The following is a 72,089-nucleotide window of genomic DNA, read 5'->3' on the forward strand; positions in this document are numbered from 1 at the left end:
ATGTAGCTTATATAGGCCTACTTTTCAAAAGTGTTTTCAAACAACCGCGAAAGGTTATTTCGAGCGCAAAATATATTCGCGCGCGAACAAAAATCGCTTTATCGCTAGTAGTTGTAACCAGAGCCGTTGAAAAACATATTTAACGGCTCTGGTTGTAACCATAGAAACAGCTGCGCGATCGCGAACTAAATCACATTATTATAGGCTATATTTACACCTCGAATATGCCATTAAAAAAAATCACGTTTTAATTAAAATGAAGAGTATTTACCATATTGATGATTTTAGCAGTCAACGGCGCTATAAAAACGAAAGGTTTTACAAAATGCACGAATGCTCGTTTTCTCTTACATTGACTACTAGAATAATTCTTTGGTTGCATAGAATGCATTTATTACACATTGGCTTAAACTATCTGTCTATCTATCTATCTATCTATCTATCTATCTATCTATCTATCTATCTATCTATCTATCTATCTATCTATCTATCTATCTATCTATCTATCGCAAAAAAAAAAAACAACAACCTCATGTCGATATGCAATTTTTACTTCATATTTAAATGCTGTAGCTATTATTGTGTGCATCCAAAGCCAGTGCATTCCTTCGGTTCCTTATTGTCACATTGTATTTTAATGATTTTCTTACGTGAATATATGGAAGGGTGAAATGCATTTAAAACTTTAAATTAAAACCAATTGCTTAAATCAGTAAACGAGTTGATTCCCATCTTATATTAGACATGCAAATAAAGATTTTCCCCAAAAGCAGTTTTGAGAAACTAAATGTTTTCACACATTATATAAAACAATTTTGTAAAGTGATGCAAAAATGCCATTCCTGATCATATTTTATCACAAGAGTGGAAGAATACGTTTCAATGTCAATCAAATCAAGTGAATCATACAGAGTCCTGTTATTAAAGTGGTGTTGGTGGTTTCAGAGACTGTAATGAAGAGTCTATGGCTGCAGAGCAGAAAGAATAAATACTGTTATCCTGCCAATTTAAAGGCTAAAACTAAATCGCAGCTAATCAGACTAAGAGAAACAACACAATCTGACTTTATGCAGTTTCTTATGAGAAATAACGGCAAAATGATTGTAAACTAAAAAGCATGCACATCCCTGGGAAAACTCCCCAACAGGATGCTCGACAAAAAAATTGATCATGAAAATAGAAAAAAGTTTCTTATGTGATAGTCTGTTCTGTTATACATTTTTTTTTAATCTTTTTGAGCCCAGGTGTGCCAAATTTTTTCGATGTTCATAATCAACCCTTAAAAACAAATGCAAAATGATGTCTTCTGTGTTACGAAACTTCCAAACAACATTTTTTACCCAAGTGCATGAAAGATACCTTTATCTTGCCTATAAACTTCATTAGCAATTTGTTTATTTTCTTGGTTTTGACTACATTTTCACTCAGAAATAACCTTTTCTTTCCTAGTTTTTTCATATTTCAGTTCAGTGTTCATGCACCGCACAGAAGTTGTCAGCTGTTAAGAGCCTCGTTCTGTCTTACAGACATCCATCAAGTGAATAAACAGTTGGAACGGCCTTCCGACAGCCCATCTTGGTTTTGAGTGTCCTTGTGGGTGTTGCTTTTTTTTTCCAAAATGAGGGGAGAGAAGATTAAAATTGTTTTCAAAAATAAACATGTAATTTCATTCTTTATTTTCTCCCTCAATTACAAGGCATGGTCAGAGCAAGCTTGTAGTTTGTGAGAGTTTGGCCCTTACAGTAACACACAGACTATATTTAGCAGTCTGCTCTTCAACTGACCCTGCGTCTCTACCTTGCAGAGCACAAAATGAAGCACACACATACACAATCATGCAACACATTAATTTCTGCAATCATAGTATTGAACTGCACTGGCTAATTAGATCGGTGCCACAGGGGGCACTGTTATTTCTAACGACATGAATCAAATTGCTGTCAGAAACATTGCTGTAAAGACCACACAGTGATTTATTGGCAGATTTTAATGTTAGATTAGGTCATCTTTACAGCTCTTAGCAGTCGTAATCCAGAATCCTTCTTTGGTGGGAGTAAATAAGGCAGTAAACTCTCACATGCTGGTACAGGAATACCATTTAAAGGCCCTATGAAATCAGTTTTGTGGCTTTTATACAAGACAGCTAAGTAAACAATAACATAATAAACATTTAGCAGGAATACACATTCAAAATGCACAGTTTCTCCCAGTAAATCATTTAAAAACACAGACAAACTTGATGAAATACTTCAACATAGCAAAGAAAATATACTCATCATGCGATTTTGGAGTCATTTTATCAATATACCACACATTATAGTTGGAGGAGGTCAAGTGAGTGTTGAAAGGTGAACAATCACTTTCCAAATATTAATGCACATGCAATTGCAAATTGCTGCGATGGCCTAATACATTTTCGCTCATGCATTTATCTCGAGTCTCGTCTGCTCATCTGATCTCTTGACTTTCCTTCTCAAATGAATGGAAACATATGCAAAGACATGAGTTACTAAAACTGTGATGCAACTGAAGGATAGAATGATTCATCAAAGAAGAAATGTTGAATTGTAATGCATCTGCATGGCTGGTCAAATTATTATAATTTTTTGCTTGATTTGTGTTTTATCATATTGCATTATAAATAAAGATATAATGAAAAGCTACAAGGAGAATGACAATATTACAAACTTTGATTTGAAGGGAAAAGTATATGAAAATTGCATAAAAAGACATTGCAAAAGACATAATCAGATTAAAAATGATGGAGAAATATTTATTCAAAGTTGTTTATTGTATCTCTTTAAATAATATAAAGTATAAGCACACATGCACACAAATTTGAACTATTTTGAAAGTGTAAGGAGACTTACGCATTTATGGTGGGCGGAGCTTTGCTCGCTGCAACTCTGTGATTGGTGGAATCCTCTCTACAGCATCATGGGTAATGTAGTTTTTCACTCACTTATTTTAAAAATAAGCTGAATTAAAGTGAACAGATGGGTAAAAAAATGGTTTCAATGGGTGTGCCTTTACAAAATTTACTGAACACGCAAAGATATAAACTGAGGAGCGCAGTGCCACATGTGGAGGCTTCAGCACAGTTTGAGGGAACTGCCTTCCCAATGATTTGCATGTGGTTTCCCCATTTGGCCTAATAGCTTTCCTATTTCCCTTTGAGGATCAGAAATCCCACACCCTGAACAGGCTGAAATTAAAAGGAGAGGTGCAGCAGTGGCGTATAAAGAGTAGTTTTTATTGGGATATCCTTTATCACTCCGAGGAGCTGTAAATGCTTGATCCCCACTAACAGCTTCTTTCAAAGTGGAGCGAAAGCAATCTATAATTAGAGATTTAGAGAGAAACTGAAGGAAAACGTTTAGCATTTTTTTAATCTTTTCTATTTTTGCATTTTTACATTGAAATGTCTTCCTCTGGCCGAGGTAGCGGCTTGTTTAAAGCACTGTTGATTCTTGTGTTAATGAAGAGCTATAAAGTGTTTTTTCCCAAATATTGACATCATACATTGATGTAAATCAGTGGTTCTCTGCCAGTTTAGATTCAAGATCCATATTTTACTTTGGGCATCACATAGTTGGTTGGTTATTTGGTGTTTTAACACCATGCCAGCTTTCATAACAAGTAATAAATTGAAATAATATAAAAGAGCATTAGTACAGTTTGCTTTGGATAAAAACTCTAAATCTAAAATTTTTTTTAATTAATTCAGAGGTGATTGTTAAAAAAATGTGGACACCAACTGACAAGCAAACACAGTTGTTTTATGGCCTTAAATTTATTATATTTTTGCATTTAATATTTTGTTTCTTTTCACCTGTTGACCATGATTCAATAGTTAAATGGCTTCAAATTTATTAGTATTTTTTTGCATTTAACATTTTGTTTAATTTTACCTGTTAACCCATGATCCAATAGTAATATGGTCCCAGATTTATAAGTATTTGTGGCTTTTACCCTTGTTTCTTTTTACCTATTGACTGTGAACAAACTGTAAAATGGTCTTAAATATATTAATATTTTTTCATTCAACATTTTCCATTTTTAATTGTTTCTGTTCACCATTTGACCATGGTCCAATATATTTAAACTATTTTTTGCATTTAATATTTTTTCTTTTTACCTGTTGATGGTGATCCAATCATAACAAACTTGTCATCAAATTTTGGGTCATAAAGCAGCATTTGAGAATCCCTTACGAATGTTTCAGCGTATGTACCATTCACCAAGCAGTAATTCACAAATTCCAAGGATTTGAACGCTTTCCAAATAAGTACCCTTATAAATCAAATTTACGTTCCTTTTTTCATCCATTAAGAGTCATTGCAACCCAAGACGGCACCATTAGCTGAAAGAAATATCAGCATTTTTGGCCAGTTTATAGATATTAAATATACAAACTATAAGGGTCTTTTAGCATAACTCACTTTGGACCAGTTTTACAGTTTGGGGTTTTTAAGGGCTATATGCTTCCATCATTAGTCTCCATATCAGAGTACCGAGGATTTCGCTGTGGTTAGATGGGAATCAATGGAATAATTCTCTCTGAATTCCTCCCGGAGCCCGGACCCTCAGCGAATTAAACTTCTTAATAACGCTGCCGCGCAAGGAAAAAGTGAAATGATTAGACGTGTGTGAGTGGCTTTGGAGATGGAAATGTGGTAAGAGGGAGATACAGGGTCAGGGACAAACTGGCCTCACAGCGAGATGGCTTTTTCCAGACCGTGTGGTCACAAAAACAGGAATCTCTCTGGAAAAATAAGTGAGAAAAACCGTCAGATGGGACTTAAAGCTTAAGATCATCTACGATAGACTTTTCTGCAATAAAAAAACAGCTTTGGTTGTGCTTTACGCAGGTCATTAACTGAAGACAGTCAAATACTCATGAATTGGATGTCGAACTGTGTGGGGCCTGAAGGAGCCAGCATGATCATAACAGAGAGGCCAATTTTATGAATTACTGGTTACTCAGCACTCCAGACTATACTAAACATGGCACCGAGTTACCACGAGTGCTGCGTCCGCCCCCATGAGCTCCACCACAAGTGTCCTCCACAAATCATCAGTTTAACAGAGTTTAACATCACTCATGAACACAGGAGCAATGGAGACGCTTTAAAACAAGAATCCAGAAAGTATACATCGCATGGAAGGAGAGCGGAAGGGAGATAAAGACGAGAACACATGTTATGTTTCACCTCAAAATCTAAAATAATATTAGACATTATATTTTGCATGAAGAAAAGAACATGCATTATGACTTTTCTTTACAATTAAGCACATTTTACACCCAAGATTATTCAAATTAAGCACATTTTACCTCAAAATTTAAATGAAATAAATGCTGTATTATTTATATTGTAAAATATTTATAAACCAGTTTAATGTATAAAAGTCATACAGTTATTTGAAGTAATTAGAATTAAAAGACCTGGATGCACTGAAGAAATTGGAATTTGGAAGGAAATAGTTAAAAGTGCTTAACCCATCATGTTAAGAAATGGAAAATAAAATATTTAATGAAATTCAGTCATATAGAAATGGTGTGAGCAAGAAGTCCAGGTAAAAGCAAGCACATTATTCTCTAAATTCATCACACTTTTTATCACTATTAAGCACATTTTACCCCTAACATGTATGGATGCATTTTCCTGCCATGGAATAAAAGAATTAAAAAGGTAACTGTGACTTTTTGTTTCAATATTCTGACTTTGTTCCATGCAATTCTGAGAAAGAAAAAAACATACTTGAAATAAACTTTCAGTTCTGAGAAGAAAAGCATGAGATATAAGAAAAATATACTCGCAATTACAATAATAATAAAAAAAAAAGTCAGAATGTTGAGATATGAAGTTAAAGAGCATTTTTATAGAAAAAAATAAAATAAAAATTCAGAATTTTGTAATAAAAAATTGCTTTATGAATAAAATTTTTATTCCATTTTGGAAACTAAAAATATTTATATCCACAATACAAAAATATATCCTTCTTAGTACTGTGATATGAAAGAAATGCTGCGTTATTTATATTATAAATTAATTTCAAACCATTTTATAGTATTTACTGAATCAACATAATGAGAATTTAAACGTCTGGATGCATTTCATCAACGAAAATTTGGAAGGAAATCATTAAACGTGTTTAACTTTCATGAAAGAAATATCATGAAAATCTCACTAGCCCCTCATTTTATGGAAAATACAATTTCTGCATGTTTTCATGAGTTTCAGCCATATAGAAAAAGCGTGAGCGAGCGGCCCGTGTTTAAATAAGCACATTTTACCTAAAGAGAGCCCTTCCTTTAAACACCAAAACAAAACACGGCAGGTCAGAAACCCACAGGAGACGCTGAAGGAGAGCTCGGACCACCCAAAGCTGCACCCACACCCTGCAGACGACGGTGGTGAAATAACAAAACACTGAACTCTGGGTCTGAAGCTCTTTCCACCTCCTCACCGTATGGCCTCTCCATCTCACTCATGTGCTATAAATGTCAAGACCACCATCAGAAACTGACACTGGATGTTATGGTCAAGGATGGTTTGGGTTTGTCGTCCCAGACTCTAGCGGAGGAAGTGATTGTGAACAGACTTTCCCAGATGTGCATGTGAACTGCATGCATGCGGATGCTCAGAGCGAGCGAATGCCACGCAGTCTGGGCTCCAAAATAAAGCCGAATGCTTTGACTTCCACCGGCTGGGGCGAGCGGTCTCAGGGCTTCTCTAAATCCGGAGGCCTGGCTTGAAGGAACGCGCCGTCCCCCCACAGAGAGCGAGCGCGGTGGGTGTGGCCCCTGAGGACATGGTTTTTGAGGGGGCCCCTCCCGAACACTGAGCTGCATGCCAGCGCCCAAGGGCTCCAGTCTGCCTGACCAAAACCACCGCGAGCTACCCACGCCACGTTACACGGGCCAGCTGGTGAACGACGCCCCCTACTGGAGCTGCAGGACGGACAGATGCACCTCTTCACATCCCTTCACCCGCAAGGTGCAAAACACACGCATGCAGGCTGAATTTTCACTGTGCTGTCTGATTCTCAAATGTTTTATGCATATTTCCAACCAAAATAATCGTAACTACAAAGCCACATGTTAATAAAAAAAAGTGATACAGAATCAATTACAGGTAAAATGTGTGGATGCATTACAGCAGTTTGGGAATAAAGGGTTAAATGTGTCACCACCAGTTGTCTGTGTTGTAAACAAACACCATGCAGTGAGCCTCAAGTAAACACTTGCGACTTTACAGTCGAATTAAGTGCATTTGACCTCAAAATCATCTACATTTTTATTACAATTAAGAAAAATGTACAAAATTACTAACATTTTTATTGCACATTTTACTTCATTTTTCATAACCGCAATGCAAAAACATGTATTTTTGTTAATGTAATATGATTATTTATATTGTGAAGCATTTACAAAAAAGTTGCATTTACATTTTAACTGAAATAAAGAGTGCTACAGTACTTTCATGTTTATTTTCTGCACGTTTTCATTCGATTCAGCCATATAGAAGGAGCGTGAGCCGTTCGTGTAAAAACATGCACATTTTACGCCAATATCATTAAACAAATGTGCTTTTTCCATGGAAAAGAGAAAGAACAATGTATTATTTGCTCTACATGTAGAAAGAGCATGAGTAACGTCCGCGTAAAACTATCATTACCACAAAGTCACCTCATCATTACTGCACTATAAAATAAATACTGTATTATTTTATTTAAATTGTTAAGTATTTACAGGCAGTTCCACATAAATGTGCTCCAGTGATTTTAAGAATAAGGAGAATTACGTGTACAATGTCTGGATGCATTTGGAAGGAAATTGTTCAGTGTACCACCAGCTGTCTGCATCCCAACACAACACAACTTCTAAATCTGAACAGACTTGGTGTCATACATTTGGACTTTGTAAAATGGTTGCAGAGAAACACTACGACCGAGGATCACACACACTACCAGACTTTTAAGTTGTTATGAACACAACAATATAACAAAGAAATGTGTTGTATTGCTACAGCAGAAGATGCATAAAACATGAAAACGATATGTGTTCTAAAATCGTTCCAGAATAATATCCTCAATCTGGACGGAATCATAGTATGAAGCGAAGAGATCAGAGTTTGTGACCATTATAAACCACACTGGGTTCCCCAAATAACCTTTATGTGCAAAGAAACTTTTCTTATTGATAACAACATTTCAATAATCAGAAGAACCTTTTGTGCACTAAAAAGATTTCATGGATGAACTTTCTTTTTAAAAGTGTACGTGATTTTCTGTGAATCAGACCACCTTTAATTGGCAGACAGGCTCTGATTTTCATCAGCTAGCATTGATTTGTTCAGAGAGCTCGAAATGGGACAAAAGCAATGTAGTGTATCCCAGTTTGTTCACAGTGAAAATTACATGATACAGCCAATCAGAATGTGCCTGATATTTAAATACGCCATTAAATGCATCAAACCCATCGATTGCAAAAAGTATAGAAAACGTGTAGTCTTTCTTTTCCAGCAAAACATATCAAAATACTGATGACGTGATCTTGCATACAGGGCTTTACACAGTACACGACTCTTGTCTAAATCTAAAATTTAACCAGAGATTGGTTATCATGTGCTTTATTGCATGTAGTTACTGTAAATGTTTAAACTCGATCAGACTGTGTTTCACCAATAGTTTTTAAACTCCCAAGGCCACAAGGCCTTCCAAATGGTTTTGTCATGAACTTTCTGTATTTTCTTTATAAAAAAAAAAGTGGACTACACACAGTATTTTACACACAAGCAGGGAAACCCTTGCAGTATTTTTCTAGTCTCCTCTAACGTCTGCGTGGAGTTTAACGTCTCTAGCGATACCACGCTAACCACTCAAGCCAAACTCAGGGCTGGATTTCTGTTATAGGGTTTCCATCAGGGATCTCAGCATTTCTTTAGCCTTCAGAAGAACTACACAACAAACTCTCACTTACTGGCTTACAACCACACAGCATGAGACAGACGACCACATTTCTGACTTAAAATTGGGGAGCATTTTCTTGTCCAGCAGTCAATACATCATTATTATTTACGAAATTAAAATATACCATGAGTTCAGGTTTATTACAATCAGCTACAGTATATCATACTCCACCATACTTTAAACCACGTTGTGCTATAAGATAAAACTGTAAAGGCTCATAACAAAGTTCAGTTTCTATACAACAGATAAACGAGCAATTACGAATTCAGAAAAGTGAGACAAACAACATAGACATTTTTCTGATAAACTTCATAGCTCTTATAAGCCATAAACAGAAATTGTTTAGCACAGTTTAGCAATGCTTTTATGTTTATGAACATTAAAATATGGCTATGAAATATTAGTTACATTCATAACCCTCTTAACTAATATTATTATATAAATTATAGCCTATAAATGTTCGTAATTGTTAAGTGTTATTAAAATTAATAAATGAGTAGCTAATTCACATTCATAACTGAGGTCTTCAAGGGCTTTGCTCATGAATATTAAATATGGTACGTGGAATACGTCCAGCCTTGTGGTATTATGACACATTTCATAAATGTTATTCACAAATATGATGCTGTTCCACGAATGCATGACTCAATTAATTGTCACACATTTGATATAGTTTCGCCAAAGACGGTCCACGGCGCAAGACGCTAAATACAGCGATATCGCTGAACGTGCAAGAATTGCGCGCGCTTTTTAATGACCGATCGCAAAGAATACCGATGTAAAATGCCATCAGCGTACACAGTTTATTGTGATGCATTTGTGAGTTTTCATGTCTGTATGTGCCTTACTTGAGGACGATAATAATACGATGTTGTTGATACTCTTGCGCTCGATCATTTTAGTCAAATGTTCAATGACAAACTAGCGTGAGCTACACCATTGAAGTCACAAAACAAACACCTGAGGGGCGGGATGTTTGAAATTAACGTAAAAACTGGGATAGTTGCGGGAACGGCCATCAAAAACTTTAGTCCTAGTCACATTAGCCGCCATATTGAATTTAATGCGAGTGAAAACAATGACACTGTATAAAAGTTCTAGATCAAAACTATAAAAATTGCTTTATATTGATTGATGATTTTTTTGGCTAGCCTACATATTTTTTTGTAATGACTTCATGAGCTGAGCAATCCCCTTCTGAAAAGAAACCATGTATTATTAATAAAGTGAACTGTGATTTATTATTATTATATTATTATTATTTTTGCATACTGATTACATTTGTATAAGCACAGGTTTACTACAAACAATGTAGTCAAACCATAGTTAGTGTAGCAAAATTATGTTAATTTGTGCCATTGTTTAACCGTTTTTTTGTTTGTTTAGTTTTTGTCTTATTTGTAGTAAAACCATGGTTAATGTAATCAAACCAGACCTTAGTCTACAGTACCTTGACATACCAATGCCATACCAATTACCCGAAACACACGAGTAAATGCATAGTATGGTGCTAAAAACACAGAAATGCCCTTAGTGGACTGTACTATTAAATATACTGAAATACTGTATAAGTGGCATTCTTTTTATTTTTCCTTTAGATTTATTTAAATGAATGCATCATGGAAGCAACATTTGAATAAACTGGATTCTAAAAAAAGAAAGAAATCCAGCCCCGATTATTAAAGTCACACACATTATATTTATTCATCCGTGTAAACACCTTCGTTTCCCTCTCTTAGAGAGCCGTTCACTCACAGCAGGCCGAAACAGTACGCTTCCAGTGACCTGTAATTATTTGATAGATTTTTAGAGCTAACTGCCATTTAGTAAGTTTGTAAGTGCTTCCTAAACAATCAGACATAATATGGGACTAATTTAAAGAGTAAGGCAGGCAGTTTTGGCAGCAGTGGAGGGGCTGGTTTGAATCAGCGGAGGCCCCTCGCTCCAGCTCTGGTTTTAAACTGTTCTTCGTGTTTGTGGAAGTGCGGCTGGCGGTCGACTGCGAGGCCTGCGAAGCTGCGCTGTTTAATTGGGCTTTGTTGTGGAAAGAAATGGGGGAGCACGGTTCACTGTGGTCACATCTGTACAACGGTGGCGACCGGAGACTCACACATGTATGTATGCACGCAAAAACACGCACGACACAGGACGTGTAGTCATAAATTGTCACTGATGAAGCTATGCAGTCAGGTGAATTTATTTAATATTTATTGAATACACACACAGAGCGTGACTCAGTGTTATAACGGGATGATGCGTTTGCTTTGTGTGAACGGATTTAGAAGCATATAATTATCACATTTACAAAACAGAGCTTCTGAGTAATAATAACATGTGACTGTTTGGCCTGAAACTCTTGTGATCGCTCGCTGTACTCTATCTGAAACAGGCATTTTATTATATTATTGTAAAATCATTATGCAGGCATTTTTTGGCGCTCATTCTAATTGAGCTTACATGGACCTTTTGATACTATACATCTTGTTACTGTTGCCTTTGGTTTGCTTTGGGTTTAAAAAAGACACTTGTTTTGGCACTGAAACCTTTGGATGAGATTAAAACTTGAGCTTAATTAAAATTTAGTTTGAGCTTAGAATTGGTCTAATATCGGATGAAGTTTGCATTGTTGATTCTGTTATTTTTTTTGTAAAATACTGTGAAGCTGCTTTGAAAGAATCTGTATTAAAGCACTATATATAAATGTGAGTTGACTTTACTATAGACCTCTGTGATTCTAACAAAGACACAAAGAAAACTGGTGGGAAACAACCAATACATGGCACAAAAAAAAAAAAAAAAAAATTTAAATTTACTTGTCTACCAAGTAAGAAAAAACCCAAAGGGAATTATTATATTTTCCCTGTACCATCGACAAATATTTATTTCTTGTTTAAAAAAAATTAATTAAAATCAATAATTTTTGATAAAAACGAAATATAATAAGTCATGCTTATTAAATATGCTTCTCAAGAAAAATTATCTTGGAAAACAAGACAAAGCACAAGACAAATGCTATTAAAATCATTTTTGTGGTGTATCAATAATATCATGAACTATTCTTATAACTTTGCTAAGAAAACATCTGCCAAAACCTAAACATAAATTATATAATAACTCTACTTATCAAGAAATGGACCATAAAAAGTGTGAACAGACCAAGCAAGAGACCATAACGTCCTGAATTTCATCATCATGGATTAGAGAGAGAGAGATCCGCCCCCTTCCCAATATATATCGCTCCTACTTTTCATCCCACTTCTTTTCCCTCCATTCTTCACTTCATCTCTCTCCGTCTCATCTGGCGCTGATTGAACCCCATCAAAGGCTGTGGTGAGAGTAGACGGCCTGCTGCAGCCTAATGAGACACACACACACACACACACACACACACACACACACACACACACACATACACACATGCATGCAATTCTAGAGAAGACATGCATCACACTCATGCAGCACACAAGCACACACTCACAGCTTCTTGATGCATATCTTTTATACAATCCACTACAAGAAAAATCTTTCTCATAAACACTTTGGTCTTGTTTTATAGTAAATTATCATTAAAACAAGATGCATTTACATTTGAATCAATAATTCCAATATATTAAAACTTATTTTTAGAGAATGCTTGTTCTTTTAAATTTATTTTTCTCACATATATGCAATGCACATGCAATACTGAGATGTTCTCTCAAAACAAATTTTCATATTTTATAAAATTGTGCTTCTCTTTCTTCATCTATCCACTCTCATCAGTGGTTTCTCTCTCTCTTCTTGCCATGTCTCGTCACACTCCCGCAAAACCACAGCTCTCTTCAGAGTCTTTTCCAAACCAGCCTGGCGTCTGTCTCCCCTTACTAACACCCCTCTTGTGTGTGTGTTCTTACATATCAAAAAATAGCCCCAAAAAGCATTTAGACACTAATTTCATACACAAAAAAAGTTTTCATGTCTTTACATGAGATACAAAGTATCAAAGCAAAAGAAGCTCAAACACAAGCAAAACATTCAATGGAAGTGTGTTGGGTTTGAAATGGTAGGCCTAGATGTAGTGTTGAAGATGAAGACTGTCAGTATTGTGTTAGTTTATATGATTCTTTAAGCCTTTATTACTTCAAAACCAACTGATTCACACACATTGAGTCGAACAGCGACATTAGTTTTTATTTGTGCCTTCGAAGTCCAAATACATTCTGCAGCTCCTGTATCGACTGTTGTGAAAAATATGTAATGTGCTGCACAGTAAACAAAAATTATGAAATATATTACATTAACAGACACATCTTTATACATGCAAACAAACAAATACAGAACATTCAGGTTCTTGCAAAACAATTATATACTCATAGACACAACAAAATACAACCGAATACAGATAATTCAACAACATCTAAAAATATGTCCTATACACAGTTACTAATTGCAATTTGTTTTAGGATTTGCATTGTGTGCTATCACAGCACCTCTAAGTGGTCAAACATTTACATTACAGTCTAGTGGGGCTGTTGTGGTAAAACTGATTTGAAGATTGAGGATACAAAATTAAAATTTGTTTTAATAAATGTAATGCAAAAATGTTTTTCTTGAAACTTGCGAACTTGAAATTTCACAAAATGCTGAAATTAAAGCAGATAAATACAATCTAATTTCCAAGACTAAAACAGACTCAAAAATGAAAATGGTAAAAGTTAATGTAGACTAAATTGCCATTCAAGAGTAATAATAATAATTATTTTATGATTATATTAATGTATAAAACGATGCAATGATGCAATATTCCCTGGTGTCAATTTAAAAAATATATAAAAATATATAAGTGCACATTTAACACAGCTACAAAAATAGAACTGCATGAAGCACATCATCTTCTAGCAGTTCTCTTCATTCCCAGACTTCTGTTGGGTTTTTGAACCTGGATGTGCCTGGCCGGATTCACTACACATCCTTTCTCCTTATAATGATCCAGAAGTCTTCTCCACAACACACTGCACCGCAGCAAGTTCTCATTACCTGACAAAATAGTAGAATTACAGCACTGCAATCCAAGCATCACATATAAAACGGCTGATAATGATAAAATGCATATAAAAAGGAGGTTTATTGTTATTAAAATAATAATAAACCTGTTAATTTACAGTTAATTTGTAAAAAACAGATTAACTGTTAAAAATTGTTTAATTAACATAAACTGTACACACACAGAAAAGGTGAAGATAAATGATATCCATATCATTTAAAATGTTTATACCCTTATAAAACTAAATAATATTCATGCTTAAGAGACAAAAATTATTTTGCATTTTAAATATATATATATATATTATAAAAAAAAAAGTCACAGATGATAACTAACCAATGATGCACAGGCCTTCTTGTGCCCTGGTAATGCCCACGTTCACTTGGTGTGGGTCCGTTATGAATCCAAGTTGTTTCATAATCCAGGACTTGGTTGGTCGTTTTTGTATTTCAGATTCGGGACAAGAGCGCACAGTTGACATGATGACATATTTCCATTCACTTCCTGTGGTCAACAAATTAGAAAAGATCATAAATAATAAGTTTTATTGATGTCAATGCAGTCGAAACAATCAACTAAGTACGAATCCCTTGAATGTCTTTAGTTGTGTCTCATAAAAACATTGAACCATGGAATTCCTTTATATGTTAATAGATTCATTTTTCTAATTTCTAAAAGACAGCTAAATAATGTTTAGTTTTAATGTACTGTCATGGGTTCTGATAAACAGGTTAATGCTTGGGTTAACTCTGCCATTAGTAGACTCATTGATGTGAAAGGGCATTTGTGACAATGTTTTTACCTTGACTCCTCATGATGGTGTTGACTGTGATATCACGTATACCCTTAACAAACAGGAACTCATTAATATTTGCCACTTGAGCATTATATGGTGTGAGAATGGCAATGTCCTTTGTGTTTATCCCAGCCTCAGTCAAAAGAATGGCGATCCGCACCTGTTGAAAGTTTATTATAATTATCACATATGATAATAATAATATAATAATAATAATAATCATAATAGGCTACACAAATAATTTTTTTTGTGACGGCGCGTTCACGTGATACCTCTTTTTGTTTTTTTTTAATTTTTATTTATTATGCATTCAAACATTAATTTAATATACATTTCGTAGATTAAACGGTACTTCATATTATATAAATATCTCCAATAATTTCAATTCGTGACAAAAACGTATTGAAATTTGAATGTTACGAGCGCGAGCGCGCCGCTGGGAGGAGTCTTCGGCGTTACGTCTCCTAGGAAACTTTTAACCGCCAACATTTGCCGCCCAGCGCCATTGACCAATGAAAAGCTGGGAGAAGAACGTAAATCTAACACTATGTGCATCAGATGGGGTTATTTGGTAAGTAAGTTTATTAATATCAATGTTTTGTGAAAATAACAGAATTTACTCGGTATTTGTTCCATTATTTGGCGTATATGTTAAAGATGAATAACCCGTGGTGTCAGGTTAAAATGACTGTAGACCGTTTTGTAGTCATTGAGCGTTCTGAAACGCAAGATGGCGCCAACTAGCTTTTTTAGCTCGTTTTGTTATGAAAATTGTTAAGAAACCGTGGAGTGAGAGACAAAGGTAATAGCAGCATGTGAAATATCTACATGAGTGATCATCAGGAGCGCATATTGTGCATATTTGGGGCATAGCAGACCTCTGTGGATGTATATGGATAATAGAGGCATCCTTCAATTAATTATCAGAATAATATGCTAAGAGTGTGTGTGCAACATAAGAGGCTATACATTTTAATTTTAACTATAGCCCAAAATCCACTTTAATTAATCTACTAAAGTGCTCTTACCACTTCTTCTGCCTCTTCCACATTTGCCTTTGAGTTTTCATTCCCCCGTTCAGTCGATACCACCAGACCTTTCTCCTTTCCTTCAACATGACCAAAGACGATGCACGTTTGCCTTGATTTACTAAGGAACAGACTTGGTTTGGGTGATATTCCAGTTTTTAACTTTCCTTCATAGAACTCCTCAGATGGAAATGCACAAATGTCTTCTTGCTGTAAGAGACAATATATTTAACTGAAACATTTGAATTTTAATTAATGTGAACTGTAAAAATATTGTTAATATAGTTATAATTATATACTTATAATAAATACTACTGCTGATTATACATTTACATAAAAAACAGAGCAGTCATCTAAAGAACAGTAACTGACATAAATGTTTAGAAACGAATACAGTAAAGCTATAATGTGATAATTTATTACCATTCTGTACTGAGTGTCAAGCAAGAATGCTTTCTCCATGTAACGTTCAAAAAGAGATTTACTCATTCCCAATCGCTCCACCACGTCACAGTGCACTACAGGTTGCAGCTGCATATGATCTCCCAGAAGAACAATCTACAACATCAAATTAGTTGGATAAGAAACTACAAGTAGATTCAGAAGTAATGCAAGTTGTGGTCAATGCAATTATAATTTAAACAGAACACTTTTTGTTTTACCTATAATGATGTGAATGGTAAGCTAAAGCCTCCAGTAACCTTTATTATGCGTTAAACAACCAATCCATGCTGCTACTGTCCAGGTTTAAGTATTTGTCTGATAAAAAAATTGTTTTGGAATCGTACAGTACCTGCTCAGGCTTATGAGCCACTAGTGGAATAAAGGCTTCGGGTTCAGTTGCCATGGCACATTCATCAATGATGATCTGTTTGAAGTCGAGGGCATCAGCTAAGGCAGGGTGCGAGGCTGCTGTGCAAGTGCACAAGATGACATCATGCCGCAGTAATTCATGTTTTCGAGCCTTTTTGAGGGTTTCACTGAAGCTTTAAAACAACAGTTTTTTTTTGTTGCAACTTTTGTGACCTTTAAATTAATTTTCATTTCTATGAAGTTGTGTCCAAACAAAACTTACAGTTTCTTTTCTTCATTAGTGAGTTCATCTCCTCTTGCAATTTTCATATCAAAAGCTAGTATTTGTGTGGAGAATGGGTTGCCATCTTTTCGAATCAGGTGGTGAAGTGCAATGGAGCTAATAAAATGAAAGCAATACGTGTCATGCATACACAATACATTCTTAGTTATAGCATCTACACTCAAATAAGTGATACATTGACAGTATTTAGGAAATACCTGAGCTCTGTGTTGGGTTTTTCACCTCTTTTTGAATTGCGTGACAGCTTCAGATTGCAGCCTGGGTAAGGAAATTCCAACATCTCCATCTGATTACTGTAGACTCTGAGAGGTCTAAGTTGATTTCGAAGTTTTAGGAGATGACCTGTAACAAATTTGTTAAAGTGTAGTAATGTTGATGATGTGATGTTATTTAAATCTGAATTGTGTTACTGCTGCTTTAATAGTGGCACATACTAGCATAGCATGGTATACTAGATACTATGACATTCTTACTAATTCTGCAATATTTACTATGCATACTAAATGTAAAATTCAAGTATAATAACTGGATAATCTACTACTTTTGCCAAAAAAATGTATGGACTATATAATATAGATAAAACACAAAATTACCTGCTACAACATCCACAGATTTATTTGAAGGCCCACAGTAAAGAACAGCTCTCTTCTTCTGTGAATTGTGGACAGGATGTTTTTGAATATCCTTGAGCATCCAGTACACAATATGGACACCAACAACAGTTTTTCCTGTGCCTGTGAAAATGCATAACAGTAATTTAAAAAGAAAGGACTGAAAATCAAGAACAAGCCTTATGATACCAAAAAAAGTCTGAAAATATCTCTCACCTGGTGGGCCTTGGATAAGAGTGAACTTGTTGGCCAGTGCCTCTTTTATAGCTTTACATTGACTGTTGTTTAGATTGGAAAACCCAGAAGAGAGATAATTATCAATCTCAAACCTGGCTGGCATCTGCTTCAAAATTGTAGGTCCTTTGAGGAGATTTAGTGTAGAATTAGTTAAACTACATTTGAAGAGATCGTTTAAAAATCATGGCTAGAAAATCACTAGATCTGAAAATAGAGTGTGAAATACAGATGTACAAGATGTTATAAGGAGGCAGCCAATCTTTAATACCTCCTTCAGAGTTGATTCTTCCACCAATGGCTATAGTTCTTACAAGCTGGTTAGCTTTGGTGAGACTAATAATTGCATTTTCTTTGCGGCTGCAAAAGAAATTAAACAAAGTTAAAATTAATAAAGGATACATATTTACACATTTGGTATGCTATAGTATCTATAATCTATAGTCTTACACATCTGGCAGAAGCTTTGGAATCAGCTCCAGAGTAAATTTCGTCTTCTCGCCAAATATTTCTTCTGGAATTTTTGTCATGGGCATTTGGTTAATCCGAAAATCAATTTGCAAATTCTTCAGTTCTTTGGATTCTGTTTCTTCAACTTTTGTAATTATGCCATGAGCCATCCAAGTGATAGAGAAAATATCCATGAGATCTGTGCACTGAGACGGACTACTCTGACTTTGACGAATCTTAGTTCGAATGCAGAGGAAACTGTTCTTGAGGTCACATTCAATGGACCACTGAGATTTTTTGTCAAGTGGGAGGAGAAAAAAACCGTGAAGCTTCTTTTCATGAGAGTTTTTCCATTTCAAAGCTGCATCTTCAATAAGAATGCTCTCATTTTCAGCAACAGCATTGGAGGCCGACTCCATTTCACACATGGGTTTCCATATTCCCTGATAGTCCATGTATGTCTTGTATGAGTTCCGTGATGAGTGGGAAGCATATTTTGAAAAACACTTGATTGGATCTTTCACATGCTCCAAACAAATCTCAAATTTTGGATGTACAACAAACAGCTGAATTGCTGGTGTCATTAGTCCTCTTGTCGTGGCTGTACCTAGCTGTACCTCGACTGCATCACCTTGCTTTATTCTTAGTGACAGTTCGGCGTAATGCTCAGTGTGCATGGGATCAGATTTTTCTGAACTCGTAGCATCTCTCAGTCTTTCATTGAATTGTCTTGCATGGATTCTTGAGCTAAGGTCAAGCTCCTCGATCAGGGGAAACAATCTTTCCCAATTTTCCTCTCTAAGAGCAGCTAATAGGCCTTTCCAGGTCTTTGTAGAGACATAGGCCATGTTTGAGTTTGGATTTTGCTGTTTCACTTCAGCAATGATGTGAGGATTGGAGAATGAATATATCCTTCGCACCCATTTCAAGATCATGCAGTTGTTGGTTTCATCAAACTGTGGTTGATCTGCCAACTGAAGATCCCTGTACATAATGTCTAAGTTTTCTGATATAGAGGTTCTGTTAAGTGGGAAGGATAATCTGAAGTTTGCCCCTGATGCATTGAGTTCCACAATGTATGCCACCTTCCTTTTGCTTTGGGTCGACAGTTGTAATGCAAAATGTAGAGCATTAGATTTCCTCTCATATGCTGACTGTTGGTCATTTTTCCTGGAAAATTCCATACAAGACAGGTCAATGTCACGAGCTGTGTACATAACATTGATTTTGTCATTTACAGAATGAAGAAGACGCTGGACAATGACATCTATATATCGGCGGATTGGAGATGAGGCCCATGTATAGCTGTCAAGATCCAAATCATAGTGGCCAATTCTTGAGACATGTGTTGAGTTTGAGCGCAGAATACATGATTTGTGAAACAGTCTCCTAAATGCAACAGCAAAAGGGAGAAGTTGGGGGTGAATCTCATCAGATGCAATAAAGTCAATTATTTTGTAGATATTTTGCTGCTGTGCTGCTGTCTTCAACCATCTCAAAACTGATTTTAATATGGGGAAGGTTTCAGAACCAGAAATGCCAGCCTGAGGGTTTGGCATGGCTCTGCGGTGGATCAAACCTTGGTTATTCAGTTCATGAGACACACGTTCATATTCATTAACTTTACTTGAGAAGTGGACAGAAAGTGGAATCAAGGAGGAATTTTTGTCAAAAAGGTCAGCAAGCTTTTCACTGTTTGGCCTGTCCTGGCATCTCAGTGGAGTTATGCTCCTTGTTGTTTCATCAAACAGAAGACGTTCTGCAACCATGTGGTTAAACATGATCATCATCTCTTCTACCATCAGGTGAGATTGCCTTCTTCCCAAAGTCGTGTCTTCATCTGGCTGTTTGTAGCACCAGTCATCCTGTTTCCTCAATCTCCTGTGGACCTCAGCAAAGGTCCATGCTTTCACAAGGCAGATTTCAAGCGGGTCAAAATTCTGATGATTTTCAATGATATCCTCAGCTTCATCATAGGAAAAATTTTTCTTGGAGCGAATGACAGACTTCCAAAATGATCTTTCCTTAATGCAGTGTGTCTTAGTATCTACTTGAATTATCAAGGAGATTGCTCGTCTGTCGTGGTTAGGGATTAAACTAAAGAAATTGGTACTTAGTTCTTTAGGGAACATATGTACTGGTTCTTTCCCACTGGGATAGAATGTAGTACACTGCTGTCTTGCATATTTGTCCAGTTCACTGTCTTTAGCCACAAAACTTGCAACATCAGAAATGTGAACTCCTAATTCATAGCACTCACCTAAATCCCGTACACTGATTGCATCATCAAGGTCTTGTGAATCAGCAGGATCAATGGTGAATGTTGGGAGCATGCGGAAATCTCTTCGTCCCTTATCAAATAAATTGAGACTTTGAATGTCTTTCATCTGACTGCTCAAAGATGATGAAAGTGTTCTCCTCAACTGATACTCTATGTCGAGTATATTCAGTCCATTATCTAAAGTTGTGATTTCAGGAAGCACTTCCACAACTGTCCCCAAGGGGAAACTGCCATTCTTTCTCCACATAAGGACTCTGACAACGAAGAGATATTTTCTACGTACTTCTTCATTTATTTTGATGAAACACTTTACTCTGCGGTTCTCTGGATTTCTTACAGCAACATGGTCTAGTTTGCCCTTTGAAAATGGTGTGAAAATTTTGGTGATGCATTTGTTGATAGGCGTCATCACCTGATTGTCATATCTGTCAATGGTGCAGACAAATTCTTTGACAGTATCTGCTCTTTCAAGGATGTTGATCACTCTTCCCATGGGAGGATTTGATCTCTGACTCAGAATCTCCACTGTTACCTTGTCTCCAGGAAATGCCTGTCCGATATTCCTTCTACCCTTGATATCAATTCTCTGAGTGGGCTCGTCAAGTGGTATTGCATAGCCATGGTCATGAAACTTTTTGACCAGCTCACATTGTTTGCGAAGGTTAGAGTTAGTGAACGACTGCTCTTCATCCATTTCTGCAATTTGGTTGTTCATACTACTGACAACTTGTTCATTTTGAAAAACTGGAAACAAGCCTTCCTCTGTCAATGCAACATTGATGTCTTTGCTCTCATCAAGAAGCTCTTGAAGTATTGGATCTTCTGTGTCTGGTATTTCAGATGTAGTTGATTCACTATCACTGCTCTCTTCATCCTCACTTCTGCAGAGCTCAGATATCTCAAGGAGATCTTGTTTTAAGGAATCCAAGGTAAAGTTATGGGCACTTCCCTTTTTGACACAGTCTTCTATGTATGATCTCCATAGTCTCCAGCATGTACCCAATTGTTGGCAAGAAAGTGCAGCTGCATCTCCAACAACAAATATTTGAGACTGGGCTCTTGTCATAACTGTGTTCAGAACTCGTGTGTCATTAAAAAACTCAAGACAGGTCCGGTCCGTCTCCAATAAGCTGTCCTTGGTGTGCACAGTGGAAATCACTATTACTCTGAACTGTTTTCCTGAAATATATGGAAAAAGGAGTATGCTCTGTAAATTACATGCATTAAAAGTGTGTATGAACATAATAATGGCATAGTATTACATTTGAGTAATGCATCATCTTTACCTTGCACATTTTCAGCATTTTCCACAGTGAAACGAGGCAGTTTCAGCTGACGCAGTCTTTGCCTAATTTCCAACACCTGAACCACAAAAGAGGCACAAACATCTGGTATAAACACAATTAGATGAATATTGATACAATAGCAGGATGCCATTAATACAAGTATTATATAAAATAGTAACTAGTAATAGGTATGATACCTGTCTGCCTTGAGAAAGGACACAGACTGATTCTGGATCTTTATCACCCCACTCTTTAGGCCAGTCCTTCATTATTCCTTGCACAATGTCAACAACACTTAGAATTTGTTCCACATTGAACCAGGACATACTTGTTGGGTCCAAAAAGCATTCTCCTCTTACATGATGGAACTGCAAGGCATGTTGTTGTGGATGAGGAGGCACACTTCCTCTAGCTTTGATCACATCACTCTTTCCCACATAAAAATGTGTTGATACAAAATCCACAATGTCCTTTGTGGAACGGAAGTTTTCATTGAAAATGATTCGGCTTTGTTTGGCGCCATCACTGTTTTCAGCTTGGTAGTAATAGAAGAGGCGATTGAGCAGAGTATGTTCTGAACATTTGTCTTGTCTCACAGAGAAGAGCTTGGGTCCCATCTGCATGTGATCTCCTGCTAAAACAACACGTGTATTTTTACCTGCTAAGCCCAGGGCCATAAGAGCCTCACACTCCAACATCTGAGAAGCTTCATCAATCAGAATGTGGCTGAAGTAGTTTTCACGGAGGTTCATGTCATGGAAGAAACGAGCCACGGCAGTTGTTGTTATGATGATTCTTGCAGAATCTAAAACAGCTTTATCAGGAAACTCAAACTGATTGCTATCTCTGGATAAATGGCAGTACTGTAGAGTGATGGTATCAGTAGCTCTTGGATTGCTTTCCTTTGCCTTTATTCTCAAAGGTTTGGCCTCACGATGAACGGTTGCATATTCATGAAAATGACCTTTTACATAAAGATCAGCAGAACTGTATCAAGAAAAAAAGAGACATAACTGTAGCTTACAATGACTGCAATAAACAAATAAATTTGCAGACACTCTTGTTCCAAAATGATGGTGCCTTCAGGGTATTCATTTGATTTGTTAATGCATTCCTTGGGAATCAATTCCATGACCTGGCCATTGCTTGCACCTTGCTCTACTGTTTGAGCTTGAAAAATGCAATTAAAAAAAATTTACATAAAAAGGTTGAAAAGACTGATGTTGGTGTGTCAGTGTTGCCACAATAATTTTAACTGTGCTAGGCCAGAAACAAACAAGCACGAACCAGCAAAGAAATTTATATTATTCTGAGCTGAAGGATGACCTACTCCTGTGGAGTAATACTCTGAAGTGCCACTGAATTCACCCTTTGTTAGGAGTTTGATTGACAAGCGATTGACAAGCAATCCTAATGCCAAATCCACCATTATGAGTGTTAATAAATGTAAGTAGGTGGACGTTTTTTTTTTTGAAGGGCAAATTGTGATTCCTTACCTGTTTGTGTGTGTGCAAATCAGGATTTTGTTCTGTGGTTGCTGCACAAGAGCTTGGGTCATCTTTGCAAGGGTTCGAGTTTTCCCTGTTCCAAAAGGTCCATAAATCAACAAAGGTGGGATGCTGCATCTGTTGTCTGTTACACCAAGAACAAAGTTCATTGCTGCTTGCTGCTTCTCATTTAACTCTCCTGAATCTGACTGGGAAGAAATACAGAACTTGCTGTTTTTCAGATTAGGCAAAACTTTGTCCAAGTTGGGGAGATCATCAACGGCCTTGTGCATCTCACAGAACCCGAGGCGATTTAGCTGGAACTGGACTTCCATCTCACACTGCTGTCCATTCTGCAGGTTCAAATCAGTGCAGCACTGTGTGGAAAGCTGCAATATTATTTGTGTCTCACTGGCAGCATCCTTCAAAAATTGAGCCTCATAAATAGGCCCAATATAATCATTGTTTTTCACGACACGAACAAGAGATCTGATAGCATGTCTTTTCACTAAGAAACCTTGAGGAGCATCAGGGGTGAGTGTGTGAGACAGAGGCACAGCGGCAAGAAGTGTCCCGGGATAAGCACATTTCAAACCAAACCTTTCATCTGACAGGCAATTTTGCAAATGCGCAGTCCCTCGTAGATTTAGTCTGGAAGTATATTGGGATAGGGAGAGAACTTTAGAATTGTTATCAATTGTAAAGTATTGGATTTACACCTATGAAATATATTTATGTATATACCTGGTAAGCAGTTCACCGTCGACCTTTTCCTCCTGATATAAAAAATTGTGCATCCTGTGTTTGTAGTTGTCACGGTTAATCACACTGTTCATCTCATCTATCATGATGAGCTTGTATCTGTTTATCAGCTCTCTCTCTGTCTCTTCTCTTTCAACAAAAGGAATGATTTCCATGCTTTCCTCATTCCAGGGCTCAAGATTCCTGGCAGACTCTTGTTTTTCTTTGGGAACGTCAGGTGTTGGACATGTGACTGGTGTTCTCTTGCACTCATCCTCTCCAACTCTGACCTTGATTTTTTGTCGTAGTACAGGTCTCGTGTTGAAGTCAAACACTACCCACTGCTCATACAAGCCTGGATGGTCAGTTTTGAAGGAAACTGTGACTTCATAATCTGCTGAAACAAATCATAATTTAGGTGAAAGTAATTTGTGAGCTTGGGAGTTTAACCGTTAATAAGTACTAGTAAAAGCTTCTTTACGAGTTTTGTAAGAAATAGTCAATCTTTACCTGTTTGGCTTTTTTTAAAACAAGAACCAGTGGAATATGTCCGTTCCTCATGGGGGTCTTTGCCGAGGCTGAATTTTGTTCCCAGAACCCTTCTGAGTAAAGCAATAACTTCTAAAGGTTCCTGGAGGGATTTAAGTGAGTATGAACATGCAGATCAATGTAATTTGCAGAGGCTATCCGACAACACTGACACACACTTTCAGCTGTCTAAAAATGTTACATAGGTGCTTGGCCAATTACAGACCTTAAAAATCTGGATTCTGCATTATACATTTCAGGGTTTCCCATACATTGATTTATTTGAGGCGGCACGCCAAAATATCAACACTGACCACCACAAATTTATTTTTCAAAATGCTTTGACTTCACTGAATAAACATGAGCTCATAAATATCCCTTTTGAAAGGGAACTTATTGTCTTCAGAAAAGTTTTGATGTCATTTTCAATTAAAATTTAAAAGTCCAATACTTTGTGCTAAGATTTTACACCGGACTCGACTGCCTGACAAACTAGGGTCAGTTCAGCACTGGAGTTGTGCAAAGATTGCTTCTGAAAGAGGGATCAATACCAACAATTTGTGCGCATAACACTGGTATGCCACAAGCATGAGCTCTAGAAGCTCCACACTCTTCTGAGAATGGAGCAGAGTTGCCAGGTTTTTGCACCAAAACCCGGCCGTGAACACGTAGAAGCAACCCGTGGCAAAAGTGTTAAAGTTACCAAATTTCAACGGGAAAACATTGGACTTGGCAATGCTGGAAGGGAGGCGGGAGCACCAGCTCATTTTCATTTAAAGGGGACATACACATAAATAGTGTTTGGCTCAATTCCCTAAAAGTGGCAAATTTCAAGAAGCTATAAAAAATTATTTGTGGGGTATTTTTAGAAAAAACTTTGGATACACACTCATCAGACATCAGAAAACAATTAAAAATATTGTATCCATGCATTATGTGGCACCTTTAAGACAAACTTTGTAAATGTGTTAAATACAAACCTTAGAAGTTATGGTAAAATTCCATGTACATGCTATTCCCTTTTTCCTTAAATACACACTGTCTATATCTTGATCACAGCTGATAGAAACATCAGGAAGGGTGTCGCTGACCTGCAGGAATATTGATTCAATCAATGTTTATGACATTGTGAAAAGCAATTGTAAAAATCCACAATTATACTCAATATTTGGTTGTAAATATATAATAAAAAAATTGCATGAGTTAATAAAATGTATTTGTTAGCATGTATAAAACGAGGTCCTAATTAACTACAAGTAGCAATGCAAAGTGTCAGAGGTACATCTGTCAACATTTGGGAAACTGTCCAAGAGCGTTACTCACTAATGACATTATACTGTTTACTACTGAATAGCCCACTTACAATCATTTTCTTGTCATTGCTGTATCTGTATTCCTCCAAAAGCTTGTCCTGATAGGACAGTAGACCCTTCTCGGCTGCATCCCTGACCCTTTTTCGCGTAGCCTTGATTCGTTTTTCCCATTCACGAAGTTCCTCTCGACTGTGTGCCATTGTGCAATTATCACCATACTCGCATATCAGGGATCTATAGGAGAACATGCTGCTTTATCTTACTCCGACTCAATCAAACATGTCACACTTAATATAAATACCTTTCACACAATTTCAGGTCTTTGTATGTTGATGGCGGATCACGGTACTTCCAAGACTGAGAGGTATCTTCAAAGATCAGTCTCCTGTGCTTCACAGTGAAACAATGGTTCATCAGTTTCTCAGCTGTGGGGAAGTGAATTTGACATAATGTGCAGGCAAACTGTCCTCCTTTCCTTCCAGACTTTGACTGTGGTGTCCTTTGGTTTTGTTTTGTCATATTCACAATCTGAGGAATTGTCAAGTTTTCTTTTTTCATGACGTTCCATAGTGCTGCTTCCTCTGAACATCTAGCAAAGGTGCATCTACTTCCATGCTGCTTGCATCCAGTTTCTTTAGTGTAGTACCGACAAACAACATACTTGTTAGGTCTGGGACGGCCTGGCCGGGGGGCAACAGGCCTCCACACTGAATTTTTACGTTTCCGCTTGATCAGCAAGATGTCTTCGGAGCAGTTATGGATGACCTGGTTAAGTGAGTATGAAATATCATCGTGTTTTTTACAGCATTTATCACATCTGACACACAGACTGAACCTTTGTTCTAACGTTTGAAGAAAATGATGATTTCCTGGAAGAGCCATGCTTTAGAAAACATGAAAGCCCTGTGAAAAGAAATAATTTCCAATTAGAATAAAATTTCATAATGTCCATTTTGTTATTGTAATTATGCATTCTAATTTTGAGCAGTTAACATTTACAGCTTTGAGACTTAATGAACATTAGCTTTAAAAACATCTTTACATACAGTAATTCATGTTTTTAATAAAACGGATGGTAATTAAAAATGATTAGCCTGCCAACACAACTTTTAAATTTAGATGAATATAAATGAAAGACAAATACTTTGCAAGTCGTGTTATGACACAATTAGCAAAATCACACAATTATGTGTATTTGACATAAACTGCTGATTAAAGTAAAAACCTTATAACAATAACTTCATGACACCGTCTCTTTAGGAACTCTTTAGTAAAACTTTAGTCACTCAGTCATGCTGGGTATGGCTTTCTTTCAGCTTTGTAACACAAAAAGTGAATGTTGATTAGAAATAAGACTTTTAGTGTATGGAAAAAAGAATCAATTAGAGTAAACAGTGACTGAAAATAGATAAGAATTAAATACTGTACTGTACACAAATTAATCTGGCAACATGAAATAGCAATAGAATCATCTTACCTTTATATTGTCCTTGCCGACCCAATGGTTTTCTCGTATGTCATGATCTTCCTGTAATACTGGATAGTTCAGCCACTCCCAGTGTCATATCCTCGAGGTGTTTAAACAATATATAGAGAAGCTGCTGATGTTTTGTGGCTGGATAAGTCACTCCCTTCCTAATTAAAGATTAATTTTCCTTATCAGCACAGTGCGCTTGAACTGAACAGTGCAAACACAGTTTTAGTTTTCAGTTTCATTACTGATGAAATACACAGGAAGCGAAACAGACAGAGCTTAAGCCCGCCCTTTTATCTACAAACTGACCGAGTTGTTTCCTATTAGACTTTTTACTCAGAGAAACAAAACTTGGACATTACCACATTTTACTATTATACTTATGCAACCATATACCATATACCATATACCTTGCAACCACATTTAAAATTTGATTTTGTTTTTCCATTCAAAAAAGTCCCATGCACAGTGCTATTCGTAAGACTTTAGGTTTATTGCACATGATGTTATCTGTGGAAAGACAGGAATGGTACACAAATGATTAAACAAATAAGGTGAATAAAACTGCTTTAATGGTACCTTGAGGACTGACATCATGTGTATTTGAAGTGTAAATATTTATTCATCTACCATCTGTCCACTCCCTTTCAGTGCCATACTGTTTGACATAAACAATTTTTTTTACATCATGTCTGCAACCATTGCATGCCCTATTGTCTCTTATTCTTCTGTTACTGACTTTAGGACCCAGGAATGTCAAAATTGTGTGCTTTAAGATGTTAATTCAGATCTGCCTACCTAAAAGAACCTAGGAGATAAACACACACATGCCTTAGCTTGTCTCGCTTATCTAAACAAACAAAACAGCTTAAGTTTCATTTTTCTGTAATTTCTGTCAAACTTTGGCCAGTGTTTGCCTTAGACACACAATGGCATGAATGCAAATACACCAATTTACTGAGCTTTTATGATTGCTTTAGTAGTAACTGAGAGTATAATCCATAGCAATACTAGTCCTAATGGTTTAGAAACTATATTCAGAAAATACTGGGCCAAGAATTTCTATATTCAACACCTAATTGGACACTTAGTCATAGACAATCAAAAAAACTTGCAAGAGACCGAAACATCATACAGATACTAAACTGCTTTAAACAACAGCAAATAATGTTAATCTAAAAAAGCCTGAAGTGTTGCCACATAACTAATCTCTTGGATGCGTTCTTTGTTTCCCTCATTTGCAAAAATGATAGACACCTTATTACAAATGCATGCTTTATTCTTATTTTAAATTTTTTTCAGTAATCTGTGAGCAGCATGTTGACATTCCTCTTTCAGGTCACTGAAAAACAAACCCACAAATCTGAGTCAGAACCTAAACTAAACTACCAACGTCAATGAATCATATCCTTTAAAGTTCAGTGTAAATGTTGATACAGACATGGTATTTGGTTTTGAGATTCAGCTCTGCAAGATAACAACCAAGACAAGACTAAATGAACAGTTCATGCCAATTCTGGTTACATATGAGGTATGTTTTGACATTTCATGCTGGTTTTAGCTCAACCACTGGTCTAGCTGCAACAGCAATCATCTTAACTAGCTCATGTCAGTAATTTACCAGCAAAGCCAATCTAAAACAAGTTCATCTTGGAATTTAAGCTGGTCTAAGACAATTACATCCTCAAGAATTGTTCAGCAGTTTCAATAAAGGTTTCAGCATGACAGAGTCCTTGTGAACAAAGCTGATTCTGCCAAGTAGGCTATGTTCCTGGAACAAGATCAGCCAATCAGACTTTAGAAATAGGTAAAAGGGTTTGTTTAGGGTTTGGCTCAGGACTGGTGCTAGAACCAACATTCTTATCAACTACCCTCAGATTTTAGCCATAATTTTTGGTAAAGGTTATATTTAGAGATAGTGAGAGGACTTTTTGTTCTAGAATCAACAAATTATGTTGAACATCACACACAAGTCCATTGAGAAATATGAAAGATCTTCACTGGTTTGCACAAAATCCCAGACCTGAATAGCTTTGGGTGTGCACATACTTTTGTCCATGTAGTGTATGTGGGATGCTGCTGACCCTGGACTACAAAACCAATCTTAAGTGTCAATTTTTCAAAATTGAAATGTATAAATCATCTGATAGCTGAAAAATAAGCTTTCCATTGATGTATGGCTTATTAGGATCTGACAGTATAGATACAACTATTTGAGAATCTGGAATCTGAGGATGCAAAAAAATCGAAATACTGAGAAAATGGCATCAAAGAGTGTCTTTAGCCAGAGGTCAGTGTGAAGTTCCCTACAAAGAAAACAGAGACAGCGTGGTAAATGTTCAACAAATTAAAACTCTTCTGTAGTAACTAGGAAAGAAAAAGAAGAACTAGGTCTTCTGTTTTACTGACAATAAAGTATAGTTATAAGCCTGTTAAGGAAAACAACATGCAATAGAGACTGTGGTAAGATAAAAGCACAAGTTTCTTCATTATAAAACCAACTGATTCACACACAAAGTCGAACAGCAACATTAGTGAAGAGAAAAGCATTTGAGATACGCAGATAAAAATCCAATCAATCAGATTTTTATTTGTGACTTCGGTTTTCCAAATACATTCTGCAGCTCCTGTATCGACTGTTGTGTACATTATCTAATGTGCTGCACAGTAAACATAATTTATGAAATATATTAACAGTACACAAATATATTACTCATACACAAAAGTACTACAAAAATTTAAATTTAAATTATGTAAAATATGTAAAACAATTACAAAGCATATACAGTTAAAAATTTAAATTTGCCTTAGGTTTTGCGTTATATGGTATCAGACCACCTCTAAGTGGTCAAACACTAACATTGCAATAGTTAAAGGGTTGTGGTGCTGTTTTGGTAAAACTGATTTAAGAATTGAGGTGAATAAAAATGTCCTTCGTCCTTTTTTTTGCATCTATATATACAAAAATTAAGATTTTATGTAACAAACTTAATGCAAAAATTTTTTTCTTTATTAATTAATGGTTGAGTAATGCAAACTTCACAAAAAGGCCTAAATTAAAAGTTAATAAAAAGTTAATTTATACTAAAGTGCCATTGAAGAGTAGTTATTTTTATGATGATATTTGTGTATAGCAAACTGATCTGACAAAATGCAATGTTCCCTGCTGTGCATATTGTTTTTAAACAATCACAAATTAATGTATAAATGAGTAAATGTAGAGTATATAAGTGCACATTTAACACAGCTATAAAGGAAATGCAGCTACAAAAATAAAACTGCATGAAGCCCATCATCTTCTAGCAGTTCTCTTCATTCCCAGACTTCTGTTGGGTTTTTGAACCTGGATGTGCCGGGCCGGATTCACTACACATCCTTTCTCCTTATAATGATCCAGAAGTCTTCTCCACAACACACTGCAGCGCAGCAAGTTCTCATTACCTGACAAAATAGCAGAATTACTTAATGTAGACATATTAAAAGGAAGTTCAGTTTTATTTTAATAGCATTTGACATAGTGAGACAAAAAAAGATAAGAAAAATGATATCATATAATTTTGAAATTATTATAGGACCTGCTAGTAATACTTAAAATACTTAAGAGACAAAAATGTGATGAGTGCATTTGTTCGCATTATTCAAATAACTTTGAGGTGTTATCTATCAAATCATTCACACATTATTGATTCACACAAGCCTAGACTGTTTTTCATCATATTCAGAATAGATGGCATTACTAACCAATGATGCACAGGCCTTCTTGTGCCCTGGTAATGCCCACGTTAACTTGGTGTGGGTCCATGATGAATCCAAGTCGCTTTATAATCCAGGATTGGGTTGGTTGTGTTTCTATATCAGTTTTGGGACAAGAGCGCACAGTTGATATGATGACATATTTCCATTCACTTCCTGTGTGTGGCCAGAGAAACAAGAGAAAAGACCAGAAATAATTAATTCAGAAAAAAATATCTACATGCCATTGTCAAAACATGCAACCAAAAATCTTTTTTTTAATTAGGGTATGTACTCTATATGCCTTAAAAATAAGAAAATAATAAAAAATACTTAATTTTATTATTTTTAGCAAAATAATGGTAATTTTTATGTTCTTTCATGGGCCAAGGTTCAGTGTTAAATGTTTTAGTAACATAATATTTTTATTGTGTCACTTGTAAAATGGCTTGTGTTAAAATTGTTATTACCTTGACTTTTCATGATGGTGTTGTACGTGATGTCACTCATTCCCTTATTGAGCAGGGATTTCTCAATATTTGACACTTGAGCATTATATGGTGTAAGAATGGCAATGTCCTTTTTCTGTATCCCAGCCTCAGTCAAAAGAATAGCGATCCGCACCTGTAGGAAGATTATCACAATTAGAAATAAATTGAAATATAATTTTATAAAATATCCTTAGGGGGCGTTTTGAATTTACAACAATAAAGCCTCTGTGGCAAAAAATTGGGTGTGGCTTCGATATTTAAATTATAAGACTTTTAACGCATCTTCATGTACTCTATTCATGTAAAATGTTAGTAATTTATATAACTTTTTAAAATTAAAAAGGTACTTTTATTATGCCTCCAGTAGTTTGAAATTTGAATGTTACGAAAAGGAGCGCGCATCTGGGAGGAGTCATTATAAACTTAACCGCCAATTTTGTCGAATCACGGCCAATGGCATCGACTGAGGAGAAACTGAAGAAAAGCATAAATCTAACGCTCTCTGCATCATTCGGAGTTATTGGGTAAGTAAACAACAAAATGTACACAGCATTTGTCCATTATTTAAAAACAGCTTGTTTTAAGTTTTGACAGATGTGTAAATATGGACGAAGACATGCCAGGTTATTTTTTTATTTCCTTTGAGTTTCCATATTTTAACCGTTTTGTTAGTCATAGTTGCCGTTTAGAGTCTCAAGATGGCGCCAATTAGCCATAGCTCGCGTTGTTGTGAAAGTACAGATGGAGTCAAATGACGTATGAAGTATTATGTTAAATATCCAAATGACTCATCACCAGGAGCGATCATACAAGCTTAATATAGATAAAGTCTAATTGATATACTCGTAATTTAATCTACTACATTTTCTTACCACTTCTTCTGCCTCCTCCAAATTTCCCTTGGAGTTTTCATTCCCCCGTTCAGTCCGGACCACCAGACTTTTCTCCTTTCCTTCAACATGACCAAAAACTATGCACGTGTGCCTTGAATTAGCAAGGAAAAGACTTGGTTTGGGTGATGTTCCAGTTATTAACTTTCCTTCATAGAACTGCTTTGATGGAAATGCACAAATGTCTTCTTGCTGAAAGAAAAAAGATATGCAATGGAGAAATTTTAATTTGAATTAAGTGAAACTACTGCTTTTTAACTTTTTAGATCATTAAATATCACTAGATAAAAAATACTGTTAATCAATAAAAACAATATATACGTTTAAAATAAAAATTTAACAGCAGTTTAAAGACCACTTCCAAAAACAAATAACAGCACCAGACAGAAATGTTTTAATATAAATTTAGTATTAAAGCTATTTATTTTATTTAAATAGCTATTTATTAATTTATTACCATTCTGTATTGAGTGTCAAGCAAGAGTGCTTTCTCCGTGTAACGTTCAAAAAGAGATTTGCTCATTCCCAATCGCTCCACCACGTCACAGTGGACTACAGGTTGCAGCTGCTTATGATCTCCCAGAAGAACAATCTACAACATCAAATTAGTAAGATATTAATAACCTAAAAGTGGATTTAAATATGTTGCATCTTTGTTCAGTGTAAACATAATGAATTGAAAGTGCTAATATATAAGGGTTTGCCTAAAAAGAACATTGCTTTGGAGCTCACCTGCTCAGGCTTATGAGCCACTAGTGGAATAAACGCTTCGGGTTCAGTTGCCATGGCACATTCATCAATGATGATCTGTTTGAAGTCGAGGGCATCAGCTAAGGCAGGGTGCGAGGCTGCTGTGCAAGTGCACAAGATGACATCATGCCGCAGTAATTCATGTTTTCGAGCCTTTTTGAGGGTTTCACTGAAGCTTTAAAAAAAATATATATAATTTTTTGTTTAAACCTTTCATTTCAATAAAATTGTTTCCAAACTATTTCTAACAAACAATAACAGAATAAAAAAAGAGATTTGTAGTTAATGAGCCATACATACAGTTTTTTTTCTTCATCTGTGAATTTATCTCCTCTTTCAATTTTCTTATCAAAAGCTAATATTTGTGTAGAATATGGGTTGCCATCTTTTCGAATCAGGTGGTGAAGTGCAATGGAACTAATAATACAACAACACACATCTGTTAGTGGAAAGCAAGGTTCAGATTTTATAAACACATTAATATTACATCGTCTGTTAAATAAGTGATAGATGGACAGTATTTGGGAAATACCTGAGCTCTGTGTTGGGTTTTTCGCCACGTTTAGAATTACGTGACAGCTTTAGATTGCAGTCTGGGTAAGGAAATTCCAACATTTCCGTCTGATCGCTGTAGACTCTGAGAGGTCTAAGTTTCTTTTGAAGTTTAAGGAGATGACCTGCAACACATTCATATAAATCATTTTAGGTTGTGATCTTTGGTCAGGTAATCTTCTTTGAAAGTGAATTGCATAATTCTTGCTTCACCAGTGACCAAAATATAAAAACTGATAATTGACTGTACAGAAAAATGTACCTGCCACAACATCAACAGACTTATTTGAGGGGCCACAGTACAGAACAGCTCTATTCTTCTGTGGATTGGTGGTAGGAAGTTGGATGTTCTTGAGCAACCAATACACAATATGGACACCAACAACAGTTTTTCCAGTCCCTGTGAAAACGCACAACAGTAATATAATAGGGAAGTCATGGAAATTACAATAGCCTAAGGCCAAAGAAACCAAAGACGGTCCAGAAATATCTCTCACCTGGTGGTCCTTGGATAAGAGTGAATGGGTTAGTCAATGCTTCTCTTATAGCTTTGCACTGACTGTTGTTTAGATGGGAAAACCCAGAAGGGAGATAACTATCAATCTCAAATCTGGCTGGAATCTGCTTTGAATTGTTGCATCCTTTGAGGAAATACAGTGTTAAACAAAATGAAACTACATTTGAATGGATAATTGTTTAAAATATGGGTAGTAAACCATTAGTTTTGATAGTAGGGTTTGAAATATAGTTATGCAAAACATTATAATAGCTGTCAAACTGTTGCACCTCCTTCATAGTTGATTTTCCTGCCCATGGCGATATTTTTGACAAGGTTGTTGGCTTTGGTTAGACTGTTAATTGCATCCTCTTTGCGTCTGAATGTTAAATAAATCATAACAATAAAGAAGAATATAAATATTGTTTAAAGATGTTAACATAATCTAAAAATACAGTGTACATAAATACAAAATTTTAATAAGCTGTAGTGTCTATAATGTATAGTCTTACACATCTGGCAGAAGCTTTGGAATAAGCTCCAGAGTAAATCTGGTCCTCTCCCAGAATATGGCTTCCGGAATGTTTGTCATAGGCATGTGGTTAATCTGAAAATCAATTTGTAAATTCTTTGGTTCTTTGGATTCAATTACATCAACTTCCGTAATTATGCCATGAGCCACCCACGTGACAGAAGGAATATTCATAAGAGTTGTGCACTGAGAGTTTTCCTGAAAGGGACTACTCTGGTCAATCCTAGTTCGAATGCAGAGGAAACTGTTCTTGAGGTCACATTCAATGGACCACAGAGATTTTTTGTCAAGTGGGAGGAGAAAAAAACCCTGATGCGTCTTTGGAGGAGAGTTTTTCCATTTCAAAGCTGCATCTTCAATAAGAATACTTCCATTTTCAGCAACAGCATTGGAGCCTGACTCCATTTCACATAAAGGTTTCCATATTTTCTGATAGTCCATGTATGTGTTGTATGAGTTCCGTGATGAGTGGGAAGCATATTTTGAAAAACACTTGATTGGATCTTTCACATGCTCCAAACAAATCTCAAATTTCGGATGTACAACAAACAGCTGAATTGCTGGTGTCATTAGTCCTCTTGTCGTGGCTGAACCTAGTTGTACCTCGACCACCTCACCTGGCTTTATTCTCATTGACAGTTCAGCATAATGCTCAGTGTGCATGGGATCAGATTTTCCTGAACTTGTAGCATTTCTTGGTCTTTCATTGAATTGTTTCATTGAGCTAACGTCAAGCTCCTCGATCAGGGGAAACAATCTTTCCCAATTTTCCTCTCTAAGAGCAGCTACTAGGCCTTTCCAGGTCTTTGTAGAGACATAGGCCATGATTGAGTTTGGAGTTTGCTGTTTCACTTCAGCAATGATGTGAGGATTGGAGAATGAATATATCCTTCGCACCCATTTCAAGATCATGCAGTTGTTGGTTTCATCAAACTGTGGTTGATCTGCCAACTGAAGATCCCTGTACATAATGTCTAAGTTTTCTGATATAGAGGTTCTGTTAAGTGGGAAGGATAATCTGAAATTCGTCCCTGATGGACTGAGTTCCACAATGTATGCCACCTTCCTTTCACTTTGGGTTGACAGTTCTATTGCAAAATGTAGAGCATTTGCTTTCCTCTCATATGTTGACTGTTGGTCATTTTTCCTGGAAAATTCCATACAAGACAGGTCAATGTCACGAGCTGTGTACATAACATTTGTCTTGTCAATCACAGAATGAAGAAGACGCTGCACAATGACATCTATATATCGGCGGATTGGAGATGAGGCCCATGTATAGCTGTCAAGATCCAAATCATAGTGGCCAATTCTTGAGACATGTGTTGAGTTTGAACGCAGAATACATGCTTTGTGAAACAGTCCCCTAATTGCGATTACAAAAGGGAGAAGTTGGGGGTGAATCTCATCAGTTGCAATAAAGTCAATTACTTTGTAGATATTTTTCTGCTCTGCTGCTGTCTTCAGGCATCTTAAAACAGATTTTAATATGGGGAAGGTTTCAGAATCAGAAATGCCAGCCTGAGGGTTTGGCATGGCTCTACGGTGGATCAAACCTTGGTTATCCAGTTCATGAGACAGATGATCACACTCATGAACTTTACTTGAGAAGTGAACTGATAGTGGAATCAGGGAGGAATTTTTGTCAAAAAGGTAAGCAAGTTTTTTACTTTGTGGCCTGTCCTGGCATCTCAGTGGAGTTATGCTCCTCGTTGTTTCATCAAACATAAGACGTTCAGCAACCGTGTGGTTAAACATGATCATCATCTCTTCTACCATTAGGTGAGATCGCCTTCTTCCAAGAGTCACATCCTCGTCTGGCATTTTGTAGCACCAGTCGTCCTGTTTTCTGTATCTCCTGTGAACCTCAGCAAAGTTCCATGCTTTCACAAGGCACATTTGAAGCGAGTCAGAATGCTGAAGATTATTTTCAAGGATATCCTCAACTTCATCATAAGAAAATTTCCTCTTGGATTGAATGACAGACTTGCAAATTAATCTTTTCTTTATGCAGTGTTTTTTGGTATCCACTTGTATTATTAAGGAGATGGCTCGTCTGTTTTGGTTAGGAATCAAACTGAAGAAATCAGTACTCAGTTCTTTGGGGAACATGTGTTTAGGCTCCTTTCCACATGGATAGAATGAAGTACACAGCAGTTTTGCATATTTGTCCAGTTCACTGTCTTTAGCAACAAAACTTGCAACATCAGAAATGTGAACTCCTATTTCATAGCACTCACCTAAATCCCGTACACTGATTGCATCATCAAGGTCTTGTGAATCAGCAGGATCAATGGTGAATGTTGGGAGCATACGAAAATCTTTTCGCCCATCTTCAAATAAATTAAGACTTTGAAAGTCACTCATCTGTCTTTCCAAAGATGAAGAAAGTGTTCTCCTCAACTGGAATTCTATGTCAAGAACCTCCAGTCCATCTTCTAAAGTTGTTACTTTTGGAAACTGTCCCACAACAATCCCCAAAGGGTACTTGCAATCATTTCTCCACTTAAGCACTTTGACAATGAAGAGATATTTTCTGTGTGCTTCTTCATTGATTTTGATTAACCTCTCTACTCTACGGTTCTCAGGATTTCTTACAGCAATGTGGTTTGGTTTGTCCATCCAAAATGGTGTGTAGATTTTGGAGATGCATTTGTTGATAGGTATCATCACTTGACTATCGTGTCTTTCAAGGGTGCAGACAAATTCTTTGACAGTATCTGCACTTTCAAGGATGTTGATCACTCTTCCAATGGGAGGATTTGATATCTCACTCAGAATCTCCACTGTTACCTTGTCTCCAGGGAATGCCTGTCCGATATTCTTTCTACCCTTGATATCAATTCTCTGAGTGGGCTCGTCAAGTGGTCTTGCATAGCCACGGTCATAAAACTCTTTGATCAGCTCACAGTGTTTGTGTATTTTAGAGTTAGTCAGCAATTGCTCTTCATCATCTTCTGTAATTTGGTTGTTCATACTACTGACACCCTGCTTATGTTGAAAAACTGGAAACAAGCCTTCCTCTGTCAATGCAACATTGATGTCTTTGCTCTCATTAAGAAGCTCTTGAAGTATTGGGTCTTCTGTGTCTGGTATTTCAGATGTAGTTGATTCACTATCACTGATCTCTTCATCCTCACTTCTGCAGAGCTCAGACATCTCAAGAAGATCTTGTTTCAGAGAATCCAAGGTAAAATCATGGGCACTTCCCTTGTTGATGCAATCCTCTATGTATGATCTCCATAGTCTCCAGCATGTACCAAACTGATGACAGCAAAGTGCAGCTGCATCTCCAACAACAAATATTTGAGACTGGGCTCTTGTCATAACTGTGTTCAGGACTCGTATGTCATTGAAAAACTCAAGACAGGTCCGGTCATTCTCCAATAAGCTGTCCTTGGTGTGCACAGTGGAAATCACTATTACTCTGAACTGTTTTCCTGAAAAATATGGGAAAAGGCACTATCTTTAAAACACATGCATTGATACTAGTGTGTTTAAACCTAATCATGGCATAGTATTACATTTGAGTAATGCAAATTGAATAATCATCTTTACCTTGCACATTTTCAGCATTCTCCACAGTGAAACGGGGCAGTCTAAGCTGACGGAGTCTTTGCCTAATTTCCAACACCTGAAACACAAAAGAAGCAGAAGCATCTGGTATAAACACATTTACTGTTCATGTATCTTACACAAAAGCAGGATGCTATTAATAAAATCATAATATAAATTGGCAGCTAGCGATAGGTTTGATACCTGTCTGCCTTGAGAAAGGACACAGACTGATTCTGGATCTTTATCACCCCATTCTTGAGGCCAATTCTCCATTATTCCTTGCACAATGTCAATAATGCTTAAAATCTGTTCCACATTGAACCAGGACATACTTGTTGGGTCCAAAAAGCATTCTCCTCTTACATGATGGAACTGCAAGGCATGTTGTTGTGGATGCGGAGGCACACTTCCTCTAGCTTTGATCACATCACTCTTTCCTACATAAAAATGTGTTGATACAAAATCCACAATGTCCTTTGTGGAACGGAAGTTTTCATTGAAAATGATTCGGCTTTGTTTGGCGCCATCACTGTTTTCAGCTTGGTAGTAATAGAAGAGGCGATTGAGCAGAGTATGTTCTGAGCATTTGTCTTGTCTCACAGAGAAGAGCTTGGGTCCCATCTGCATGTGATCTCCTGCTAAAACAACACGTGTATTTTTACCTGCTAAGCCCAGGGCCATAAGAGCCTCACACTCCAACATCTGAGAAGCTTCATCAATCAGAATGTGGCTGAAGTAGTTTTCAGGGAGGTTCATGTCATGGAAGAAACGAGCCACGGCAGTTGTTGTTATGATGATTCTTGCAGAATCTAAAACAGCTTTATCAGGAAACTCAAACTGATTGCTATCTCTGGATAAATGGCAGTACTGTAGAGTGATGGTATCAGTAGCTCTTGGATTGCTTTCCTTTGCCTTGATTCTTAGTGGTTTGGCTTCATGATAAAGAGTTGCATATTCATGAAAATGACCTTTTACATAAAGATCAGCAGAACTGTATCAAGAAAAAAAGAGAAATAACTGTAGCTTACAATGACTGCATTTAACGATTATATTTTCTGACAGTTTCAAAATGACACTGGCTTCAAGGTATGCATTTTTATGAGTTTATGTATTCCGCGGAAACCAATTCCAAGACTTTGCCCTTAATTGCACCATGCTTTACTGTTTAAACTAGAGAAACGGAATAAAAACCAATAATGCAATTTCCCTGATGAAATTACCAGTATGTATTTTAGATGTTGGTGTGCCAGTGTCGTCACAACAGTCTACTCTGTTAAGCCAGGACAAACAACCATTAAGCATTAACCATGTGTCTGTTTCGGAGTGTATAAGCTGTACAGTTCCACGCTCACTTCATGACAGAAGAAGGCACTGGTGCAGTCACTTTTTTAAAATCCATTCCATAAAAAAATACTCCATTGTTTTTGGTCATACAGATTAAAGTAATACATCTTCTGAAACTGTACGGATTCTGCATTTATTTGTGTACATTTAGAATAACAATAAAACATTGCGCTTTTGTATAATAATTAAAACTAACAGGATGTTCTCCCGTTTGGTCTCTGTGAACTTGAGCGCACTACTTTAAATATCTGTGTATACTTGCATTAAACACATGATAAATATATCTATACAGAGTGAAATCTCTTCTTTTAAATGAACGAAATCTATCCAGTTAGTTAATGATTTTCTTGTGTTGTTTGATTAACATTAATGATTAATGTTACGGATTACTACACTATTCTTTGTTCTTGCGCTTCGGATGTGTGCGCTGCATGCAAACAGGGCAATTTTTTTTTCCTTCCTGTGCTTAAATAGATTCAAAATCGCATTAAAATGTGAATGCAGGAATCATTTAGTGGAACCAAAAAGCACGTATCTTATCGAATACCCGGTAATTGGATATTTGGAAAAGGTTCTCAATACCCAACCATAAAAGTGCCACTGCATTGTGATGATGTCTTACCTGTTTGTGTGTGTGCAAATCAGGATTTTGTTCTGTGGTTGCTGCACAAGAGCTTGGGTCATCTTTGCAAGGGTTAGAGTTTTCCCTGTTCCAAAAGGTCCATAAATCAACAAAGGTGGGATGCTGCATCTGTTGTCGGTTACACCAAGAACAAAGTTCATTGCTGCTTGCTGCCTCTCATTTAACTCTCCTGAATCTGACTGGGAAGAAATACAGAACTTGCTGTTTTTCAGATCGGGCAAAACTTTGTCTAAGTTGGGGAGATCATCAACGGCCTTGTGCATCTCACAGAACCAGAGGCGATTTAGCTGGAACTGGACTTCCATCTCACACTGCTGTCCATTCTGCAGGTTCAAATCAGTGCAGCACTTTCTGGAAAGCTGCAATATTATTTGTGTCTCACTGGCAGCATCCTTCAAAAATTCAGCCTCATAAATAGACCCAATATTATCATTGTTTTTCACGACACGAACAAGAGATCTGATAGCATGTCTTTTCACTAAGAAACCTTGAGGAGCATCAGGGGTGAGTGTGTGAGACAGAGGCACAGCAGCAAGAAGTGTCCCGGGATAAGCACATTTCATTCCAAACCTTTCATCTGACAGGCTATTTTGCAAATGCGCAGTCCCTCGTAGATTTAGCCTAAACAGAAAGAGTACAGAATGTATTTGGCATTTGTTATGAATTTAACTGTCAAATCCCAAAACATACTTACACATTATACATACATACTTTTTCAGCAGTGTACTTTCCTCTCTTTCCTCTCGATATAAAAAATTGTGCATCCTGTGTTTGTAGTTGTCACGGTTAATCACACTGTTCATCTCATCTATCTTGATGAGCTTGTATCTGTTTATCAGCTCTCTCTCTGCCTCTTCTCTTTCAAAGAAAGGAATGATTTTCATGCTTTCCTCATTCCAGGGCTCAAGATTCCCGTCAGACTCTTGTTTTTCTTTGGGAACGTCAGATGTTGGACATCCCTTGCACTCATCCTCTCCAACTCTGACCTTGATTTTTTGTCGTAGTACAGGTCTCGTGTTGAAGTCAAACACTACCCACTGCTCATACTTGCCTGGTTGGTCAGATTTGAAGGACACTGGGATTTCATAATCTAAGACAATAATTCAGGTCGGAAATAATTAGTAAACAAGGGACTTCAATTAATTAATTAATGAATCAATTAGTAATACTAAAAACATGCCATACAGTTTTTTACTTGGTTTTGTAAGAAATATTCACCTGTTTGGTTGTTTTTAAACCAATCGCTACTGGAATATGTCCGTTCCTCATTGGGGTCTTTGCCGAGGCTGAATTTTGCCCCCAGTTCCCGTTTCAATAAAGCAATAATCTCTAGAGGTTCCTGGAGGGATTTAAGTCATTTTGGATCAGTGTCATTGCAGACGCTATCCTACACTACTTTCTCACACTTACAGCAGTCTAAACATGTTTAGAAAAACAACATGGGTACTCGACAGATTACAGACCTCAAAAACTGGATCGCACCATATACACAACATATCCAAGTGGGAATAAAAAGTTGTGGACCCTTTATATTAGGTGGCTTTAACTACTATGTACTTACATCTAAAATAAGTACAATGTACTTATTGTGTACATATTATATTGTAAAACACTTGCTGCTATTAAGGTGGCCTACATGTAAGGTTAGGGACAGGTTGGGTGGTATGGGTAGGTTTAAGGGTGGGTTAAGATGTAAGGGATTGGTCAACAGTGTAATTATAAATGTAATTAAAGATGCAATTGCATGTAGGTATTTTTACAAAGTGCATGCAAGTACATAGTAGTTAAGGCCACCTAATAAAAAGTGGGACTGACAATTTTAATGAGAGCTTGTTAAATTCAGCAAATATGCTTTGAGTATCTTACTTGTGGACATAAGGATAAGGAGTTCCTTAAGGTTTGTTATTAAAAGGAGCTGAACCCCATAATTCTTACATTAAGAGCAAATGTAGTGCTATCATTAGTAAGTGGTATTACTCTATTGTAGCAAGCCTGGTCAAATGTTACAATGACTGTCTTTTTTTACCCATTAATTTGGAATGTAAAGACAAACGTTTTACATGTCATGTAATGTACAGACCTTGGATTTAATGGTAAAATTCCATGTACACTGTATTCCCTTTTTCCTTACATACACACTGTCTATATCTGGGTCACAGCTGATAGAAACATCAGGAAGGGTGTCGCTGACCTGCAGGAATATGGATTCAATCACTGTTTATGATATTGTAAAAAGCTATGTAAAAATGTACAATAAAAAAATTGCATGGATCAAAAAAAAGTTTTTCTTAGCATAACACAAGGTTCAAATTAAATGCATGTACATTAACAATGGAAAAGGGTCAAAGAGAGGTCAGAGATACACCGGTCAACGTGTCATATCATGACATTATACATTGTTCATTACTGAATGCCCCACTTACAATAATTGTCTTGTCATTGCAGTGTCTGTATTCCTCCAAAAGTTTGTCCTGATAGGACAGTAAACCCATCTCGGCAGCATCTCTGGCTCTTTTTCTTGAAGTCTTGATTCTCTTTCGCCATTCACAAAGTTCTTCTTGACTGTGTGCCTCTGGGCAGTCATCACCATACTCGCATATCAGGAACCTATGAGAGAATGTTTTACAGGAAGCTTAAACTTACTTGGATACAAGCAAACATCTAATGGCACGTCACACTTCATATAAATACCTTTGACAAAGTTTCAGGTCCTTGTATGTTGGTGGTGGATCTCTGTACTTCCAAGACTGAGAGGTTCCTGTATCTTCAAAGATCAGTCTCCTGTGATTCACAGTGAAACAGTGGTTCTTCAGTTCCTCATCTGTTGGGAAGTGGATGTGGCAGAATGTGCAGTCGAACTGTCCTCCTTGTAGTGTCCTTTGGTTTTGTTTTATCATTTTCACAGGCCTGGCAAGGGGGCAACAGCCCTCCACAATGAATTATCACCTTTCCTCTGGATCAGTAAGATGTCTTCTGAGCAGTTATGGATGATCTCCTTATAGCAATATGAAATCTCATTGTGGTTTTACAGTGCTTTTTATAACTGACACACAGCTTGTGTGAATCTAGTAATGCTTTAAGATTTTATGCGAGAGCCTTGACTGTGAAAAGAAAACGTTTGCAATTAGAATGAGATTTCACAACTGCCATTTTCAACTTATTTTTGTTCCCTTGATATTTTGCTATGGGTATTTATCATGTGGTTTTTCAAAATGGTTTGTGTGATAAATATAAATGTACAATAGTGCAACGCGAGGAACAGTATTGAGAACTGCTTCGTTAGAACATTGGTTTTGAAACTTCTGAATTCATTAGAATCGTTAGAAGACAGAATCGCGATTCATGCATGAACAGATTTTTACGTGCACCACTAGTTTCCTCTTCCTCTTCTCTAAAGCAGCAGAAAATGGCCTCGCCTCTTTGTTGCGTGTTTCCAGGGGGCGGGGTTTATCTGGGTTTGTGATGTAATGGACCCGGGAAGAAGCTTGTTTGAGTCCCTTACCAGCTGTTTTTGTAGGCATTAAACTGCCAGAATTTTAAAAAGATGATATTTCCATTTCCATTGAATTTTCAGCACTTCTAACTTTTGCAGATATTGTTTATTCTCAAACAGCAACACTAACGTTAAAAAAGTGACATCGCAATCAACCATCCCTTTAATTTGATTACATTTGGATTTGGATACATGTTTAGATATGATCAATGGCTACTTTTTATATTTATCTGTTTTTTTGTTCAATTGTTTTGTTGATTGTTGCTTGAAACATTGATTTAAAGTGTCATTTATTGCATTATTATTTCAGTCAACCCTATATTACCCCAAACTACATATAAAAGCTTGATCAGATCTACTTAATCCTTTGTTACTCATAAATGCGTGAACTCATGATCTCTATCAGATATTTCTGTGAGTTTGCCTCTCTTCAATCCCTCCTCTCTTCCTACTCGCTCCCTTCAATAGATGTTTCCTATTATTGTTTGGGTGTGAGTGATCTCATCTTCTCTCTTACTCCTGCCCTCCCTTTCTTTCCCCTTGTGTTTCTCCCTCCTCCCAACACTTCCCTTTCAAATAAAGTGACACTCTGCCCTCTATGTGTATGACACTGTCCCCTTTAAGTGCTGTTAGAAGTTAATTAATTAATTCAGAATTTCGACACTTCTCGACAAAGCGGTTTAATAAAGGATGTTTTGATCTCGTGAATTTGAAAATTGTACTATACCAATATTTTTTCATTGGCTGTTGAAGTTTATATGGAATTACTACATGACACACTGGTCATGTAATACACATGTAATACTACAAATACTGTATAAGTGCAGTTATGACACAATAAGCACAATGCACATAACTATTTTAGTTAAGAATGAGTTATAATTAATTATAATATAGTAATTTCAGTTCAGCATCTCTTAAATGAACACTTCACTCAAAAGAGATGATTTACGTTCATGCTCAGTATGACTACTTTCATCTGTGTAACACAAAATGCAATGCTTATCAGAATGAGAGACCTTTTACTATATGGAAAACTGTATAAGCAGTGACTGAAGCTGTCAGCTTTGAATTCCACGGATGATTACAAAATGTAATTACCTTTTTTTTAAAATATAGATTCATTAACTACTTTCTATTAAATAATAAACTATTCAAAAAAGTGTCAAGTAACATGAATTAGTAATGCACAGCGTTATCGTACCTTCATATTTTCCTTCCCATCCTAACGGTTTTCTGATGGGTCATGATCTTCCTGTAACACTGAATGATTCGGCCGCTCTCAGAGTCATGTGCATCAAGAGCTGTTTTTGTAGAGATGTTGCTGCGTGGATAAGTCACTCCCTTCCTAGAATTAAAGGATAACTTTCGTTTTCCAGCACAGTGTGCTTGTACAGCTTTCAGTTTCAATACTGATGAAAACCACAGAAGGCAAACATAAGGGGGTTTAAGCCCACCCTTTTACTAAATCAGAAAAAAAAACATCCCTTAAAGGGTTAATTCACCCAAAAATTAAAATTAGTCTGCGTTTTACTCTCCCCAGAGGCATCCTAGGGTGAGTAAAATGCAGCCTAATTTTAATTTTTGGGTGAAATAGCCCTTTAATTTTCCTATTAGACTTTCTATATCTACACCAATTTAAGCATACATCAGTTATGTACTTGCTATATGTTTTCACTATCATAAGACAACACTATGTTTGCATACAACATGCATTTTCTTTTAAACCAATAATGAACAAATTAGTAATGTTTTCCCCATTGCACAAGCTTAAATTTTTTCCTGAAATAATTAAGAATGGAACTTATACTGAACATTCTTTATCCTGTATTATAATGTTTCTTTTAACAAGAAAGTTACAATCTTATAAGGAAAAAACGGATGCACACTCTTATTAAATGAGACATTGTTATGAGGAGATTACCTGTTTAATTTTTAACGTGGAATCACTGATCAATGATAACATTTAAATGAAAAAAATATTGTTTCCATTGTTGGGGTCCTTTAAAAGGATACTGAGTAATACTGGCATAAGATGTGATGGATGTGCCAACATATACTTGCTATTAATCCTAACAACCAAATTTGAAATTAATTTCAATTCAACAAATGCACAATATCATTATATTGAAACTAACTTGGATTTTATATTGGTTGGTAAATAAAACTATAACACCAGAAGATAAATTTAGATCAATGCTGGGCATTGTTTAAGAAAACAAAAAAAGTCCTATTACACATGAAACCCAAACATGCCTGAGGTGACCACAGACTGGAATGGTACACAAACTATCAAACAAATCAGGTGGATGAAACTACTTTAATTGTACCTTGAGGACGGACATCACGAGTATATGGAGGGTAAATATTTATTCTACCACCTGACCACTCCCTTTCCGTGCCATTTTATGTAAAGTTATGAAAAACAAAACTGGTTTAGATCATGGCTATATGTGCCATTGTCCTGCCTCTGACTTTAGGAACCAGAAAAGTCATAATTGTGAGTACTTTTAAATGTTTTTTAAATCTATAAGGACCCTGGTGATACACACACATAATAGCAGCAATATTTTAGCAAACAAAACAGCTTCAATTCAGTTTATCTCAGATGGCCAGAGTTAGTAAAAAAACAAAACAAAAAACATGAACACAAAAACACCCTCATTTTACGCCGCTTCAATGACTGATTAAGCAGTCTTATCAGCAGCAATACAGACATAGTATTTTAGAAACTATACTCAGAAACTACTGCATCAGTCATTTCCATATTCAATACCTAATCAGAAACTTAGACACGAAACGAAAAAAATAGCAAGAGACAGAAACTTTACAGATCTTCAGGAGACACTAAATTGCTATAAACTGTGATAAACAACTTAGAAATTCTGATGTGCTGCCAACATAAATAATCTCTTGAATGCGTTCTTAGTTTCCCTCCATTGCAAAAATGACAGAGACCCTTTCTTACGAACTTGTTATGCTTTAATCTTATTTTAAATGGTTTTCAGTAATCAGTTAGCAGCATATAGCTTAGACATTTCTCTTTCAGGTCACTGAAAAACAAACCCACAAATCTGAGTCAGTGGCCCTTGAAATTAATCTAAACTCTCATGTGAATGAATCTTATCCTATAAAGTGCAGCGTGAATGTGGATACAGCCAAGGTTTTTGTTAGATTTGACAAGTTTGTGAGATTCAGACCTGCTAGATAAAAGCCTAGACCAGACTAAATGACCAGATTTTACCATTCCTGGTTACAAATAAGGTATGTTTTGACAGTTTCATGCTGGTTTTAGCTTAACCACTCATGTAAGCTGGGGCCTGTACCATGACGGTAGCTGAATGAATTCAGAGTTACAGGATTAGTTTTGAGTTGACAAAACCAAACCTCTCCAATCCGGCTTTGTTAATACCATGATGCTGTTCATCAACTTACTTTGTCAACTCAGGCTTTGATCCTGAGTTTGTGGAGCGCGTGCACATGAATGTGTGACATCACTGGCAAACAGCCAATCACGAGCCTTGCAACACAAACCAAGTTTGATTTATTTCTCGCGAGAGACCCAGCGAGAAAATATATAGTTATAGAGACTCAAACATGTAAAGTCAGATTTTTTATTTTTTAAATAGTGCAATCTTTTGATAATATAGCTTATTTATATTACATGATCTGTATACATTCATATTTATTTAAAATAACTGTTAAACTAAAATTGCTTGTGTGTAAAATATAAATAATAATAATATATAAATCATAAAATGACTCCGTAATTACCATTAAAGCCGGTCTTCTTCTATTTTATTTTATTTTTGCATTAGTGACCTTTAATTTGGAGCAAGATAAACTGGGGGAGTGACTTTGTTTCAGACATGTGTCACTTCTCTCACTTCTGATTGGTCCAACTTCAGTTTGAGGTCTCTAACCCAGAACATAACCTGCCCCGGAGCAGGTTAGCCATGGAGTATAAGTTACTATGGCAATGAATGCCGCTGAAAACTAAACCACTTACGTGGTATCTAAAACCCAGGATTGGTGCAAACTAACCTGAAACTTACCTGGCTAGCCAGCTAATCCAGATTCATGGTACAGGCCCCTGGTCTATTGGCAACAATAACCCTTTTAATCAGCTTGTGTTGAGTAACATACCACTAATACCAATCTATAAACAAGTCTTTAAGCTGGTCCAAGTTGTTTTTTTTTTTCAGCAGGCAGATACATTTCATGATCAAAAGTATGTGAACCCCTTTTTACAATAAATGCGTTTGGCTAGTCAGATAACTCCAAATCTTAATGCTACTCCATAAAGTGGCAGTCAAGAGATTGTTCAACAGCTTTGGACGATTTTTTTCAGTTTCAGAAATTCTAAGTACTTGTTATAGGGTTTGGCTCAGGACTGGAGCCTAAGCAACATTCCAACTTCTCTCAGGTTTTAGTCATACTTTTTAATAAAAAATTGGTTTTAGGGATAGGGAAAAGACTTCTTGTTCTAGGATCAACAGAAGATGTTGATCCAGGAACACCACACAAGTCAAAGTCCATCAAGAAATGTGAAAGATTTTGACTGGCCTTCACAAAGTCCAGACCGGAATACCTTTGGGATGAACTGGAATAATGACTCCCGGAAGAACTAGACATTTTATGAAGAACAAACTGCCTGTTAATGCCCATGCATTGGAAATTAAACAATCAACAAGCATGTGTGGGTGTGGTGTTTGGGTGCTCACATACTTTTGTCCACACAAGTGTATGTGGGATGCTGTTATATGCTCAGACATTTATTGGAAAGGAAAACCGATAAGGTGAGTATGATATGACCTCTTAAGACTGTGGCCAGAGAATGAGATATTATCCAAATGCAGCCGTGATTGGACGTCTCACAGCTCTGGCGTCAAAGAGTGTCCTTAGCCAGAGAGCTCAGTGTGAAGTTCCTTATTCTTACGGACTTCTGCAGCATGAAGCTCCTAACAAAGAAAAGAGACACAGCATAATAAACCAGGTGTTATAAGCCAGTTACTTCAGAAAAACAGCATGCAATAGGAACTGTGGAAAGTTAAAAGCTTGTGAAGCTGCTACCACCGATCTGGACGAACTCACAGAGACCGTAACCTCATATATCAGTTTCTGTGAGGATATGTGTATTCCTACAAAGACTCAACTAATTTACAATAATGACAAACCGTGGTTCACTGCAAAACTCAGACAGCTCCGTCAGGCCAAAGAAGATGCTTACGTGAAGGGGGACAATGTCTTGTATAAACAGGCTAAATACACATTGGAAAAGGAGATCAAAGTGGCAAAGAGGAATTATTCTGAAAAAATAAGGACTCAGTTCACTTCCAACGACTCTGCATCAGTGTGGAAAAGTCTAAAGAAGATCACCAATTACAAGACACCACCCCCCAGCACTGTAGAGAATCAACGACTGGCAGACGATCTGAACGAGTTTTACTGCAGGTTTGAAAGAACACCCATCACCAGCCCCAAATGCCTCTCCAAACAACCGTTCACACCATTAACAGCTCCTGCAACCCATCCTGAACACCTCTCCAATCAAGCACTCTCACCATTCACACCTCCTGCATCCCCCCTCTCAGGTGGGGCACCTGCAATTCAGATCAGCGAGGATGCGGTGCGCCAGGTCTTCCGGAAGCAGAAAAGGAAAAAAGCACCAGGCCCAGATTGTGTTACACCAGCCTGTCTAAAATCCTGTGCTGACCAGCTGGCCCCCATCTTCACACAGATCTTCAACAGATCGCTGGAGCTGTGCGAAGTCCCTTCATGCTTCAAACGTTCCACCATCATCCCCATCCCTAAGAAACCCCTAATTACAGGACTAAATGACTACAGGCCTGTGGCTCTAACGTCTGTAGTCATGAAGTCATTTGAAAAACTGGTGCTGGGCCACCTGAAGGACATCACTGGGCCCTTGCTGGACCCTCTTCAGTTTGCCTACAGAGCAAACAGGTCTGTGGACGATGCAGTAAACATTGGACTGCATTATGTTCTGCAACACCTAGACAGACCGTGGACTTATGTGAGGATCCTGTTTGTGGACTTCAGCTCGGCCTTCAACACGATCATCCCAAACCTCCTCCTGCCCAAACTAAATCAGCTCTCTGTGCCCACCTCCATCTGTCAGTGGATCAACAGCTTCCTGACAGACAGGCAGCAGCTAGTGAGGTTGGGAAAATACATATCCAGCACCCGTACAATCAGCACCGGAGCTCCCCAGGGCTGCGTTCTCTCCCCACTGCTCTTCTCCCTGTACACTAATGATTGCACGTCTAAGGACCCCTCTGTCAAGCTCCTGAAGTTTGCAGATGACACCACACTCATCGGCCTCATTCAGGACGGTGACGAGTCTGCTTACAGACAGGAGGTAAAAGAGCTGGCTGTCTGGTGCAGTCTCAACAACCTGGAGCTTAACACCCTCAAAACAGTGGAGATGATCGTGGACTTCAGGAGAGACCCCTCTGCACTCCCCCCACTCACCATCATGAACAGCACTGTGACTGCAGTGGAGTCATTCAGGTTCCTGGGCACCACCATCTCTCAGGACCTGAAGTGGGACATTCACATTGACTCCACTGTGAAAAAGGCCCAGCAGAGGTTCCTTCGCCAGCTGGGGAAGTTTAACCTGCCACAGGAGCTGCTGAAACAGTTCTACTCCACCATAATCGAATCCATCCTCTGCACTTCAGTAACTGTCTGGTTCAGCTCAGCTTCTAAATCTGACCTCATAAGGCTACAGAGGGTAGTCCGGACTGCTGAGCGAATCATCGGTTCAACTCTCCCATCGATTCAAGAACTGTACTTATCCAGAGTGAGAAAAAGGGCTGTCAAAATCACTCTGCACCCCTCACATCCAGCACACTCCCTCTTTGAACTGTGTCCATCTGGTCGACGCTACAGAGCACTGAGCACTAGAACGACCAGACACAGGACCAGTTTCTTCCCTCAGGCAATCCATCTTATGAACAGCTGATAATAACGGCGAACACACTACACTTTATATTTATATACACACACACTTTATTTATCTAACACACATACTTAGTATACACTTACATTTTGCACATAATATATATGTACATACATAACTGCATTTTGTAATATACCTGCCTACAATTGTCATTTGTATATTGTCATTCACTATCTACTTATTTGTATTTTTTATTCTTTTATTATGTGTTTTATGTTCTGTCGCTGTCATTCTGTTGTACTGTGGAGCTTCTGTCATGAAAACAAATTCCTCGTATGTGTAAACATACCTGGCAATAAAGCTCATTCTGATTCTGATTCTGATTATTCAAACATGTAAAACATGCTATGGTAATTTGTTTGATTCCTAGGTAATGCATGAACTGATAAGATATACACTTTATATGCAATGTCAAACATAAACACCTTTGGTCTACGACACACTGTACTATTATTTTAGACACCAGTTATTACCCATTTAGGACAGTGTACAGTTTGGAGAGTCGAATGTTTAAATATTTTATATTATTTTTTTATGATGTAAATGCATCTTGACTTAAGAATCTTTTAGACATTTGCACGGCAAAACAAACACAAGAAACTGAGGAGGAAGTCACTTTTTTTAGTGTGTTCATTTTATTTTTGACAAATGATTTAAAAAGTCAAACAGTGAGAGGCACCATGGTGCTATGGTAATTGGTTTGATTCCTAGGTAATGCATGAACTGATAAGATATATACTTTATATGCAATGTCAGTTGCTTGGGATTAAAGCATCAGCCAAATGCAAACAATGTAAAATGGATTTAGATCTAAATGAGAACTTCAAAAATTTTGAGGAGGCACTTTAAATGGAATGTTGGACAACCGGACAGACTCACCTTCTCTCTCAGACGCTGTTTGAGAGCATTAAGACGGGCCATGCGGTTTTCTTGAATCAGCTCCATTTTGTGGTGGAGTTTCTCCTCGGTCATCTTGCTGTAGTTGTTGTTGACCTCCTGGGCCTTGGTGAGCACCTCTTTCTCACGCTCCCGTTTATCCGCCAACTGCTTCAGCACCTGCTTCTCCTGAGACTACAGAAAGAGATGCAGTAAGGTGTGACGGTGAAGTCCTCTGACAATTAAAAAGCGCAGAGGAGAGAAGCCAGAAACTGAGAAGTCATAAAAACAGCAATGGACATATAAAAAGAGGACAGTGTTGCTATCAAACGGAGTACCGCCATGAGTACTGAGTAACTGATTACCATATTCATATCCAATGGTATCCACATGCTTCATGGTAAAATCTTTTAAAAATAAAGGTTCCATAGAGACACAATTTTGGGTTCCTCAAACAACCTTTCAGTGAATTTCCTAAAAAAACAAACCCTTTCTCTTAGTTTGAAGGACACTATCTAATACTCCAGAGAACCTTCTTCCACTCCCAAGAACCTTTAGTGCAGTGAAATGGTTCTACACTCTTAAAAATAACGGTTCGAAAAGAACGTTTTCATAAAGATGCCATCTTTGCTTCCCCAAAGAACCATTTTAATGACAGTTATTGAAAGAACCATTTATTTATCAGTGAGCACAACATTTGAACAATTATAAATAATGTTTTGTGCAATGGAAACCATTGATGCCAATAAATAACCTTTATGTTTAGAGTGTTAAGATTCTCAATTACTCATGTGCTTGTGGGAATTTTCATGAATGCATCTCGACAGATAAATGCATCCGCAAAACAATTAAAATATTATTCAAGTATGCTGGGATGTGTTGCTCAAGAAACATCCTGTTGACAAATTCTACTAGAAATAGAAGGAAGCGTCCAAAAAACAAGGTAAAACTGGATGCTTATGTGCAGTGCTCCACAGAAAGAACTCAACATATGAAATAATAAAGCAATATTTAATGGTGTCATCATCTTACCTTCCGTCTCTCCTCGGCGGCCTCCAGCCTCTTCTGAAGTTCCCCCAGGGAAGGCTCCTTCTTCTGGGGAGGCAGTGCCAGAGTCTGGGGTCTCTCTGGAGACAGGTCAGTTGGACTCTTCAAGATGACCTCAAATGCTTGGCCAGAAGCTCGCTTATCCAGCGACTTCACCTCCATATCTGTGGAGGAAAGATGATGAGGACAAAGACTTTGAGATGCATAAACTTTAACCTAAATATTCTGGCAATAGGGCCTTCAATCATTGGCTGTTGAAGCTCCTACCTTCAAACTGACCGAAGATGTTGGGATGTGGCTGGGAATACAAACAGGAACAGAGGAGAGACAACACTGACATCTCTCTCAGCTTCTCAGAGTAGGCTGCCAGAGACAGAGAGAAATATTGTTTGAATACAGTAAAAATGGCAATAAATCAGTGATGCATATGCATGCGGTGAACTAACCAGAACTTAACATGCAATGGGTAAAGTGCAGACACCTTTTCATAAAATCTGCAGAAACCCTGTAACAGTTCAGTAGATGTTTCAAAATGTCTACCGAAAACAACAACAAAATAAGTTAATTATTGGAAATGTGCTGTTACTGGGTTTGTAATACAGCAATATCTTACAGAATTAGATGTAGAGGCATTTCCCTGAACTGACCAGTATTGCTTCATGAAATATCTTATAAGGGATGCATGAATGCAAGCATGTTACTGGGCTGCATTTGGCATCAAACCCCACCCAAAATCTGATTCATGCATTATTAATCCAGTTATCACAGCACAAGACATGACCGCCAAATAATGCACTGTGTGATCTTGTGTGAATCTGAGTGAAGTGTCATAATGATCACTTAGTAAAGCAACATCATACCACTCCTCAATAAGATGCATGATTATATTGAGGAATCACAAATCACCAGCACAAAGCAAATGCATGCATGCAAAAGGGAATGTGTTCATGACAGGAACTATTGGTGTTTGTGAGCATTGGAGCCCGTTTATTTATTACCCATGAGCTCAACAAAAAGGTGACTTTGCAAGAAAGCTGTGTTAGCAATGATAATTCAAATCTTGCTTTGTCTGCTGGACATTAAAGCAGAGCACACACTATAATGTGCACAACTTACGGTTGTTATTTTTTAGAAGATTTACAGCTATTTCAGATGCAAAACAATGCAAACTAATTTCACCAATGATTCAGACAGTATGTGTTTGAATGGGATCCAGACAGTCACATCTACAATATTGCGTCACATTTTGCAGCACTGCTACCCTCCAAATGAACCGTGTTTTTTTTTTATAGCCCAACATCTGCAGTGTTGAGCATCAGCACACTCCAATGCACAATAACAGTCCTGTTCAGACAGAAACCCCCTGTACTGAAAGGATCTATTCATTAATGACATTAATATCCCTTAGATAGCATAGAGCATGCATGCTTGACAAAGGACATGTTCACCAGTGCCAATGTCACGCTAAAAGACGTGATTCTGCAGCAGGTCATTCAATCTCATGCAATAACTCGTGCTAAAATCTCCCTAGTGTCTCAGCTTCATTTCTAAACATAGATTATTCTGGGTTTTACCTGAAACTGTGCTGTCCATGGTGCTGCTGGAGGACGACGGATGGATGGATGGATGCTGAGCGGAGAGATGAACGGAGTGAAGCACTGAAGGAGTGACGCACAGTCAGTGGTCTGTATTATCAGGGGAGGAATGATGGAAGGGAGGCGGACGAGAGATGAAGAAAAATGGCATCGCTGACAAAACCAGCAATTTTGTCGAATCAAAAAAAAAAGTACAATAAAGTGATACAGTGCTGTTGTCTTGGAAACTAGAGCTATTTTTATTGTTCAAACAACCTTCAAAAAGTAATGTGTATATCTGAGCATAATACTAAAAATAACCAAAACACCAGTTTAAATCATTTGGGCTGAGAAAGTTATTGCAGCTTGCATTTGTTTGCTTGCTTTGATAGTTTGTTATGTAATATATTCTAATCTAATGCTTGTACATTTTGGGCTGCTGTATCTGGTAAATATTTCTAGATATTGTTGTGTATTTAAAAAAGAAAAAGTATTGTACATTTTTGGGCCGGTCGACCAAAGATGTATTAGGTTCAGTTGTATGACTTTTGATTGCTTATTCATTGCTTATTATCAGCTATTGACCAGAAACTGACACTTAAATACATCAGACTGCTGGGAGGAAATGTAGGGGATCAAGATTAATTTAAGATGAAATATAGAAAATCATCACATGCAACAAATTTGCTTACTAGTCCAAACTAGGCACTCATCAGTGTAACAAAAAATTACATAAAAAAAAAAAGAATTAAGAATAACTTAAAAAAACTCCAAAGTCTAGGACATATATCTGACAAAATATAATATAATATAAAATACATTATATGAATAAGTCTGATATTTTTCATCAGGCAAAGATTAACTTCAAATAAAAAAATAAATAATAATAATAAATTCAAAGTGGGATGTTTTCATCTTGCAAAAATGAATCAAAAAAGAAAAAAAACGTAAGTAGTGGGTTTCATCTGACAAAGATAAATAAAAAAAAAACGTTAAAAAATAAGTTTAAAAGAGAAGAAAAATAATTGTAAAAAAATGCATTGGGGTGAAAAGCAATAACAAATTAGTTCAAGATAAATACTCTAAAATTAAATTTTAAATGTATCTTGATTTTTTCAGTAAAAATATATAACATTCAAAACGACAAAAAGTAATCCCTAAAGTGCCAGAGCCATTATTCCGGTTCCTTTCCAGATTCACTGATGTACTATTACGCAAGTCTTACATTATTCATGCTTCTGCTGAAGGCTTGCGTGTGAAGAGAAGCTGGATTGAGTCTGCTGTCCTAAAACAACTGCACAGGGGAACAGCTGCTTGTTTAGATCCTCTCTCAAACACTCGTATATCACGCACTGAACAGTGTTAGAGATCTGGACAAATAAATATGCCCAATAGTAATAGTGACTTCTGCCTTAAACACCACAGAACAGTTGATTAAACACACAACATTGTGTCTCTAAACTAAGAATGTTTGGTCCCTGCATTCAGAGGAGAGAGAGATTATATTGATTATCTTTGACACACACATACACATATAATATTCTGCAGGTTGAAAGTGTCTGAGATCAATAACATTCATTACATGAGCAGTGCTTATCGATTCACTGCTGCCTTCATGCAAAATACATTCAGCTTAGGCAAAAGTAAATCAAAAAATCCCCGTCCTGACAAGATAAGACACTTACTGGATTTGTAAAGTTGAGAAAACATATGTTGTGCAAATTAAACTGAGACACAAGGGCTTTCTTTTCCATCTCTGCTCTTCATTATAGAATTGGTGATTGATTAAGAAACAGGGTTTTGATTGGTTGGGTCTTAAAACAACGTTTCCCGAAATGCCATCTTCATTCGGTTTAGAAATGATTGATTTAATCTGAAGCTGATTTTAGCAGAGGACATCAAAACTAATCAGGAAACAAAACTAGTGTCAGTTTAGCACAGTAATGTATATTTACAATGTCTGCAGCATCAACCAAATATTATATCATAACTTACATGTGGTATGATAACTGCATCCACTCTCTGAATTTACAGAAAACACACACACACACACACACACACACAACGGAGCCGCTCTATGTGATGTCTTTCTGTCTGGGAGGCCGGTGAATGTTTCGGATCACACATTTGACCATCCATTCAATGCCGTCGTTCACTCCCTGCCTGTAAAACACAACCACGCAGAAAACACCCAGCATATTTAGTCTTAAACACCAGCAATATTTACCAAAATATACACTAATGGCTAAAAGCTTAAAACTCTCTTCTGCGCACCAATGCTGCATTTGTTAGATTGAAAACTACAGTAAAAATAGTGAAATATTATTAGAATGTGAAACAGCAGTTTTCTATGTGAATATCTGTTAAAATATAATTTATTTCTGTGATGCTCCGCTGTATTTTCAGCATCATTCCTCCAGTCTTCAGTATCACATGATCTTCAGAAATCATGAAAATATGATGATTTACTGCTCAAGACACATTTCTGATTATTATCAATGTTGAAAACTGTTAATATTTTCATGGAAATACATTAATCCAACTAAATATCACATAAACAAGTTTAAATACATATACATATATATATATATAAAAACAATTGTAAACACTGTACTTAAAACCTTTATATATAATGCATTATAAAAGCAGCTTTAATGCATTAGTTATGTCTTGCAATGCTTATTAGCTCAAGCACATGAATGATTGTAACCACAGTTAAAATGCATTATAATACACTCTTACATCTTTAGAAAGTATATAATGCATTAAAAACATGACACGTCTTTTATTTAAATGCTATTTTCATGTATTTCATCTTTGGTTACATCTATTAATGAAATGATATGATGCATTACAATGTTTATTATGAATAGCTTTATAATGCATTATACATTAAGTGCCACCAAACACTCGTCAGTGAGAGTTGTTGTTTTTTTTCTGTGCATTTCTCAACTTCCCCGTCATGTTTTTTTGGGAGTGCTCGAGCGCACTGAATAATGCATGAGTGAAACGAGGCAGACGTACCCTGATAAAGCACTGCAGGGCTGCACCAGACAGTCTCTTTTACCGATTTTTGGAGCACAGTCGCTGAAAACCGTCTTGATGTCAGGCACAGACAGACAGTTCTGACGAACACAAGACCAGCAGCGCAGTCGTTACAACTCAATGTGGAAATGAAGGAGCACAGCGCCACCTACAGACCACCGGGAGATCACAGAGGATGGATTGAGCTTCTGAGATCGCTAAGTTTTAGGTTCTTACCTCGACGTCCTGTTTGTTGGCCAGCACGAGAAGAGGAACTCCTTCCAAAACTTCACTGCTGATCATCTTCTCTGTATGATGGGAGCATAAACTTATTTCACATTAGCCACTGACTCAAGCCTGATCAATGCTACAATCCATTTTATTTTAAATGACTGTGTCCTAAAACAAGACAATAATAAGGAATGTATTTGATATATTTTCCAGTGTTCTAGAGCACCACTTATCAAAAGGGTGATTGTACAGAATTGCATTGATCCCTCGTTGCAGAAAAACTCACCGAAAGCGTTCTTTGACTCGTTCAATCGCTCCTCATCGGTGGAGTCGATGACGTAGATGACACCATGAGATTCTGCATAGTACTGAAACCAATATAAGTTCACAAACAAGATGCAATGACCATTCAATGTGCCAAACGCAAACCAAACCCAGATCCCAATGACAGCAGGTCACCTTATCCCATAAAGACTGGAGTTCTTCTTGTCCTCCAAGATCCCAAAACATCAGACGAGCTTTTCCCAAATCAATGGTGCCAACTGAAACAGATACGAGACACATGGATTAAACCACTCTCACACTTCTATTAATGTAATTCGGGTTTACAGCATGCATCACTCACTGTTCAGACCGACTGTAGTCGTGATCTTCGAAAGGTTCATGCCCTTGTAGTTTCTGCTGAATTTGGTTTTTGTTTGTTCCAGAAATGTCTGCAATATTCAATATAAATAATAAAGCACACACACACAAACGAGTCAAAAGGAAAGTAGTGAGATATCAACATAAAAACCTCACTTTATGCATCATATTTAGTGTAGAATATAAATGAGTTGCATTCACACACTTAAACAGAAACAGAAGTCAAACCGAGTATGATAACCTTATCTAACTAGTGAGCATTTTTAGTGAGCAGCCTAGCTAGACAAGATTTTTGAGCATCGTGAAGCTAAAAAAAGATACTAATTCAGAAAGCCTTTTATTGAAAAAATTTATCAACGGTTTAAATAAAGTAAATGCGAAGGAGGCGTTAACTATTTTATTTTTTTATTATGGTAACTTACGGTTTTTCCCGCATTGTCCAGACCCAGGATCAGGATGCAGTACTCGTCCTTTTGAAATACATATTTGTAGAGACCCGATAATAAAGTGTACATCCTCAAAATCAGACTATTGAGCAGTTCATATCACAAACACAACACTGTGTACAGTTAGCTTAGCTTAGCTTAGCTTCAGAGTTCTGAACAAACGTAAACAGTCGTGAGCTCTTCAGGAAATTACGATAATAACACAACACGTTGGTTTATAAAACAACACCTAAATCAGTAATCAGATGTGATTCTCGAGAATACTAAATCCAGTGTTGGCAGCGTGAATAAAAAAAAAAAATAGTAATAATAACCCCGCCCCCCCGTTTTGGTGCATTGTGGGAAATGTAGTTCATTTTTTGTTCGGCGGCAAAGTAAAACATGATTTTTATTCATTATTGTGAATTTTACACTGTTCAGGTTTTCTTCTTTAATACAAGAAAAATATTTTTTAAATGTTATATACATTTTGTTTTCTGAGTTTAACTCTAATATTAATATGTGACCTGTGTTTATAAAAAAAAATAATTAAAAGACCTGAAAAATTTTATTTATTTTAAAAATAAATACCAGACACGTTGCGATGATTATTATAACTACATTTAATGCACATTTAATTCCCCCCAATAGATAATGAAATATTAACAACATTTACACTATATTAACAAAATATTAACAACGCAAGAAAAAACTATTTAAAATTGTACATTTTAGAGAACATTATCTTTAATGTCATTTTTTAATTTTTCCATATTATAAGTATCATGATATTCGAGATCTCTAGATCTATTATAATTTATATATATAAGGTCACTCTTTCAATACACAATTTTGTCATGCAATAAAAAATAAGAAAAATAAATAAAAATAAAAATAAGAAAACAACAAAAACAAGCTTTCTTATTGTAGATAAACAATATGTTGAAAGTTATACTAATGAATAGTGTATGTGTTTGTGTATCACTATTTAATTTTAATTGATATTTGTCCTGCAATAATTAAAATGGATTATTAAAAACATTGTTAAAACATGGATATATGTATTATTATAGATCAACATTTAAAAAAAAAAAATACTTTTGAATACATAATGTAAACACACACACACACACATAGATGTACATGTAAAAAACCTACATAAAGTCATCATTTCATTAAAAATATTTTTGTCTTTGAAAAATAATACAGCACCATGTACCTTGTTATTATGAAGGAATTTTCCGTATTTATTTTTCATAGGAATTTTGTCTGCATTTTCAATCACGTTTCTCATTGTTTTATGTTTAATGGTTGATGGAAATGTCTCACACTTAATGGAAAAGTCTCTGGTAATTTTCTACAAAAATTGTATCAGTTTTCTACTGATTTGTCCTTCACAGTGAATATATTAATACATAATTTCATTTTGTTTCTTCTTCTAGATTCTGGAAAGGAATATGACTCAGATTTTTCATGAAATGCATTCAAATAGTTTTCAACATGAATGCATTCCTATCTCTGAATATGCAGTGCTTTACCTTGAGGAGGATAAACAGCAGAAAGACCAAAAGATGAAGACAGTGCGGCATGATCAAGCATCTTCAGAGGATCTTCAGTGTCCTTGATCTGTTTTTTTTTTTGTACTGAAAACTTCCAAAAGCCCTTTCTTTTCAGCTCGTTCTATCCCTCTACACACAGAACAATCAGAAATCCAATAAAAACAGCATCACAAAGAATGGAAATGTCTCCACACTTTTAGTGCAGAGCTCAGATGCATCTACTTTAACTTTGCATGCATTTCAGGAAAAACACATTTCTGCCCCGTCCACATCTGATCCTGACATTGTAGGTCATGCTATAAGTGTGATGTTTTATTTCACACTCATGTTCTTCATGCATATATTCATATGTAAGTGCATGTGTGTGTGCAAGATTTATGTGCATATTTACGCTTCAAGAGGCTGTTAATGGACCGATTCCTTTATATACATGACAAGCTTACACTTTGACTTATATTAATTCAATAACAACCCCACAAAAACAATCAGGTCAAAAAAAAAAAAAAATTCTCCAAATCCATCTGAGGAGTCAATTTAGAATTTGACGATCAGCAATTCAAAAAGACATTGTATAACCAGGTTTTATAAAAAAAAAAAAAAAATTAGAAAAAAAAAATTAGACCAATCAAGAGAACAATGTGTCAAAATAACTGTCTTTGCATTAATATGAAAAGCTAAAACTGGATTGTTTTGCATTCAGAATGAATTGAACTGCATTGCAATAATTGCACTCAGAGATTGCTTTAAAAGGGTTTGATTGAGTTCATTTGGAGCGTTCACATGTAGACTAACAAACCACTCTCTGATCAAATACGTGGTTAGTTAGTTTGATTAATTTTTTTCTAGAAGAATTAATATTAGCTGTAAGTGACCCAGTCACAAATAAAATAGACGAAATGAGATCTGAGGCCAGTTTTAAAGGGAGAAGAGATGCAAATGAACAAGAAAAGATTTACTGTAGGCATTCAAAGATTGCAGACATGGGCAAAATCTGGGATCTTTTTAACTTTTTGTGCTGTTAGTTTGGTTCAGGCAAATCAATGTGTTTTCATGCACAAATCAGGGTCGAGATTTTGCTTCCATAACTTTGTATTTGTTCAGACAAGTATAAAAAAATACATTTGTTTTACTGTACTCGTTTTTCAATTTCCAATACATGTTTTTTTCTTCACTTCAGCAGCACTTATTACTATCTATATTCTAGTTTTTTTTTTGGTAAATATATCATTTGTCGGATTTATATAAAATATTATACCAAAAAAACCTGAAAATGTATTTTCTTTCTGGCTGTTGACAGTATTTTCTGATTTATGCAGTGATAAAAAGAGCAAATGTTTTTACTTTTAGATTACTTTTGACCTACAGTAACTAATTTATCACATATAATTTAGATAAATTATTGTGTAAAAGAAAAGAAACATTCTTTATGATCAGCATTATGAAATGCATTAAACATTTGCGCAGGGTCACCCAGACTTTATATTAGTGGTAGGTTCATTAAATAGAATTGGAGTGAATCAATAAGTTATTAATAATTTACTGCCATTGTGTAAATAATGTTATCATGTAATCCATAAAAAAGTAATTATGAGACTTTAAAAATCGAATTATAAGTAGTTTATTTTTGGAAAGTGATTATGTAATCTATGTTATGTTACTAGCCAGCATCTCTATATTACATAATCAACAGATAATATAACAACTAATTAACTATAAAGCCTCTATTCCATTAGTAAGCCACTATTCCTTACATATTTTTTTAAGTCTGTCAAATCTGTATGATCTGTATTGTGAAAAGCACCATATAAACTCATTTGAACTGTTTGAAGCCCTTGGTTAGTTATATAATACATCATCACATGAACATGAACGACAGCAGCATTTGAAGTGTCTGATATACAAAGTTTATTGTACATTTTCCCATGAGCTCATGGATCCGAGTGACTATATGATGGATATGCTACGTAACAATCAAAAGCTATATAGATATGGCATTCAGCGGTTCAAGCATGCCGGCAAGCATTTACTTTTCTTGAGAAGAAAAATAAAAGACAACAGTGCTCATCGTTTGTGAAAAACAATCATGGATTTGATCCGAGACAGTCGCGTAAACATAGGTACAGTATGATGATAAAATGACATTAGCTAAAGCCTTTATATGCGTGTGTTAGCTGTAAAACAACATTTCTGTCAATGTGAGTCAAATACATTAAGTGTCACTTACCACACATAGACAAGAAACTTAAGGCTTGCAGGGTGTGTGACGTGTGTGGGCCGTGTAGTATCACAAACCTTCCTTCTGTTGGATTCATGCAATCTTCTAGAGAAGGCCATTTCCACCACGGAAATAACAAACAAAAAGCTAAATGTGACTTTTTAGAGCACAGTTCTGAGAGGAACAGACCAATTTGTGAGATATAAACTCTCAATTCTGAGAAAAAACGAAATCATGATATAAACTCAGAATTCTGAGAGAAAAAAACGAAATCATAATATAAACACAATTCTGAGAAAAAACGAAATCATGATATAAACTCAGAATTCTGAGAAGAAACGAAATCATGATATAAACTCAAAATTCTGAGAAAAAACGAAATCATGATATAAACTCACAATTCTGAGAAAAAACGAAATCATGATATAAACTCAGAATTCTGAGAAAAAACGAAATCATGATATAAACTCACAATTCTGAGAAGAAACGAAATCATGATATAAACTCAAAATTCTGAGAAAAAACGAAATCATGATATAAACTCACAATTCTGAGAAAAAACGAAATCATGATATAAACTCAGAATTCTGAGAAAAAACGAAATCATGATATAAACTCAGAATTCTGAGAAAAAACGAAATCATGATATAAACTCAGAATTCTGAGAAAAAACGAAATCAAGATATAAACTCAGAATTCTGAGAAAAAACGAAATCATAAACTCAGAATTACAAGATAAACTCGGAATTATGAGATATAAACTCATAATTATGATATGAACTCGAATTACAGGATATAAACTCAATCTAAATGCGAGACAAACTTAGAATTATGAAAAACTGTAAATTCAGAATTATGAGATATAAACTCATCTCAGAAGATATAAATTCATACAGTAATTATGATATAAACTTGAATTACAAGATATAAACTCAGAATGGCAATACAAAATCAGAATTATGATATCAACTCAGAATTATGAGATATGAACTCAACTCAGAATTATGATATAAACTCAGAATTATGAAGAACTCATCTCAGAAGTTATAAATTCATAATTATGATATAAACTTGAATTACAAGATATAAACTCGATCAGAATTTCGATAAAAACTATATACAATATATACTATACACCAATTATAATATAAACTTAGAATTATGAGATATGAACTCAACTCAGAATTACGATATAAACTCTGAATTATGATATAAACTTATGATTATGAGATATGAACTCAACTCAGAATTACGATATAAACTCTGAATTATGATATGAACTCAGAATTATGATATTAACTCAGAATTATGAGATATAAACTATCTCAGAAGATATAAATTCATAATTATGATATAAACTTGTATTACAAGATATAAACTCGATCAGAATTTCGATACAAACTCAGAATTTTAATATAAACTTAGAATTATGAAATATAAAATCACTCAGAATGGTGAGATATAAATTCAGGATTATGAGATATAAACTAATAATTGTTATAATCTCTAATTAAAAGATATAAAATTGATCAGAATTGTGAGATGAACATAGAATTATGATTTACAGTCAGAATTATGAGATATGTACTCAACTCAGAATTTTTAGATACAACCTCAGAATTATGAGATATAAACTAATCTCAGAAGATATAAATTCATAATTATGATGTAACTTTGAATTACAATATAGAAACTAGATCAGAATTGCATGAAAAACTCAGAATTATGAGATATAAACTTAGAATAATGAGACAAACTAATAATTATGAGATACAAACTAATAATTGATATAAACTCAGAATTACAAGATAAATCATAATTATGAGATATAAATTCAACTCAGAATTGAGAGACATAAACTCATAATTATGATATAAACTCGAATTTCAAGATATAAACTTAATCAGAATTGCTGATAAATTTAGAATTATGATATAAAGTCAGAAATATGAGATATAAAATCAGAATTACAAGATAAACTCAGTATTACGAGATATAAACTTAGAATTACAAGATATAGAATCGATTAGAATTGCAAGACAAACTCAGAATTCTGAGATATAAACTAATAATTGATATAAACTCAGAACAGAATTACGAGATATACACTCACTCAACTCAGAATTGAGAGATAAACTCATAATTATGATATAAATTTGGATTACAAGATACAAACTCAATCAGAATTGCAAGACAAATTTAGAATTATGATATAAAGTCAGGATTATGAGATATAAACTCAGAATTACAAGATTAACTCAGAATTTTGAGTCCAACTCAGAATTATAAGATATAAAACTCAGAATTATGAGATATGAACTGAGAATTACGAGATATAAACTCAAAATAAACAACAAATTATGAGATATAAAATCCAAATTGCGAGTAACAAAAAGGTCAGAATTATGCAATAAAAAGTCACAATTACCTTTCTTCTTTTTTTTCATGGCAAACATTCTCGGGCTTCCATAGATGACTAATAATGTGGTCAACCTCGTTTCTGAGGAGTGCCAAGCTAAGATTCCTTCTTTTTTTAGACGTCTTGATAAAATTTAAGGAGTAAAAGCAAGACCAGCAACTTTTTTGTTAAAAGATCATGACTTTTTCCAGCCAAGTGTTTGCGGTTTAGTGCTAATCATTCTGTTGATGCTAACTGACTGCATGAGTCCTGCTGGTTAAACTAATTAAAAATCCTAGTGGTACAGAATCATATATACCACATATGCAGTTAACAAGTGCATCTAAAGCAAAGATTAACTACTCGTCCTTTCAGATATCTCAAACCTGCCTGACAGATTCTCGCGCCACAGAAGATGGTTGTGTAGATCTACAAAGTACGTGAAAGTTGTGAATCTGTACAGTGAAAACAAAATGACAGCATTTAGAAATACATTCACAAGCATTTCAGGACCAAACTGACCTCAAGTAAACATTTACACACAACAGGAACAAAACAGGACAGCGTTATAAAAGATAACAAAGGCAATTTAGCAAAATACAGTAGATTCTTTGGAAAACAAAGTGAAATCAAGCAAGGCAGCTGTGACATATTCAACTTAAATCACTGGGTCTGAATGTGCAGAACTCACCTGTCCCTTACAAACAAGTACTGTGGTTATACCGTAGTACAGTTACAGATATTCACGTAGCATGGTATTTACATGGTAAACCAAGGTACTTCTAAGAATACCGTAGTACCTTTTGTAAGTGATTTTCAGCTTCGAAACTGCCACATGACCCAACTGAACCAATGACTTAAATCTATACGTCTCTGTTCATCTATGGTCATTTACCACAGTATTCTGACTGTACATTATGTAATTATTGTATGCTATATTAATCTGGGAATTAATTCTGCTGCTTTCGCTGAATTTAAAGCATTTAGCATTCAAATCGGAGAGGCCGGGGCTAGTTGTCACATGAAAAAAGGTTTTAAGTAAAAAGTGAAAATAACAATTTTTGTGTTTGTTGGTTTTTTTGGTGTGTTTTTTGTTTTTATTTAGATAATATTATATATTTAAAACAAATGTATTTTTAGGAGGAGGTTCCCTCCTTTGTAGCAGTGTGACAACATGCCCCATATACACTGTAAAAATATCTCAAGTGCTGTTATTGGAGTATGTTTTACAAGAGAATACTATTTCAGTCTTTCGACTTCCAAATGTCACATTTAATTCAATGCTACTTGCCAATAATTGTGAAATTTACAAGCAATTTCTAAATGTAAAGTGATAAATTCTAACCCAATTGGTTTAATAAGTCTGATTTTTCAGCAAATGCATGAACTGATAACATGTAAACCTTGCATGCAATGTAATTATAATCAGAGAAAAGCATTTTCCAAATGCATGAATGTAAATTAACGATTTTTCCTGAGCAACAGCGTATTGTAATGAAGACTTTTCTCTTCCATCTGTCCAGCATTAAAGGGAGCGCTAGAAGACTACGGCAACTGAGATGGAAGACAGATGATGTAAACGAGCTATCCTCTTTGGAGATGTGATGTCTGCATGTGTGAATGGCTGTAAAACACATATGGATAATTTCTACAGGTAACATACATTAAATCCTGTAGAATACAGACATTTTTTGTTCAGTATGGTTAAATAAAACCAATAAAACAACTACAGAAGGCAACAGAACATCAATTAAATCAGAACAAGGCAAAACGACACAATGCATTTCTCATGTGCTCTCAGTAAATTAGTGCATTCAAAAGAGTGTTTTTCCCTGTTTCATGAGTGAGATTAAACTAACTAAATGATTAGTTCATGTTCAACTTTATACTACATCAGGACCTCATGTTTTCTGATGGCATGTTTTAAAAATGAGATGTATTTTAATGTATGCTGAATGATTGTTAAGCAGAGATATTATATCATTAAACGGATACTTCTGTTCTTACAGAAATAGTTTAAGAAATAGTTTTAGTATATTTAAGAAAAGAAAAATATTGGCAGAAAATAGCCTTTTTATCATTAGTTCAAGAAGCTGTTAATTTGCGTTATGAATTTAACTTTAAATATACAATCTTACTAAATATTCCTAATTAACTGACATGCAAATGATTAATTCAGGGAGTAATAAAAAACTGTAAACTTGAGAGAAAGTGATATTTTATATTTCATAATGTAATTTCCTAACCACGGTAATGAATTAAGGGAATATTGTGATCAACATTAAGTGATCTCGTTTAGAGATGTTATAAAATTCACAAGCTGTCGTGAAGTACATTCACAAGCGAACATAGACGACATGATACAACAGAAACATGATTTAAAGGGACAGTTCACACTAAAATCTCATTTCTCTCATTATTTACTCGCCTTCATGTAATTTATCATCAAATAATGACTTCTATTTCACTGATTTTGTCATTTCAGAAGACTTGCAATATGGTACTAAGTCAAATAAACTACATTTCTATAAACTAGCGTTCCTGTAGCAATGCTTCACTTTGTAGCAAAGGTTTTGGGTTTGAATCCCTGTGAAAACAAGAAACTATACAACATGTATTGAATGTAGGGCTGCAATAATGAACTGTATTTTAACCGTAATGACTGATTTATTAAGCATAATCATTTGTGATGTTTGTCTGCTGTTTATTTATCCAGAAAACATTTGATTTTAATTTGTCATTTGTGCTTTCTTGCATTGATTGCATTGGTAACAAGGTTGTGGTTGCCAGATCAAGATTCAAATCCACCAATCAGAGCTTTTCTTCATAAAACGATACATTTCCTGCCTGGTCATTTATTTAATCTTTATGTGTTTTTATTATTTTTATTATTATTCAGTATATAATTTTTTTCAAATGTTGATAATCTGCATGTGAATTGGTTGAAATGTCAGAGTACAATAATTTTTACGTAAAAAGTAAATAAATAAAATGAAATGATTTATAATTGTGACTGTATTCTTTGAGCAAAATAATTGATGCAGTTTTGCATTGGATAAAAGCATCAACCAAATGCATAAATGTACTTTCATGATATTTTTATGGCGCTTTTGTGTAGTTTAGGTCCTTTTGGAGCTTGACAGATGCAAAAATTGACCTTTTTTTTAAAAAAAGAAAAAAAGAAAAAGAAAAGTCATACCGTTTGGTGCGACATGAAGGTGAGTAAATAATGACTGGTTGTTTGCGAGATTTTTGAGTGAACAATCCCTTTAACCTGCTGACGATTTTATAGAGACGCTCTTATAGACGCAAACGCACCACATATGCGCCCCTGAGCAAAAACCAGTCATAAGTAGCACATTTGTAGGGGTCAGAATTATAGAATTTGAAGATTTTTTGTAAATTTTCTAATGTAAATATATCAAAACTTAATTTTTTATTAGTAATATGCATTGCTAAGAACTTCATTTGGACATCTTTAAAGGCGATTTTATCAATATTTGATTTGTTTTGCAACCTCAGATTCCAGATTTTCAAATAGTATCTCAGCCAAATATTGTCCGATCATAACAAACCATACATCAATGGAGAAATTATTTATCCTGCTTCAAGATGATCTCAATTTTGAAAATTGGACTCTTACGACTGGTTTTGTGGTCCTGGGTCACACACGAAATGCTAAAGACTCTCCCAGCATCTCTCACATTAAAATCCTTCGTTCTCCAGACATAGGTCGATGGATAAGCAAGTGCTCGGCTTGCAGAAACTACTGCATTGCATCTTCATTGCATCTAGCTATTTTCACTGTTTCTTCCGTCCGAGGAGCTGAAGAGAAATGCAGCTTTTTAAACACACAAATGCAGTCTGGTGCGCATTTACCAATGGTTGAATCCCAGTTACGTGAGGTTTACTTCGAGCCGGACCATCCTCTGTCTGCGTAAGCGGCGTCTCCGGTGGTGGAGTGTGGCGACGGGGCGCACAGATCGGAGTCCGTGTCCGACTCGCCCTCGGCGATGTACGACCTGACTTTAGCGTTGCGCGACACGCCGCTGAAGTAAGCGTTGTTGAGGAAGTCCAGGTTCTCTTTGGACTGCGAGATGCTGAAGCCGCTGAAGGAGCGCTCCAGTTCCTCGTGGTCCACCGAGGGGATGGATATGGACGTGTCGCTCTTGGCTCCGTCCTGCTGCTGGTAAAGAGCCAGCGGGAGTCCATCTTCGCCTCGAGATGCGTGATGCTGTCCAGCTCCGCGAGAGCCTGTGGACGAGCGCTCGTGGGCAGGAGGCGGCGGGATGCGCACTAGCGAGGGGTCACCTGTGGGTGACGTTCCTTGTGTGGGTTCGGGGCGGCTGTGAAGGTGCCAGGATGTAGAGGGAGGGCAGTGGTGGTTGATGCAGGTCGACGGCGGCGGGTCGAAGCTCTTCTGGTCTGCTGAGCTGTTGGAGCGGATGATTTTGGTGATGGAGCCGCTCTTCACCATGTGCTCCATCGGACTGTGGTACGGCGGCGCCGGGTCCGGCTCCTTAGAGGCGAAGTAAGCATCCGTCTCAGACTGCGGGATGCCCATGCGCTGGATGTAGATGTTGACCAGGAAATCCAGCTTCCTCTCCATTGACATCACCTAAAAGAAGAAAAATCAGATTTTATTTTTGCTTTGAAACACCAGTTTACTCACAGCTTGCACCAGCGCAAACCAAATCCTTTGCTGTTATAATAGTACTGTTAGGATTTACTAAAGACACACAGTGAATAATTAGAGCTGCAAACAAGCTTGGACACAGTTATATTTGTGCTTGATCTTATTGAATATGTCATTTGTAGGAGTTTCCCCTTTCAGACACAAAATTTATGAGAGGAGAGTATTTAAATTGGTCATGCAATGCAAACTACCAACGCTTTTGCTTGTCACATTCCTGGTACTTGTGGCATTATTAAAGTGATACTCCACCACAAAATGAAAATTTTGTCATTCATCACTTTCCACAATTTTGTTCCAATTTTTTTTTTAAAATTATGATTAAAATCTATTTAATCATAATAAAATAAATTAAACCAAGTTATGCTAAAATAATTCAGTACATAAAATAAACATTTTGGCTGTTTTTAAAACTATTTCATACAGAAAATACACATTTTTTGTATAATTAAAAACATTATTCAACATATAATAACACATTGTAATTATGATAAAAAATAATTTGATAAATAAACATAATACTTAACATTAAAAAAAGGAAAACAGATATGTTTGTTTACTTTTATGGAACCTATATGTTTTGATGAAGAATTCATATTAGATAACTCCAGAATTTAGTTATTCAAAAACAAGTTTAAACACACAATACTGTATTTCGTTTATAAAACTTCTTCAGGAAACAATTTCTTAATGTTCTATAACATGCTTTTAAAATTAAGTTTCTCCCATGAGTGAATGCAAAAAATCATTTTAAATGTATTTCTTTCTATTAGCAGCAAAACTGCACATTTAATAAGATGTATATATCAAATAATGAGTCAATCAAACAGCAAACAGGTGCGTGACTGACCTGTTTCTCCACTTTTCCAAGCCGTCCCATCATACTGGGATCTTCTGGCAGTTCTGCATCCGCGGATCCTTTCGGACGATCCTTGTCTGTTATTGAAGGACCTCGACCAACAATCTGATCCACTCTAACAATCAATTAAAGACATGAAACATCTAGAATAACAACTTCATAACTCAGAGTTTTTCTGCAAAAAAAAACAACAAAAAAAACAAAATCTGTTTTAGAAGAAAATATGTCAAATTTGATTCATTACACAGTCAACATGAACTTCAATATATATATATATATATATATATATATATATATATATATATATATATATATATATATATATATATATAATCACCAATTGTTAAATACACTAAATTCTCTTTTAAATTGTAGATTTAAAAACTATACATAGTATTAATATCATTTTACATATACTGTATATTTACAATAACATCTATTTGATATATTTAGTTTTGTTCTAAATGCATCAAAAAACAATATTTCTCTTACATGTTCATTTATCACATTGGTATGAACTGTTAGAATAAAGCAACATTCATGTGAAAGATGCATAAATTAGTGTATTCTATCTTAAAGCATAAAGCAGTGTTGGAAATCAATGAATGCATGCAGAGGGAGGGATATGTTAATGAGGGGGCGTGTCCACACGCAGACAGACAGAGATGATTGGACAGAAAGAGTCAGGCCCTCCAGACGGACGTTTTCTGTTAATTTCTGCCACTTTTGAACAATGTGTCGAGGTGAAATCACATCTTTAGTTACATATTACAGTGTTAGCCGCACATTTGACACATTATCCAAAGCTGACGGACTACACTAGCAGGGGTGCGTCTGATCCGAGACACACGTCTAAATACGGCATCGGATGTGTTGTTTGGCTGCTTGCATGGAGAAAAATAAAATAAAAATACGCCAAGCTGACATGCATATGCAAAAACAGCGATGCAGAATTGTGCATCTTTATTTGCTGCCGCAACTCTTCATTTCCACACAGCGGTTCAGGCAAACTAGCTCAACCAGTTTTAGTTCAGCTACATGACTAGTAACGCACCCAAATGTTGTATTTGCTTCCCCTCGACTAAACGTCTCAACAAAACACTTCGGTCACAGCAAACAAAGGTCACGAAGTGAATTAGGAGCTGATTATCAGAAGCCGCCCGGAGCGTTCAGACTCGATTCAGTAATAAACTAGTTTGTTTACAGCTCAGTTTCTACTAGCCATGTAGTCTGAAACAGAAGCAGGTTTCTTAGTTGTTTTCTGGAGTGAGAGAGATCTAACGCAGGCCCGGGATTCCTAACCTAGAAGACAACTGGGGCGACTCTTTGGTTCCTTTGGTTGAACACTTCTTTGGGCGAGGGGTGCTGGGACACGGAGGACCCAATATCATATCTAACCTGGCAAAGCAAATAGAGTAGAGGACAGCAGAATGCAGAATGACGAGACACGAGCGGCGCAAACACACACCAACAACAACAACAACAACAAACCCTCCAAATATATTCCAGACATTTCCGTGTAAACTGTCGCACTTGCTGTCAGCGATCAGCATGAGGTGAAAGTATGTTTTCTAAATGTGTGCTTGTTTATAAGCAGGAATATATTTATGTCAAATCATAACCACATTCATTTATTCATACATAGAGGAGGACTGTGCTGAAACAAGACGGATGTGATGTTTTTATAGTGTCATGGGTCCATGAGGATGGTAACTTTAATTCAATTTTTCAAACAAAAACATTACTTAAATAACGCCAA

At 36.2% G+C, this 72,089-nt stretch overlaps 4 protein-coding genes across 7 annotated transcripts in view; all 4 read right to left on the reverse strand.

Annotated features, from left to right (window-relative positions):
• Positions 1-13,125: 13,125 nt before the first annotated feature.
• Positions 13,126-45,173, reverse strand: LOC127959107 (helicase with zinc finger domain 2). Of its 4 annotated transcripts, none has more exons than XM_052558103.1 (22): positions 45,010-45,172; positions 43,004-43,413; positions 42,736-42,919; positions 42,393-42,503; positions 41,531-41,651; positions 41,024-41,402; positions 40,292-40,933; positions 38,527-39,316; positions 38,326-38,401; positions 34,748-38,207; positions 34,526-34,614; positions 34,237-34,380; positions 34,002-34,139; positions 33,720-33,864; positions 33,488-33,604; positions 33,170-33,362; positions 32,895-33,029; positions 32,420-32,629; positions 31,527-31,680; positions 31,066-31,233; positions 30,668-30,765; positions 13,126-13,894 (listed from the first exon to the last, which is right to left on the reverse strand). In XM_052558103.1, the coding sequence occupies exons 2-22, from the start codon at positions 43,207-43,209 to the stop codon at positions 13,844-13,846; spliced, it is 7,611 nt and encodes a 2,536-aa protein (XP_052414063.1). In that variant the 5' UTR covers positions 43,210-43,413; positions 45,010-45,172; the 3' UTR covers positions 13,126-13,843. The 4 variants fall into 4 exon arrangements, with proteins under 4 accessions (XP_052414063.1, XP_052414062.1, XP_052414061.1 ...); XM_052558102.1 differs by lacking the exons at positions 30,668-30,765; positions 31,066-31,233; positions 31,527-31,680; ... (16 more) ...; positions 43,004-43,413; positions 45,010-45,172 and adding exons at positions 14,336-14,503; positions 14,802-14,955; positions 15,824-16,033; ... (16 more) ...; positions 27,076-27,166; positions 27,328-27,561 and having other exon boundaries at positions 13,126-13,992; XM_052558101.1 differs by lacking the exons at positions 30,668-30,765; positions 31,066-31,233; positions 31,527-31,680; ... (16 more) ...; positions 43,004-43,413; positions 45,010-45,172 and adding exons at positions 14,336-14,503; positions 14,802-14,955; positions 15,824-16,033; ... (15 more) ...; positions 26,152-26,753; positions 27,328-27,561 and having other exon boundaries at positions 13,126-13,992.
• Positions 45,174-46,765: 1,592 nt separating this feature from the next.
• LOC127959110 (stathmin-3-like) lies at positions 46,766-56,062 on the reverse strand. The gene is made up of 6 exons (XM_052558106.1): positions 55,510-56,062; positions 54,285-54,395; positions 52,978-53,073; positions 52,696-52,874; positions 51,667-51,858; positions 46,766-48,766 (listed from the first exon to the last, which is right to left on the reverse strand). Exons 2-6 carry the CDS (start codon positions 54,301-54,303, stop codon positions 48,707-48,709), a joined length of 546 nt encoding a protein of 181 aa, XP_052414066.1. The 5' UTR covers positions 54,304-54,395; positions 55,510-56,062; the 3' UTR covers positions 46,766-48,706.
• A 149-nt stretch (positions 56,063-56,211) lies between these two features.
• Positions 56,212-58,949, reverse strand: LOC127959109 (ADP-ribosylation factor-related protein 1). Its single transcript, XM_052558105.1, has 7 exons — positions 58,604-58,949; positions 58,165-58,252; positions 57,999-58,081; positions 57,826-57,907; positions 57,546-57,616; positions 57,309-57,409; positions 56,212-56,447 (listed from the first exon to the last, which is right to left on the reverse strand). Exons 1-7 carry the CDS (start codon positions 58,694-58,696, stop codon positions 56,360-56,362), a joined length of 606 nt encoding a protein of 201 aa, XP_052414065.1. The 5' UTR covers positions 58,697-58,949; the 3' UTR covers positions 56,212-56,359.
• A 5,601-nt stretch (positions 58,950-64,550) lies between these two features.
• LOC127959079 (potassium voltage-gated channel subfamily KQT member 2) overlaps positions 64,551-72,089 on the reverse strand; it is a 39,899-nt gene continuing 32,360 nt past the window's right edge. Inside the window, exons 15-16 of the mRNA XM_052558073.1 lie at positions 70,322-70,445; positions 64,551-69,396 (exon numbers count right to left, since the gene is read on the reverse strand). Of these exons, the coding sequence (XP_052414033.1) occupies positions 68,686-69,396; positions 70,322-70,445 (835 nt within the window). The 3' untranslated portion in view covers positions 64,551-68,685. The remainder of the gene's footprint in view (positions 69,397-70,321; positions 70,446-72,089) is intronic.

The sequence above is a fragment of the Carassius gibelio genome, chromosome B6 (genome assembly GCF_023724105.1).
Source record: "Carassius gibelio isolate Cgi1373 ecotype wild population from Czech Republic chromosome B6, carGib1.2-hapl.c, whole genome shotgun sequence".
Taxonomy (NCBI): Eukaryota; Metazoa; Chordata; class Actinopteri; order Cypriniformes; family Cyprinidae; genus Carassius; species Carassius gibelio.

Coding starts and splice junctions, on each gene's coding strand:
- LOC127959107 (XM_052558101.1), bottom strand. CDS start 26,732: ATGGCTCTTCCAGGAAATCATCATTTTCTTCAAACGTTAGAACAAAGG. Junction 18,125..18,214: donor CCAAAGCTTCTGCCAGATGT/GTAAGACTATAG, acceptor TTTCTTTTGCAG/CCGCAAAGAAAATGCAATTA. Junction 16,034..16,246: donor TTGACACTCAGTACAGAATG/GTAATAAATTAT, acceptor TGTCTCTTACAG/CAAGAAGACATTTGTGCATT.
- LOC127959109 (XM_052558105.1), bottom strand. CDS start 58,696: ATGTACACTTTATTATCGGGTCTCTACAAATATGTATTTCAAAAGGAC. Junction 57,908..57,998: donor TCCAGTCTTTATGGGATAAG/GTGACCTGCTGT, acceptor TATTGGTTTCAG/TACTATGCAGAATCTCATGG. Junction 57,410..57,545: donor CCAACAAACAGGACGTCGAG/GTAAGAACCTAA, acceptor TGTGTTCGTCAG/AACTGTCTGTCTGTGCCTGA.
- LOC127959110 (XM_052558106.1), bottom strand. Junction 52,875..52,977: donor CATCTTCGGTCAGTTTGAAG/GTAGGAGCTTCA, acceptor TTTCCTCCACAG/ATATGGAGGTGAAGTCGCTG. Junction 51,859..52,695: donor CCGCCGAGGAGAGACGGAAG/GTAAGATGATGA, acceptor CTCTTTCTGTAG/TCTCAGGAGAAGCAGGTGCT.